Below are 72089 nucleotides of genomic sequence, written 5' to 3'. Positions count from 1 at the left end.
ATCACAACAGGGCAGTAGTTAGATGGTGAGGTTCACTCCAGGAGTGCGCTGGTACAGGGCCTCTGTACTAGTACAGGCTATATGACAAATGGAGGAAGAAGCATAGGAAACAATATAACACTTGTTAACTGGGCAAAGGAAAATTTACTTGATAGCTGGGGAAGTACCTCTAAAACCAAGTATCATACATTTGGCTTCTGTGTATGTAAAAATGATCCCTATCGTAACAAAGAGAAAGGAAGAGCCTTCATAGTGCAGCTACTTTCCTTCACAAAGCACTTGTCTTCTATTTTCCCAGAAACTTGCATGAGAAACCCGTTTGACCACTGGCAGAAGGGAAAGGAAGGAAGAAGTTTACCCAGTGGTAATCTTTAGCCATCTACAGACTTCAGCTTCTGTTACTCGGCACTAAATTGGCTCTGACAACAGAGACAAAAATCAGTCCTGTTTATTTTAAAAGCGCAGCTTTCCACTGCTTCAGCTGGAGGAAAGCATTTGCTGTCTGTCACCACATTGTGTTGTGCAGCTGAGCAGCCTGATCTCACCCAGCTGAAGGCAAACCCCTGCGTGCGCACAGGCTAACGCACAGCATCTCCTTCCAGAAAGAACAGGTCATCAACACTGCAGCTACAACAAGTTGCTTCAGCCTGGTGATGTCCACAGAGCACCAAATTGTTCAACTATATAAGCCGAAAGTGCTTTAAACTCATCTCTTGGATTTTGCACTGAAATTGGCTCAGGGTACTTACACTCAGTCAGTTACAGCTGAAAGGCCCCTCACTGCCTTTGGCAGAGAACTAGTGTTTTCCAGCTAAGAGCAGTACCTGACAACCTGGGGGCAGACTCGATAGGTCCAAAAAGTCATCTCTGGTGCATTAAGGAGCCACCCATAAAAGAAGTGTCAACTGTCTTCCCGCATCTTGTGGGGTCTCCTTACAGTCAGGTGGAAAGGCGGACCAAAGAACCAAGCCTGGAGCACCTAAAGCATGCAATGCTTTAGGCATTGAGCCATTTGTCTTCTATTTAACTGAGAGTGGGAAAAGAGTGAAAATATACATTTATTCTGCAAAAACTGATTTAAATTTTTAAAAATCCAGAAAGCCGAAAACTGAAGGCTTTGGTTCATGGATCTGTAGCTCAAAATTAATTGCTAAAACTGCTACCACAATAAGATCAGTTAATTAGGGCTCTCTGGTTCCTTGAGCACTAGAGGACACGATCATCTGACTTTCCTGTTTGTATACCGCAATGTACTGAAAATAGAAAATAAAAGTTACACATGACAAAGTATTGATTAATTGTCTCCAAAAAACAAAAAGACAAAACAGCATTAACCAATTATACAAATCTTTAAAAGACAAACTCATGGAAACAACATTCCCTTCTGTTGCAATTTTGTTTGGAACAGCAGGCTGTGCTCCTGAATTAATTTTACAGCTGAGACACAGCTAATCCACAAATAAGCCTGTTACAGTTGGTGGGCATAACAAAAGAAGTGCTTGCCAATAGGCACACATGTCATCTGGAGGAAGAGTATGTTTGGTAATATATTAAAACTTTAGGAGTAGGTCCCCACAGAAAAATTTATCCACAAAAAATCTATACCTACTATAGACCCTCAAGAGAAGCACATGTTCACAGCTCATCTGCAAATATGAGAAAAGCTATTTTTATGATTCCCATTGATATAACATTGTGTATAAAAAAGTGAAAACTCATGCTTTTCTTATTCTTTAAGTGAATTTCTTCTGCAGAGAGAACTAAAATGATAGACTAATTTTAATTTTAATGTGCTACTACTGAAATCTATTTTCAACAGATTAAATATTCAAGCACAGAAGTCTTTCAGTTTCAACAGGATTGCGTGTAGTACAGGTGAGATCCTGGCCCTTTTGAAGTAGTTGGCCTATCTCCTACTATTTGTAAGGAGACCAGAATATTATCCTGCTTATTCAAGTCCATATAAAACCTAAAGGTGTAAGAGGAATTTACTCTAGAACACTTAAAGGTATTTAATTTCCAAGAAATTTAGAAATTTCAGGAGTTTCACTTCTAAAAAAGGAAAAGTACATTCATTTACATCCTCTCCCTGTCTGATGGATATGATGCCAACCAGGAGAGTAAGCTCACTGCGTGAGTGTTGGCACTGATTACTCCCAGGCAATGTCAGATTTTTTAAACATCTGTAGGCCAATTCAAAACCCTGTCCTTAGTGCGGAGATGAGGAAGAAATGAGACCAGCAGGGAATCATAGAATCATAGAATCGTGGAACCATAGAATAGTTTGGGTTGGAAGGGACCTCTAAAGGTCATCTAGTCCAACCCCCCTGCCGTGGGCAGGGACATCTTCAACTAGATCAGGTTGCTCAGAGCCCCGTCCAACCTGACCTTGAATGTTTCCAGGGATGGGGCATCCACCACCTCTCTGGGCAACCTCTGCCAGTGTTTCACCACCCTCAGCATAAAAAATTTCTTCCTTAGATCTAGGCTATGTCTCCCCCCCTTTAGTTTAAAGCCATTCCCCCTTGTCCTGTCGCAACAGGCCCTGCTAAAGAGTTTGCCACCATCTTTTTTATAAGCCCCCTTTAAGTACTGAGAGGCTGCAATAAGGTCTCCCCGGAGCCTTCTCTTCTCTAGGCTGAACAACCCCAACTGTCTCAGCCTGTCCTCATAGGAGAGCTGATCCATCCCCCTGACCATTTTTGTGGCCCTCTTCTGGACCCACTCCAACAGGTCCGTGTCTTTCTTACGCTGAGTGAGATTTTTATGAGAAAACTACATCTGTCACCTAACTCTTGTATGTACTGCTCCCCTAATTCAAATGACATTCAAACAAATACTTGAGCACGTGCTAATTTAGGTAATGACTTTAACAGGATGATTCTCATGCTTAAACATTATATGCATAATGAAGTGCTTTGAGAAGTAAATCTGTCACTCAAAGAAAGATTTTAAAAAGCCAATGGTTAGTAGCTTCTCAAGCAAAATAGATTTCTGTGTTGGTCAAACTATAGAGTTACACATCAGTAGAAAAGATTCATTCTCAGTATGTATGACTAATTTCAAGCCATGTGAGAATGGCTAATTATAGTCCCATTAAAACTATGTGTTCCACATCATTTAAGGAAAAATATGAAAGGATACCAGTAACGTGAAATTTAATGACAAGAAGGAAATTCCTAGTGTATATGGGAATGAATTGCTAATAAGGGCTTTAATGTGAATAAATTGATGCTTTAATGCTAATTATTTCATTCTGATGTGTACTGTTAAACGTAACTGCATGTAAGGGAGCAACTATAATTTGAAATGTACTGGTGTCTGCCCAGTGGTCTGGAAAATGCACTGCATAGTTGAAATCATGAGCCAACCGTGTAAAACATTTTGATATTGTATCATGGGATGAACTGTATAATTGCTGTTAAAACCCATGTAGATGGCAGGGCTCAGTATCATTTTTGCATTGCTTTGACAATGCTATCCCTACAACCCACAAAATTTCTAGTAAGCTCAAGTGTTAAAAATCCAGTCCTGAATACTGTCATTTCTGCTTATGGAGAAGTTTGCATGAGATTTGCAGCTGCTCTGCCAATAGCATTTACGTAATAGAATATTGTTAATGATGCTAAAACATTTGACCTTGGCTTAAGACATTGGCAAGTTCAATTTCAACATGTTTGACTGCTTGTTGCCTTTATGGGTTTCTGATAGAGGTGATCCAACCTCTGTTTTACCTTCTGGAGCAGCACTGGAGTAATGTAACAGCCAGTCGAATCCTTGACTTCTCCCAGAAAAGAGTTTCTTCATCAAGGACATGTGAAAAGAGGAGTTATAAAAAACCAGCTGTGCCAGCTCTGGAACTTCCTTATGCAAAACCTGCTGTGAGAGCTTTGCAAAAAACACACATTTTGTTGTTCTTGCTTCAGGTTTGGATGGGATATAGTGGGTTTGGGTGTCTATTTTCTCAGGAGAACATTAGTTGTTCTCTGGGCTGCGATAACTTGTTTGCAAAAACAATGCAGCAAAAGGATGATAGTTTGGGACAAATATATATCATTGGGACAGCTCTTCGATATCTTTAATCTTCTAAGATTTGCTTATCTTTTCCTAATGCAGGAATTGCACAACAGCATAAAATAACCTGAATTAATGGTGGGACTGGAAGTTGGCGGTTGCCTAAGAAGCAGCAATTGCATTCAGCGTGGCCAAGCTCAGGTGAATCCATGCTGATAACATGGTGTGAAGCAAGCACTGGGCTGTTTCAGGAGAGTTAATTTCTCAAAGCTGATGGAAACTTTTCTTCTACATTTATCATGGTCACATATTCAAACAAAAATGTGAGTGAATATACATCAGTATAGAAGCTGGTTAGGGCCCCGTATGCTGTTTAAATCCTGAAGTAAGAGAAGCTTTGCAGCAAAAGAAACCCTTTGACCAGTGTATTGGGTTTGTGTGGCAAGGTTTTGGTAGCAGGGGGGCTACAGGGGTGGCTTCTGTGAGAAGCTGCTGGAAGCTTCCCCTACGTCCGATAGAGCCAATGCCAGCCAGCTCCAAGTGGGACCCACTGCTGGCCAAGGCCGAGCCAATCAACAACGGTGGTAGCGCCTCTGTGAGAATGTATTTAAGAAGGGAAAAAAGTTGCTGCGCAACAGCAGCTGCTGCTGGAAAGAGGAGTGAGCATATGTGAAAGAAACAATTCTGCAGACACCAAGGTCAGTGAAGAAGGAGGGGGAGGAGGTGCTCCAGGCGCCGGAGCAGAGATTCCCCTGCAGCCCGTGGTGAAGACCACGGTGAGGCAGGTTCTGCCCCTGCAGCCCATGGAAGGTAACAGTAGAGCAGATATCCACCTGCAGCCTGTGGAGGACCCCATGTCGGAGCAGGTGGATGCTCTGGAAGGAGGCTGTGAGCCCATGGGAAGCCTGCACTGGAGTAGGCTCCTGGCAGGACTTGTGGACCCATGGAGAGAGGAGCCCATGCTGGAGCAGGCTTGCTGCCAGGACTTGTGACCCTGTGGGGGACCCACGCTGGAGCAGTCTGTTCCTGAAGGACCGCACCCCATGGAAGGGACCCATGCTGGAGCAGTTTGTGAAGAACTGCAGCCCGTGGGAAGGACTCACGTTGGAGAAGTTCATGGAGAGCTGTCTTCCGTGGGAGGGACCCCACGCTGGAGCAGGGGAAGAGTGTGAGGAGTCCTCCCCCTGAGGAGGAAGGAGTGGCAGAGACAATCTGTGATGAACTGACCGCAACCCCCATTCCCTGTCCCCCTGCACCGCTACAGGGGGAGGAGGTAGAGAATTCGGGAGTAAAGTTAATCGCGTGAAGAAGAGAGGGGTGGGGGGAAGGTGTCTGAAGATTTACTTTTTATTTCTCTTTATCCTACTCTGATTTGATTGGCAATAAATTAATTTTTCCCCAATTAATTAATGTTAATTAATTAATTTCCCCATTAATTAATGTTTTGCCTGTGACGGTAATTGGTGTGTGATAAATTAATTTTTCCCCAAGTTGAGTCTGTTTTGCCTGTGATGGTAATTGGTGAGTGATCTCCCTGTCCTTATCTTGACCCACAAGCCTTTCATTATATTTTCTCTCCCCTGTCCTGTTGAGGAGGGGGAGTGATACAGAGGCTTTGGTGGGCACCTGGCGTCCAGCCAGGGTCAACCCACCACGACCAGAGAAACCCTCTTATCCTTTGTATGCAGCTCTTCTTTTAATCTTCAAGCAGCTTCTAGGTTTAAAGTTGTTTTCTCCTCTGTCGTGTCATGGATGGGAAGAACAAGATGGCTATTCCCTATGTGAACTCTGAGCTGTCTTCTCAACATCAAGATGAAGAGGTCATCTGCACAATACAAGCACGTCTTTCAACCTGTAGTTAGAGAGGACTTCCCAGCATGGAAGCAGCCAAAATCATGTTCTTGGGGAGCTTTTTAAGATAGTCTTTGTAAGTTGATTCACAGATCCAGCCATCAGCTGTGAGAAAACACAGTGCAGTGCAGTCCAGAGTGGATCTGCGCAGTCAGTAACTGTAAGGTACTTTCATTGTGGTTAGATCTCCCAGCAATCCCGCGACTGGTCCCTGAGCCTCTTTTAATATGCCCCAGCAGTCCATGATGCCAGCAAGGATTAATATGGATTCTCCATTTTAAAAGCCAGGATAATAGGAGTTCAAATATTTATAATAGTCCATGTGTACCATAAACTGGGGTGAACTCAGTCTGTTGTGGCAACAGTAATTCAGTGCAAAGGAACTGGAGAATAGGTTAGGATTGGTATCTGTAGACTCCCATATTTAATTTAAAAAGCATATTAAGAACATCCCAGCTATTTGTTGAATCTGAAGGCCTCTAGCAAAAGCTGGCTGATTTCTAAAGGCCAAATCAAAAACCAAAAAGTTTTGGCAACATAGTCAGAATTGTGACAATTTTTTTTTTTTTAAGTTTACAATCAGATGTTTTCTCCTTAGTGTATTACTTTTACTAGCCTTCTAGTGAAAGACCTCACACCTGGCTTTCCTGAATTGCAAAACTCAGCACTGTTAAAAAAAGAAAAAAGATAAATTGCATTATTTGATGCATCATACCAGCAGTTTTGTCTGAGATTTTCTTTCTTTTCTGCAGAAATATTGCTTTTCAAGGAGGTGTCAGTGACAAACATCTCACTGATTCCCAGCTAAAGTACAATTTTTTTTTTAAAACCTCTATGATGTCATTGTTTGAAATCCAGTTCAAGATATTCGAAATCCAGGCTTGTATAATAGTTTATAAAATAGCATTTTACAAATTCTAGAATTTTATAGATAAATTTAGTCAAGTCAATTATTTTGGCAGTGGAAAACCTGGATCTGAGGAGAAAAAATACTGATCTTTAAATGATTTTTAAGCATTCTCATGCACTAAACTAGAACAATCTTATCTGCTCACTGCAAGATGAACCCTTATCTTCCTGGTAAATAAAACTGAAGTTTCTGATTAACTTGTTGAAGAGTTTCTTCAGTGGAAATGTAGAGTAAGAGATTTATGTATATATTAATAGCCACCTCTCTGTTCATCATCTACAAAGAACAACTCTTATAGACCACATGTAATACCCAAGTGTCTCATCACAGCAATTAAAAAAAAAATTGACTCATCCAAATTCATTGAAAGTCTTTGATTCTTGCTCGTCTGGTTGCTTTTGTTGCGTAAGCTAGAATGATTTTGCTATTTTCATTTGCTGATGATCTTTTTTTCAGAGGTCTGGAGCACTGCCTCTTTTTGCTATCTTAGCAGCCTTAAAATGTGATGCTATCAGGGCTATTTCCATTCATTTTTCAAAGAAACTGGAAAAAAAATCAATACCTTCACTATCGGTATCTAGCTAATAGAAAGTCTTGTCGATAGCGCATTAGCCAGTTAACTGTCAAAAGACATTGGTATGCATCTTACAATTTCTCAGCTTTAAACAGCAGATTGAAGCAGTCTATAAAAATACTTGCTTTCTGTCACCAAAAGAAGCATTAAAACCTCATCATCATCCAAGGCACACAAGTGTAGCAGAAGGCTTCAAATTACCCCTCAGAAAGAGTGGCTGTGAAAGAAAATTTGGAGAATGGGTAAAACCTTAGGAGAAAAGTACTGCACATTTGTAATACCTTATTAGATTACCAGACCCTCTGGTGGTTATCAGTTAATTCCGTGCAAAGAAGCTGTAAGATATAAAAAAGTATAAATCAAGATAAAATAAGATGTAAGAATCATAAAATAGTAGGTGCTTCCTCTTTCTTGTGGCTGGCGTCTTCTCCAAGCAACTCTCAGTTTGCATAAGCAGCTTCAGTTTCAAGAACATCCATATATTTTTTTACTTCTTAAGTGAAGTGTTTGAACTGCTGCTTGTAAAGAGCAGACAATATTGCTACAGGTCCTAGAGTTTCTCCCCTGAGGAAGTCAAATGCTTCTGTTTCTCTTGCACAGGTTTCTCAAAAAAAAGTGTCTTCTACCCAGGCAACCTGCTTCCTAGATATATGAGGTGATAACGTACACCAGACTCTACTTCAGAGGGCAGAAGTCTGTAGGAACTCAGAAAAACTTTCTCCTCCTTAGAGAAAGATTTAGACTTCCAAAATAGTTCACTATAGGGAAGTTTTTCAGATTTTCAGAGCACGCGGCAGACATGTGCTTGTCTGCTTATCCCTATTACAAGTAAAATGCATCACAGCAACCAAAGCCTCTAATTATAGTAATAAAATACAATAGTATGCAAAGACTGTGAGGGAAAACAGAATGAAGGTTTTGCTCATCTATTGCAGCAAGAGTGGCTTTTGACATTTTTCTTTGAAGAAATGCATAGACCAATTTTCAGATGAAAAGGGTAAGTACATAAATTGTGCTTTTGTAAGACAAAACTAAGTTACACATTCTTTTCAGTAAAGTAACTGTAGGATTATGAACGTCTCCAAAAACATAGATTTAAAGACAGCATTCTGTTTGCTATTCGTTATGTTAATCCTTCAGTTTTCTTTATTTAAGTTCATATTTTGAATCTTATTCCTGTCTGTATGATTTGGGTGTTCATTGTATAAGCAAAAATTCAACCCATTAAAGTTATTTGCATGTCAGAATAGTTGATGGAGCACAAGACTCAAATACTGAATTTTAATCCAGAGGAACATAAAACATACCAGCCGGTACTGAGCTAAATCCAAGTTTAGCTTTGGCCACCACTGAGAGAAGTTTATAATAAAAAAAAATATATGATTATTTACCTGCAAGAAATTTTACTTCCTACTAGTCAGAGTGTGGCAAGTGCTCTTGAGCAAGAGAGTTTATTTTCATTCCAGAGCCTTGTATTTTGTTTAGGATTATTACACAGTTTATCATTTAATTCTGTATCTTGTCACCTGTTAAAAGTAAAATGTGTAATAGGTTCAAGAAAAGATGTAGGATCAACATTTCACTTTCTGTTCAACTGCAGTACCGCTGCCTGTGTAGACACCCTCCAGAGGGATCATTCTATGGTTTCCTTGTTTTAAATTAACTTGTGGTTGTGCATCCCATTATTTTAATTAGTATAAGTGCCAGTAAGTCAAACAGCTGTAACGGATAATTATGCAATTACACGTAATTACTTCACTGAGGTGAGTTATAATGCAAGCATTTTTATTAAGCTTGAAAGTCAGAAGGAAAGCAGTATGTACAAGCATTGGCCTGGTATTAGCCAGCCTTAAGATGTCACCACATGGATTCTTGCATCGTGAATGTGTTGCAGCCATACAAGGAGACAGAGCCAAGTAAATGAATAGTAGTTTAAAAGCATGTGTAGAAAGATGATCTCAAGTACTCAAAGATGTACTGGAATTTTTAGAGAGTCATGGTCACCTTTTCAGTCTGTTAGAGCAGGCATTCAACTGCCTAGGGCAACCAATAAGTGCATTTCTTGGATAAAAAGATATCTAGTCATCAACAGCTCTGCTTCTGGTAAAAAAGACTTAGAAAAAAAGAAACACGTGAAATGAAGCCAGTGAAAATCTCAAGAGTGAGGAGAATATGTAAGAAAGAAGAAAAATGGGTGAACTGGGGGGGGGGAGAAAAAACATTAATCTCAAAAAAAAAAAGAAAAAAAGAAAGTTTATTCTACCAGAAGTTAGCCTTATGTGTAACTAGGAGTTTATTACCCTCCTGACTCTTCACAGAAATCTTTCTCTTCTTAGCATGTACAAGGATCTTTTCCCCATGCAATTTTTTCCTACTGTGACATGAAAGTTGGAAAAAAAAGCTGAAATTACTTGCCTGGCATTTCCCCTGGAGGATGATCATGCTTGAGAAGAACAGAAAGAGTCCCCAGTTTGGTGCCTATTTTGATGAAAGAATAGAAAGTGTAAAGAATTGATACACCTTCTGTCAACAACAAGGCAATTAAGACTAACAGCTATTCAGCCAAATACTGCTGAATTCAAGCATTTCTCATATGTGTAAGTGATCTGGGACTGGTATAATTGTTCTACTCATCTCAGAAACCACTGTGGACTAACAAGAAACAGTGAAAATCTCAGCATGTGTTAAGAGAATGCATTAAGTTAAATAAAACTCTGCCATGGAACCGCTGATACGAAAGAGCACTGGAAATGTCTGTTTTTGTTGTTTTAATAAGAAACTTAGCGTTTCCCTTCCTAGATAAGTCCAGTAACTCATTTAGGAAAACCAAAACCTCTCCCTGCATAGGAGGGTGTTATGAAATACTCTCTACACAGAACCTCTTTTTGCAACCAGGTTAATTTTTTGAAACATGAGTTTACCACAGAAGCTCATTTTATTGGGTAATAGATTTAAAACAAACCAAAAGAAATTATTTTTACCTGTAGGATTCCCTACTACAGCATGTTGCTTCTGCTGACCCAGTGTGAACAGGTTCACAGAGGGACCAGACAAATTAATGGATGAAGAGTCCATCAAGAGCTGTGAAACTCTATGATATAAATCCAAACTCTGGCTTAGGAAGCTCCTTAGAGACAGATCACTGGAAATCGATGTGGAAAAGCAGAAGTATATACTTGTCCTGCTATATTTTTCTCAAAGTATCTGCTCCTGATCACTGTCAAAGCCATGGTACTTAAGTAAGGAGACCATTCACCTGAGGTGCATTAAAGAACTTACCCTTTGGCAAGGGAGCATAGTGTTTCCCTGCAGTCCAGGTGCTGTTTGCCTCAATAATTTCTCTAGTTTTTCTCTTTTTCTCTAGTTAATTAAACTGGTTTCCATTCTGAGCAGGTATCTGTCACATTCCATTTAGAAAGGATCCTGCCCGTCTTCCCTCTCCGCACCCACCTGTGTGTCCAGCCCAACTTTACAAGAAACACACATAAAATGGGGCAGTATCTCTACTTCGGTTGCATCTCCAGTCAAGATACAATGCTATTCAAGTTACTGAAAAATTGTACCAATGTAGGGACAACAAAAACATTATCCTGGGGTTGTTTTTTTTGTGGGTTTTTTTTTTTTTTTCCAAGCTGCAGGTTAGTCTTTTCAGTTAGCTAATTGCTCAGGACTCAGAAACTGGCTTTCCACAATGAGCTTGATCAGCACAAGCACCAATAGCCAACATTACGCTGAGAAGTTAAGTTTATTTTTTGATGCGTAGAATTGACAAGATGAACTGCAAACCATCTAGTCAGTGCTTTCTGGAGTACAGTTGTGCTCCACTTTTCTCTTGTTTATTGAGAAAATAAGAGCTCCTGAGAAAAGGGATGCACACTGAATTCAGATTTGACAGCTATGGTGGCGCAACAGTCTTGGCTACAACACACATCAATATTGTTTTGGTTCCACAGAGTGCAATGCAAGGAAGGAAGCCCTGCTGGTCACTGACATCCCTGATTGAAAGATTCCAGCAGACAAGATTTGGGGTGATGGCTAAAGTGAAGTGGGAAGTGCTGCTATCTTCCTGGTCTAACTTGATATAAACATGTACCTTCAGTGTGAAGAGGGCATTTAAGATCTCCACAAGCTTTACTTGATACAAATGGAGGAACTGCAGTCTCCTTTCTCTGTGTGGAGTTACTTCTGCTTCCAAACCAGAGCAGCAGGGAAGGATGTGTACACTAATGTGCTGGAAGGAGGGGCTGAGTTCTGCAATAAATGGTCTGTGCTACAACACCAGGTTGAGATTGAGGAACCAGAGCACTGGACATGCTCCCTTCTGTCAGCTCAGGCTACAAGTGGTAACCAAAGAAAGAGCTGAGAGTGGGGAACAGTGACTTCTTCAGTTACCTTAAAGCATTCTAGGAAAACCTATTTACTACAGCTCGTACCTTGCATCTCACTGTGGGTATAAGAAGGCAGAAAGCTGATGTTTTTTTCTTCACCTTCCACACCAAATTACAACTCAATACAACATAACGTCTGTAAAATGCAATGTCTCAAAGTCCTTTAAAAATATTCTTGTGAGATTACTTTGGATTAATCTTACATCCACACAGACCTAGGGTGCTTAGTTATAAGCCTGTCATATTAAAAAATACATGTAAAAGTCATAAAAGCCCACTGAAAGATGCAGATTTTAAAATTCGTCTCTTGCTTAATGTAATATGTCATGCAGTAGCATAGCACAACCACTGGGTAGAGACAGGAGCTACTCAGAAACACAGAGGCAAGACACTCACTTGGAACAGATCCAAGCCAACTCCAAGAGCCTAGCCTGGGAAAACAATGAAGTCTTTCCCAAGAACTGTAATAAATTGAGTATAGGTCTTTGGTCTTCTCTGGGAATTTCAATTTACCACTACAGATTGTGATTCATGGTTTATGGAGGAACAGGAACTCATACACTCACATGTGCAAATTTAATTATCAGTGGGGTCTGCTGCTACCTCTCTTCATTTCCCTTTCATAACTACTTCCCTCCATCCTCTCCTTACGTAAATGAACAACATTTCTTGCCAGGCAAGCCAACAGCATTTAATGCAATTTATAAAATATGCATTGTAAATTGTAACAATCTTAAAATGAAAACAATCTGCTTGAAAAGATACAGGAAAAAAGACATTACTTAGCTAGAAATTAATGTAGCTGTGCTCCAATTGGCTTTATTGTGGCCAATGTCTGAAAATTTACTGATAATGATCAGTTAAGCTGGCAGGAAAAAGAAGGCTATTTCAGATGAGGAAGACTCATAAGACGATTAGATAAATGTTTCTTGGCTGGCTTTGTGTATAGTCCACTGAAACCAATGTAAATATTCATACTGACCTTTGGATAAGGTCCATTTGAGATCTTAATGAGTTAGTTCATTTTAATATAACAGAGTTCTGGATAAAAGGCCTCTATATCTTGTTGATAACTAAACAGCGGAGTCAAACTAATCCTTGGCTTTGGATGAAACTGAAAGACATACTGATTTGTGGTTTGAGCCCTGTTCTCATTATACATTTTGCTTTGACCAAAGACAAACATAGTTAAACAATTTTCATTGGTGATCCTTTGAACAAGATGCAACTTCTTGATGGAGTTTGCTTTCCATCTGAGCAGTGTGCAGAAAATGTGCATAACGTAGCACAAGGCAAAGATCACCAGCAGAACTATCGCTAAAGTTGGAAGGATGTTTTGCAGCTCAGGTGGTACAATCATGACCTAATTAGCCTAAATATACCTCTCTTAGGACCTGTGATATTATCTCTGTATGGCATTGCACAGTGTGATCATTCCAGCAGACTCAAGCTCTTGGAGCTAGTTGCACAAATTTGCACTGCACAAAGCACATCAGTGTTGCCTCCAAAAAAACCCAAAACTTTATTCATTAAATTGAATTAAGATTAAAAGATTTACTGGAAGAATTTTGCAACTCTATTTCTTTGCCTTCCAATCAACTTCCACCAGGGTCTCCAGTCCTTTTCCATATGTGTGTTGATGTAGGCCACAGTTTCTGCACTAAAATACCAACACATTTGCACATAACAATGGCGAGTACAAAGGGGCACAGAAAGAAAAGAATATTTACTAGTCTATGTAATTAATGTTTGGAGAAAACAAGCGAGATAGTGGAGACAGATCTGAAAAGAAAAGAGGTTGCCTGAAGCTCATTACAACTGATGGTTAAAACTTGTTCCACTAGAACAGAAGAGCGGGACGGAGCATGTGTATATATCTACGTCTGTTTCAATGTCCATATGTATATAAAGAGCAGAAAAAGAAGCTTTAAAACTAAAAATACCATTCCCTTCTACAGAGACATTGACAATTCGGATCTCAGGAACTTTAATGACCATGGATAAAATTTCTAAATAAATTACATGGGAAACTAGAAAGCATCTTTAGTGTCCACCTCACCTCAAGATGATCTGCTCCTAAACATTAACAAGATGTACTTTCCTGTACCAGAATGCCCAGAAAAAAGTTGTGTTCTCACAAAAGACCTCAACCTGGAGACATTCATAGAGATCTCACGTAGCTTTTGTACCATTTCAAAAAGTAGTAGATGATTATTTGTAAACATAGAAAGTCCTGCACTTTAAAATAACAGCTTATTGAATCCCACACTGACTGGCAAAGGAGAGTTAGTTACAATGCCTAAAATCAGCCATTGCACTGCTCCCCTGATGACGATTACATTTCTAAAACATTACCCCGTTGTAACATACATGCTTGGGACTCCAGAAGAACCATTTTCTGAAACCCCAAAACCCATTTTTTGCATAAGTGACTGGGAATACACATGTATGCTAGCTAGGAAGTGTTTGTGAAAACTGAGACTTGTTTCAAGATACACTACCAGTTACTCTCAAAAAAGACGCAATGGGATTGCAATGTAGAAGAGGCCATGCTGGCTGAAAGGAGGCATGGAAGCAGAAACAAGTCATTCAAAAAAGTAATATGGGTGAAAGGAGGATAGGGAGTAGAATGAACATTATACATTAAATACTGGCATCTAGTAAACAAAGCTGAAGGAAAAGAAAAGAGCCTAAAATGAAGAAAACAGGAACTGCAAACCTGTGAGTCTATCTGGGTCTTAAGTCGGGTAGTATAACAGTAATTTAAGACTCTATCAAAAATAATTTAACGCAAAAATATCGTGGCTGTTAGTCAATTGGGTTTCCAGGAAGCCAGACCTTGTCAACAATCACAGAATCTGCTTGTAAGCAGAAGGGCCCCCAGGTTGGCATTTTGGCCTGGTACAGTATGATACAACAATTAGCATCCTAAATATGAACAGAAAACTTCTGCTGATGGCATTTTTCAGAAGATGTGGACCAAAATGATCAGAAAGGGGATGTTTCTGAAAGAAAACTTGATCTGATTAGATAGCCACTATCCAAATACATATATGTGTGTGTGTGTATTTTTGTATATATATTTGTGCATATATGTACATACATGTGCTGCTTTTGGCTGCGATGGAATTAATTTTCTTCACAGTAGCTAGTATGGGGCCGTGTTTTGGATTTGTGCTGGAAACAGTGTTGATAACACAGGGATGTTTTCGTTACTGCTGAGGGGTGCTTACACAGAGCCAAGGCCTTTTCTGCCTCTCACCCCACCCCACCAGCGAGCAGGCTGGGGGTGCGCAAGAAGCTGGGAGGGGACACAGCCGGGACAGCTGACCCCAACTGACCCAAGGGATATTCCACACCATATGATGTCATGCTCAACATACAAAGCTGGGGGAAGAAGAAGGAAGAGGGGATGTTTGGAGTGATGGTGTTTGTCTTCCCAAGTAACCATTATGCATGATGGAGCCCTGCTTTCCTGGAGATGGCTGAACACCTGCCTGCCGATGGGAAGTAGTGAATGAATTCCTTGTTTTGCTTTGCTTGCGTGCGCGGCTTTTGCTTTACCTATTAAACTGTCTTTATCTCCACCCATGAGTTTTTTCACTTTTACTCTTCCGATTCTCTCCCCCATCCCACCAGGGGGGAGTGAGAGAGTGGCTGTGTGGTGCTTAGTTGCTTGCTGGAGTTAAACCATGACAACACACAAACATGCACATACTTTATATTTATATATATATATATATGTATATATAAAAATCCAGCCATATGAAAATACTAGCAGAAGTTTGAAGAAAATACACAAAAATACCTCAGAGCTCTCAGAAGTCTGATCAGGTGAAGAAACCTTATGTTTTGATCCTCAAACAGAGAAAGTTTATTTATACAGTAAGTTCAATCACATAAATCACTATATATAATGCAAAAAATTAACAGTAAATGTCTATGTTGTAGCAATCAAAACAAAATTTGTTGCAATTTGTCACTCATGTTAGTAGTACTTGTCTTTGGTTATCAGCTGCCTATATATCTTAGAATGAAACAAATTTTGGTGCTTTTTCTTGAAAGGAACAGGTTATTAAAGATATGAAAAAAATGTAAAATTTTCAATGAACAAATGATTTTGAATCAACTAGCTAATTAACTGCCAATAACCTCATTAAGTGTCAACATGTGTGTAAATAATGAGCACAGTACTAAGGAGTGAGATGTTTTATTCTGATTGAAATGTAATTTTAGAAAGTGATATATTTAGAAGAAGAATTTATAACGCTGGATTATAATCTGAAATCTTTACTGATGTAAACCTAAGATAAGAAAGTGTTGCAGGTCATTTCAGTCAAGATTAGCCTGCCAGAGAAAGGTAATTTTGGATTAAGTTTTGACCATTCAGGTCAGATACAAGGAAAGTACCAGTCCAGTCACATATGGGGGTACACAGGCTCTATAGCAAAACTTCCTAACAAGGGCTTTCAACCACAAGGATTTTCCACACACATGTATGAAATCCATCCCTCAGGTAGTGGAGTCACACACCTGGCAAGAGGGGTTGTCACAGCCAAAAATCATTCAGGAATAGTGGCCTCTGTATAGGATAAGAACTTTCCAAAGATATGGGCTTAATATAAAACCAATTCATCCTCCTTCTCTCCTACCACTTAATGCAAGTTTTAAAAATTCTCTGGGGCAGGTGCAACTTTTCAGTACACTTATAGGCACTATTTTCTATCGTATCATCAACCAGCTTGTTGGATGAAGCTCACCTGAGTCCTACTGCAGTGAAATCATTGTCATAGTAGTAAATTAACCAACTGAAGGGGGAAGGAAGTGAAATATGGAAAAAAAAAATCCAATTAAAGGAGAAGGAAAGGAAGTATTTTCACAGTAGATCAATGAAGGCAGAGCAAGAAAAGTCAAGCCTAAATGGGAGTTTAAAAAAAATCTACCTTTGTTTATAGGAAACTGTGGATCCGTGCACTGAAAAGGACACCACCTACCTTCAAGGATTTATCTTCATTGCCAACCAGTGCTCTAATGCTAGAGGCAGTACCTAAAGATGTCAGTGAAGGAGTCGAAAACCAAGTACTGTTGCACCGCAGAAATACAGATAGACATGTCTTCCTAAAGATGAAAAGGTGGATGGTTCATACATACTGCGTTTAAGATTTCAAGATCAACATTACATTTATCAGCAATTTTGCTGTCATTCTGAAAGCTCTCTAGGACCAAGCATCAGGTAAAAAGCATATTCTTCACTGCTTTTGGGTTGTAGAGGCTTTGAGGAATGCAAGTGCTATGCTAGTTTAGTCTATTAGTATGATACAGATGTGTAACTAGTATAAATCAAAAAAGACTGGAAATCAAAGTACAGTTTTAATGTCTTAGGTGTGTGGAGGTAAAAGCGCCAAAAACTGACATAATTCTTTAATATGATATATGAATCACAGAACACATGGGTTTGCATCCAAAAGAGTCTGAAGTCAACTGAAGTCTTGCCATTATTGTCACTGGCTCTAGATAAGACCAATGTCTTCTAACAGCTAAATTAATATTTGGCAAGTAAAAAAGCAGCCCCCATTGTACTTTGCTGTCCCTGTTTACATCTCTTCCCTTGGGGACATGCCTATATATGCATAATTTTACTTATATCAGCATGCATTAGCCAATGTAAATTAGGGCTGCGTTATTTTTGATTGATAGATTCTGTTCCTCATCCAAAAATCATGAAAGAACATGATTATAAATGTATTCAATTTCATTGTATTTTTGTAAGTCAGAAAATTATTGTCCCCATTTTACTTACAGACAGTTGTTTCAATACAAAGTCCCAGACTGTCAGAGATTTTTAACCACATACCTCTCCCTGACCTTGATCAGCTTAAAAAAAAAAAAAGAGATTGACTTGTTTTTCCCCCTTAAATACTGCATTTTCTGATCTGTGTTGGGAAAGGTAAGGGGGTTTCCATATCAACACCACATCAATAGGTTTCTGCATCTCTTTCACAGGATGGGGAATGGGCCTCTGTCTTCATTGCAGTCAGCTGATGTTGTATGTATAAGAAGTGCACATAAAGGCTCACAGGAGAATAGAAACAGTCCATAATGTTTTCATTTCCAATGTTGAAGCCATCAAGAAAAATAAAAAACTAGCAAAAATATAAACAAAAAAAATCCTAGGACTCTTCTTGGTGCTAATACTTCTCAAAAACATTACTTTATTTGCCTCCTTTGTGCAGCTTGTTTGCTCTGCATTTACAAGATGATTTGCCAGTAGTTCTGGGGTTACGTAACATGCAATCCAGAGTTATTTTAAAACCTAAGTTATGGATGCTTTTTGTTTAAAAACAGAATATCCGGTGAAGACTGGTTCAGACATCTTTTAAGATGAGCACCATTCTCTGGAACACTCTGGATAAAGCAAAGCAACATCTCTAATGGTCCTCACTCTTTCGTAACTATTGCCTTTCAGGTCTACAAAGAAAATGACAGTCTTCCAGGCCATATTACCAGTCACTTCCCTCCTGCTTTTGTGATCTCTAAGGCAGATTAAATACCAGAGCAAGATAGGATGCTCTGCAGACTGGTGCTATGTAACACATAGAATAAGGGGAACAAAACATCGAGTCTTACCAGGGAAAGAGAAAATCCTCCCAGCTGTGGAGCTGAACCCCTCATCTAGATTGTAGCCAGGAAAACCAGTTATAGTTTTACAAAGGGAGCCTAACGCCAGAACAACAATTAGCATTGTGAGAAGAGGAAGATCTGCTATGAAACAGCCTCTCTCCTTGGATGAGCTGAAAGAGAATTGTTCTTGTACCAGCTTCAGCCATCCTTCTTCTATGCTCTGTATGCAAGAACATTTTTTTTCTTCCCAAATTTGTTTCCCTGAGGATTAGGCACCCTAGGATTAGGGCATTTTGCACTCATACTGTTACAACCCTTAAGAAGTAAGTTACCATTACAAAACAATTTCTAAATTAAATCCTGCAATGCTGAAAAATGCATTTTTACACAAAAATCAGTGCATCAGAGGGAGACAGAGGAAGAGGGAATATGTATAACATCAGGAACTGTAGGATGTGCCCCCTTCCCACTGAGCTATTGAGATTGGAAGAGACCTCTCAGGTCCTCTAGTCCAACCTCCTCTTTCAAACAGGGCCAGCTTCAAAGTTAGAGCAGGTTGCTCACACCTTGTCCGATCTAGCTTTGAAAGTCTCCAAGGGTGGAGATTCCAATGACCTTCTTGTCAACCTCTTGCAGTGCTGAACCCCTTTAATGATGAAGAATTTTTTCCTTTTCTCCAACTGGAATTTCCCTTGCGCCTTGCTGCAATGTGTGCTCATTACCCCTTGTCCTTTCATTTTATACCTCCAAGAAGAGTCTGTCTTTACTCTGATCCCTCCTTAGGTCACTGAAGACTGCACTTAAACCCACCTCTCCTTAGTCATCTTTTCTCTAGGATGACCAAACCCATGGTGGTAGTACAGCACCCAGCTTGACATTCTAAGCCCTCCATGGAGTTAGCAGCTCAGACTCAATACCAGGGTATCATGGCCACTTGCATTATAGATTGGAGCTGGCTTGCATACTTGTGGTGCAGTCTGCAGGCAAAGCTGTAAGGATACTGCTAAGTTTCTAACAAATATTTAATCCAGTGGCACTCACTAGAACAGAGCACAGTAATAACTACTTTTACCAGCTGAGCAGCATTAGCAGGGAGTTAGAGTCTAAGCTGCTGGAACTGAGCCCAGATACTCACCTCCTGTAACACTGCTTCAGTTTAAATATCTACAGTGAATCTTCATAACACTGAAGAAAATAAAAAATCCATTATCATTATGGATCTGTATTTCTGTAGCAGCTGGATCCCCCCCCATTTTAGGTAAAGACCAAATGAGCAGAGAAGAAAAAGTTGGTCCCCTGTCAAAGACCGTGCAGGTACTGTATGTTCTAAAACATGTTGTTATAAATGAGAAGAAAAAATATGAGTTCATCTTCCTTGAAGAGAAAGGTCAACACATTATAAAATACTGAAACTGATGTGCCAAGAGTACCTTGACAACATTACAAAACAAGTTACTGATTACCAAAGAGACTAGTTAGGTTTTTTATTGCTTAAGAAAAAGGTTATCGTTGCTGCAGGACAAAGCAGATAACATCCCTCCTGACTTGTAATTGTATCTAATACAAACAATTAAGCAGAATATGTAATTCATCACCTTTCATTCAATGAAGGACTAATTAGATTCCATCTAATTTTAAAAATTCAGTAGCAACAAATTGTGTCACTTCATTTTCCCATCACTTCTTTCATCATATCACTACTGTAGGGTTTTCTTGAGGTTATCAGAGGGTGATACATTTTATTTCCAATTAATTTAATTCAGTGGAAATACCTCCCTACTGTGCTCTGGCATTCTCGATAGAGTTTCTGGCATTCCAAGATTTTGTATATCAAGACTTGCTAGTTTCCTAAAACTTTTGTAGTATTCAAGGTGGAATCAAACTCTGAGGAATGGAGAAATGAAGAAGTACCAGACTGTTGGCTTTTGTAGCTACCATTTGTCATGAAGCTGTGGAAGTGAGCATGCACTGGTGTGGAAAAAACCCACTATTTTTTCTGACCTGAATTTCATGTAGTAAAATGAAATAAGGCAGCATCGTTTCTACACCTGCCCCACTTCCTGAATCAGTCACTATAGCATTTGATGAATGTGCCAGGTAGGTTTGCTGCTTAAGATAGCACGGTATCTCCCAGAGAAAAGTCTCCCAAGATTTTCTGTGGATCAAGCATAGGTCACTAGGAGCTCTGTGTAATTACAGACACTGCACAGTAGCAACATTGGGACATTCTGGCTGGACTAACTTGGCTTGCTTGAAGAGTGCTTTTGCACAGACTAACACTTTTGGTTAGCAGCAAAGCATTACGGATCATTCTGTTACCTTTAACTGAAACTAAGACCTCAGTTGTGCCTCTGCAAGTTTGAAGAGTGTATCTCAGCTTATCATCTCTGCCAGCTTCCACTTGAATGATTGTTGGATAGACTCTTTGTTTCAGGATGACTGACGTCGTAGGAAGTCATTACATGCATGGGTGCTTGCTCTAGGATTTTGGTTGGAGGCTTAGTCACAGTATGTTGCTTCTGGCAGGCATGATTATTAATGTCAGCACATCATAAAAATTGACTTACTAGTATGATACAGTGACATAATCATGAAACAGCTATGTCACACATAGCAGATATACACAGATCTCAAATACTTCATCCACTCTTCAGCTTCAGAGCATCAAACTCAGCATCAGACAAGAGGTACGTCACATCGGTACGTGAAGATGTGGATCAAACAACACATTCTTCCTGTGTATCTTCTCTCCCACATCTTTTTCCTTCTTCTCCTCACTGCTGTTCTGAATCAATAAATTAATTTCACTTTAAAAATACCAGAATTAAAATCTCCTGACTTGATACTTCAAATGTAAATGCACAGAGCCAATAGTGAATACATCCAAGAGCCAGGAAAGCATTTCCAGCATGCTTTCAGGTATCTGAACACCCATATGCATCTTCATTCTCAGAAATGTGTATTTGCTCACATACACAAAAGCTTATGTCTGTCCCAGTCAGGGTTCCTACATTATTTTCCTATTTATTATATTATTACTACATTATTGCACCTGTCTGTTAAGTTGGCTAAAATCCTTCTAAAGTAAGGAAAAGAAAGGCTGGGCTTAGGACTTCACTGTTTGGATTTCTTTGAGAAAACATCCCTTTGTAAAGCTGACATGCAGGTTTCCATCCTCAGCGGACCAGTGTGGGCATTAGGCAGCTGGAGTCTATTGCCGACCTCACTCAAGCTTCAGGCAGAGAACCAGGCCTGCAGAGATGCAATTTTCTCATGTTCCCTGTCCCAAAATAGCAATTAGAAGTGCCATTCTAAAGTGGTGTTCTTTCCTTCTTGCCAATGTTATTTACAAAAGTAGCACCATTTGAATGTAGAACTAGCAGGAAAGAAACACTTGAGAATTTAATACAACTACAGTTGCCTAAATATTCCCCAGGCTAAGTAGCCAGATTGGGCCAAGCTGCTAGCCATTACTAAGAGATGCAGCTAGGGTTTTAAGGCAAAAGGACCTTAGGTATTTCTTCTGCTGAGGCTGAAAGAGTGCTTACCATAATCACTGACTTCAGTAGGTTTGTCCAAGACTTCCCGCTAGAGGTCATTTCAGTGCACCTTCCCCACACCTTTGCCAGAAGTTCCCTCCAGGTAGGGAGAATAACATCTCAGAGCAGCACAGTGAAATCTGACAGCGCTTATTACATCAGAGCCCTTAAGCTGCTAGCACTGTAAGGAAAATACCTTTTTACCACACTTCTTGTGATGCACTAAACATCCAAAAGACTGACTGAGATGTTTGGCTCCTGTTTTGTGAAAGGACACCCCCATCCTGTCTCAGACACCAACACCTCACTTGTCTGTGCCAGCAACCCTGCCTCTCACTGCTCATTTCCCTCAGCCTAGAGAAGCCCCCAAGGCCCTCGGGGGGATTGTTGTTATGATAGCCAATGTCCCTGCCTCCAGAAGCAACTCTCAGACTTGAATCTTTAAGAATTTGACTATGCAAAATGTGTTACTGTGTACTGTGTTTATAGGCTACAGGGCACTGGGGAAATCAGTCCTAATTTACTCCATTTTGCAAATACAAACATGTTCTTTCATATTACTATGAAGCCATATTCCAGAGGCTCTGTGAAGCCTTGTACTTGATTAGAGACTGATGTCTCCCAAGTGATTCCTCAGCGGGCTCTGCCCTACAAATTCTTTTGAACATTTTTGAATGATTTCTAGTTTTAAAGAGACAAAAAAGACCTTGTTTGTCTTCAGTGTGAATGACAGACAACACTGACAAGCGAGGAATGGATGGCAGTGTTTTGCTTTAACTCTGGGAACTCACTGCCACTCAATATGATACATCACATGATAAATGCTATGGCAGTAAAATCAAACAGTATGTCTCTTGTACTCCATCACAACACCTGCCTGTGAAAGTATAACTTCCTGTAGATTTGTCCCTGTAGCTAGGTAGATTTTAAGGTTATTCATTAAAAGAATAGCTTCTGATATATTCTCAAACTTGAGACTGTTGTCCAAATGTTACGCTACCAGCATCCACTAAGGAATGTTTAAATGCAAGAAAATGGAGGCAATTTTTGTAGAGAGTATACATGGTAAAATACTGAACAGTGACAGAGCCATACAAATACAACAGTGTTTGGGTGCTGACAGAAGTCATTTGCCCTGATTGACAAATACAGCTGTCACTTATTGACATTAAGGAAAGAGGCCTGTTATTTCAAGCCAGGAATATGTTTATTCTGGGGTAAAACTAGCAGCCCAGTCATCAAAGAAAGATGGGAAAGACAGCTTTGGAAGTTGCTACCTTAAATCTAATGAGAAAAATGAAGAACAGAGTTTGTGAGGAAATGGTAAAGACTGTGAGATTATTGGGTGTCCTTGGTCATGTCCAGTTTAGTCATATAATGGAACGGTCACATTTTAAAACGGGAAGGTGTTATACATAAATGCAAAGGTGAGTTTGTGCAAGCTTGGCAAATCCTTTTGCATGTATTCTAGAGATTTTATTTTAAACCTGAGCTAACATACAGAATATGTTATGCAGAATAGATCCTGAGGGGTGGTTTGATGTTTTTTTAATCTCTTAAAGATTCAGATGGAAAAAGGGAAAGGAAAAAACAGAAGGAAAATAAGCTTTCACACAAAACACCACCATCCTTTTTAATCTGTCAGTTATATCAGTGAAATTGGAGTTTGGGAAGGTGTAGTGTGCCAAACTGGCCTTGCTCTGACCCCTCAGCCTCATACAAATCTGAGGTGAGAGGGAGGGAAAAGAGAGTTGGTTACACTTTTCTTGTCTTTTTTTAGCTTGCTATAGTTAAATAAAATCCTACCTAGCCAAGCTTTCTACATGTAATCTTCCAGCTCACTTGCAAGTATTCCAATTAGTTAGCAAAGATTCATGCAAAGAACTGTCTGTTTTCCTCAAATGCATTTCTGTTAAGTCACTCAACCTCACTGTTAGGAGTGTTTCAGGGCAGCTTAGTAAAATCTCTTTTCATGTAAAATGCATTGCCTTGAATCAACCTGAACAATTCCTTTCCTTTTCAGCACTCAGATGTTTTGACTTTGTTAATCCATGGGCAGTACATATAAAATGAAGTCTGCCTTGCCCCAGAGAATTTACTCTCTCCTATTTCCTTACACCAGCCACCACGGTACTATGGTAGATTATGCTATTCTTCTCACATTAAAAGTTCTGGTATAGAAGAAGAGCTAGGCAGTACCCAACCATCCATTTTTAACAAATTCTCTAAAATTCATATGGGACATGGGAAAGAAAAAAATGCACCTATATTTAGTTTGATAACTCCCTTGCCTGCGAAAGGCTCGCTTTTACACCTGATTTTTTGAACTTTCATCTGTGTACTGTATCTGCTCATTATGCTTCTAGTAGAGTCCGAGTCCTAGATCTTCTCACCCTTGGAAAAGGGCAATGGGACTTTAAGATGAACCTATTCTCTATTCACTTCAGCTTGTACATCAGAAGTCTCAGACAAAGGCATAGTGCAATGAACACAATGGAAATGAGAAGACTTCCTATGTTCCTTGCCAGCTACTGCTCTTTTGAAAAATTCCAACTAGACATTCTACAGCCGTACACTTTTTAAATCAAAGTACCTTATGGAGGACTGTCAACTTCAATTAACTTCAAGGTTAAAATTCAGGCAGGTTACCAGTGAAAAAGTGTTTTCAAGACATCTTTCATACTCTACCTTGTTTCCTGCCAATGTACTTGGCAGAGTACTGAATTGCTAAGAGACTGGAAGCTTGCTGATTTTTTATTTCCAGGTAAACCAACCATTTGAACTGCCTTGGACCTGAAGCCCTCATAATTTTCTAGTCCCCAACTCCAGGAAAAATAAGCAATTTTATTTCACTGAGAATTACACAGTTATTGGAAATGCATTCTGGAAAACTACCATGAAGAGAAATTAACATCCTACTTGCTCTATCTTTCGTTTTCATCTCTGATATGAATATCTGTTCTTGAATAAGCCATCTGTAGGCCTTCTACATATTAATGTTAAGTATCAAGCTATGAACTGTTTCAAACTAGCTAGCAGAATGCTAAAAAGGTAGATTGGCTGTTTTCATGGGCTCGATAATATATTTAAATGTAAAGTGGTTGGATAAAAAACATCAGAAAACCCATATGAATAGCTTTTCATTTGAAGAGCAGTCTGTTAAAATCATGCTATAAGGGAACACTGAGCATAAGGAAAAAGTAGAACAAATAGCGAAAAGCAATTAGGACAAAACTCAGTCCAGATCGATTGATATGCAAATGTCCTGGACTGGAGACTTCATTCATGGCCACTGACCTTTTGGATAAAGTAAGTTTTAGTGGATATCGAAGAACATGTGTTTCATTCTCTGGGGAAAAAAAAGTACAAGTTTGACTGTAGAAATTAATCAGTAGCCTCTAGATTTAACTGTGATGTTTCAAAACTGTAATGTACATATTTTATAAAGCTAATGAGACAATTTAACTGGGGAAGAACATCTCCTACTGGTAGCATGATACCAATTTACTCTTTTTTCAGACTTAAGAGGAGTCACAAACTCAGTTAACATCTCCACAGGACTGATACCTTCCCCACACCATGTCATCCATAACTGGTGTATGACCTGGGTATGAAAATACTCAAAATGTCAAAATATTTTGACAAGTCTTTCCATATTTGAAATACCTTCCCAGTTTGACATAAATTCACCATTTCTCTTTGAGAACGATATTCTTCCCTGCAGTCATCGTAAGTTTTGGTGACTACCTTGTTTATATATATTGCCTGCTTTTAAGAATGCTTCCTTTTAAGAATGTCATGGAAGACACTGCCAAAACCTCTACTAAGTCAAGTCAGAGTCCATTAGTCACATTTTTCTAAATCACCAGGCCAGACACCTTGTCAGGAAATTAGACTGGTTTATTATGGTCTGTTCTCAATAAACACATTTTATCATCTTGCAAACCAAACTTAATAACTTGAGCAGAATCTTTCCAGTGATCAAAGTTCAGCTGCCTAAAAAACCAGAAAGCTGTGGACCTACTGCCTTTTAAAAATGCAGAAAGTTGATCCTTTTCCAGTCTTCCAAGACCTTCTCTGTCCTCTATTAATTCTCCAGATAAGTGCTAGTTCTTCACAAACTATATTGGCTGCTTCTTTTAGTTCCCTTACAAGATGCTTTTTAATATTGCTTTGCCAATAAACTGTAACACATCTACATTAGCTAAATGGACTTGATACTGCTCTTCAGCCTCTTGTGAACATATCTCCCTTCTATAACCATTTAGTTAAAAGCATCTGATTGCACTAAATTTTTGCAAAGACTGAAGCAAAGAAATAATTGAATTCTTCAACATTCTTTGCTTCCCCTCTTATCTGATCTTTTCTTTTTGCTAAGGACCAGTGCTTCTTTTGTTTCTCTTCCACTTCTGACAGAATCTTTTCTATTTGTTTGTCTCTTACTATCTGAGGTCTACTGTGCACCTCCACTTTCTTTACATTCTTGAATTATTCCTTCATAAACACAGCTTGTTTTCACTTCTGAAACAATATCTTTTTGATTTTCAGGTCTGTCAGGTTCAGATTTATCCCAAAAATTCCCTCCCTACCAGCCTCATGGATGTGTTGCTTTTTTGAAATCCATTCTCCTTATTCTATTACTATTCGTCTGTCAAATTTTGTAAAAAAAAAAAAAAAATGTTATCTTTAATATCTTTAACCTACACTTCCTTCCGCTGTGGTATTTTAATCAATTCCTGCTCATTACTTAAGACTACACAGAAAATAGCTCAACTTCATACAATATCCTCCCTAGTTTGAACAAGACTTTATGTCCAGCTTGTTCTGAAAAGTGTGTTCTATTACATTTTTTCATAAGTCTGCCTGTCTCTTTTTATCTCCCAGTAATTCAACTAGTACAAGTCCTTTATTTCACTTAGTGCTGTGGGTTTGTGAGTTCAAACCAAATCAAACACCTTCTACTTCTTCCCAAATAGGTGATTTGTAGCCAGTTTCTTACGTGTTCTCATACATGTTCATCTTCCATTTACTTTCATTCAATGCCTTTCAACAAGCCTTTTCTTTCTGAGGTACAAAGCAGATATTTTCAATCTTGACATAGAGCAAGCACAACTCTCCTCCCTTATTTTTCTGGCATTCCTTCCCCAAAAAGCATCACCTTTCTATGCTGATAATCTAGTCCTGCAGATTGATTGTACCACCTCTCTGTCATCCAGTTATGTCATGCCTTTCATTCCAGTCTCTTCCCATTTCCCATATGTGTGTGGAGACATCTCAAAGGCTAGCACACTGGCCCATTATTTTCCTCCTGACCCTCTTACAGGAATGAAGGATTTATCCTGTGAGGGAACTAGGGGAGCTGCATGCAATTGCCCTCTCCAACCTTCCCCCAGTCTTTTAGCCTAGATTCATATTTAGCTAACAGTGAAAAACAGTGTCTGAGGAGGTTCTTTTTCACTACATGAGAACATCCAATGTTCAATATGTTAAACATACAAAGTAGTTGGGACATCCATTAGTTTCTAACTTCCACATTTAACAGGGTATTGAGAAAAGTCTGCTTTGTAAAGAGCTTAGTGCCCTGGGAATGCCCATATTGCTTTTTGAGCAAGGCATAAGGAAAACCTGGATGCATGGTGTCCCATAGAGTATGCAAAATGCTGCATGTTGGAGCATTTGCTCTTCCATTAGGGTGCACCAGTAGTGGGGTACTAGACAGACTGGATGCTCCCAGTACCACTCGGCCTGGCTGCCTGCAAGCTCTGCATGGGTGTTTCTGTGAGTAACCATCAAAGAAATATGGGCAGATGACAGATGGATCTGAGAGCATATTGTGATCCTTTGCACTCCCAGGGCTGCCACTGAATAGCAGCAGAGAGGTACTCACTGGACCTCAAGCCAGAGGCTGTATCTGTGCTAAGGGCAATTTCCTTCTACAGTAGTATCAGTACACAGCGTTGCTGGGGCAGACATTGTTATACCAGCAAAGCTGAATTTTGTACTAGTAAAACCATCCTGTGACTTCCAAGTGGTAATCTTAAGTGCAGGCCTTAAGAGAGATCAAAGTCACCTGGCACAACTGGTTTCCAAGTTAAGGTTACAAAGAAGTAAGCGTGGAGTTACACATTGTCCATGCCACAGAAGTGGTTCAACAGCTGCAGTTTCAGCAAACTTAGGTATTCCACCTTTCGCAGTACATGCAGCATCCTACTACATCACCTCAGGTTGTGTACATTTCTATTCCATCTCCCTCTGTTAAGTTTTCCCAGAAGGTGCAAATATCTGTATGTTCTGTGAACAATTGCACACAGATAGTGAATTCTTCAATACGAACTTTAAACTGTATTTTTATCGTTATAATAATGTAGTACCTGGTAGTAAAATTCAGCATGATTACAAAGCATTTTGAGAATGATGTTTGTTGTAGATAATTGTCATTGGTTTTATTTGCTCCAAAGCCAATTAAAACCTATTACTTCAGGGCACACTGCAGTGGCAGAGGGACGCCACCAGCTTTCCCAAGGAGAGACTTACGCAAACATGGTTTTTTAGAGCAGCTGGGCTTCAGCTTTCCTACCTAGAATAATAGCCCACCTGGTGTAAATCCACTTCCATGATACAGAAATTACAGGAGAATTTTTTTGTCCTAGAATCATAGAATCATTAAGGTTGGAAAAGACCTCTAAGATCATCAAGTCCAACCATCAACCCAACACCACCATGCCCACTAAACCATGTCCCTAAGTGCCTCATCTACTCGTCTTTTAAATACTTCCAGGGATGGGGACTCAACCACTTCCCTGGGCAGCCTCTTCCAATGTTACACCACTTCTTCAGTAAAGACATTTTTCCTCACGTCCAATCTAAACCTCCCCTGGCGCAACTTGAGGCCATTTCCTCTCGTCCTATCACTTGGGAGATAAGTTACTTGGGAGAAAAGACCAACACCCACCTCGCTACAACCTCCTTTCAGGTAGTTGTAGAGAGCGATAAGGTCTGAGCCTCCTTTTCTCGAGGCTAAACAACCCCAGTTCCTTCAGCTGCTCCTCATAAGACTTGTTCTCCAGACCCTTCACCAGCCTCGTTGCCCTTCTCTGGACACGCTCCAGCACCTCAATGTCCTTCTTGTAGTGAGGGCCCCAAAACTGAACACAGTATTTGAGGTGCGGCCTCACCAGGGCCGAGTACAGGGGCACGATCACTTCCCTACTCCTGCTGGCCACACTATTGCTGATACAACCCAGGATGCCATTGGCCTTCTTGGCCGCCTGGGCACACTGCCGGCTCATGTTCAGCCGGCTGTCAACCAGCACCCCCAGGTCCTTTTCCGACAGGCAGCTTTCCAGCCACTCTTCCCCAAGCCTGTAGCGCTGCATGGGGTTGTTGTGGCCCAAGTGCAGGACCCGGCACTTGGCCTTGTTGAATCTCATACAATTGGCCTGGGCCCATCGATCCAGCCTGTCCAGGTCCCTCTGCAGAGCCTTCCTACCCTCAAGCAGATCAACAATCCCGCCCAACTTGGTGTCATCTGCAAACTTACTGAGGGTGCACTTGATCCCCTCGTCCAGATCATTGATAAAGATATTGAACAAGACCGGCCCCAGTACTGAGCCCTGGGGAACACCGCTCGTGACCGGCCGCCAACTGGATGTAACTCCATTCACCACAAGTCTCTGGGCCCGGCCGTCCAGCCAGTTTTTGACCCAGCGCAGAGTACACCTGTCTAAGCCGTGAGCCGCCAGCTTCTCGAGGAGAATGCTGTGGGAGACGGTGTCAAAGGCCTTATTGAAGTCCAGGTAGACCACATCCACAGCCTTTCCCTCATCCACTAGGCGGGTCACCTGGTCATAGAAGGAGATCAGGTTGGTCAAGCAGGACCTGCCTCTCATGAACCTGTGCTGGCTGGGCCTGATCCCCTGGTTGTCCCGCACATGCCTTGTGAGCGCCCTCACGATGAACCACTCCATCATCTTCCCCGGCACCGAGGTCAGGCTGACAGGCCTGTAGTTCCCCAGATCCTCCTTCCGGCCCTTCTTGTGGATGGGCGTCACATTGGCAAGCCTCCAGTCGTCCGGGACCTCCCCCATTAACCAGGACTGCTGATAAATGATGGAGAGTGGCTTGGCAAGCTCCTCTGCCAGCTCCCTCAGCACTCTCGGGTGGATCCCATCCAGCCCCATAGACTTGTGGGCATCCAGGTGGTGTAGCAGGTCGTTAACGGCTTCTTCTTGGATTATGGGGGGTTCATCCTGCTCGCTGTCCCTGTCTTCCAGCTCAGGGGGCCGAGTACCCTGAGGATAACTGGTCTGCCTGTTAAAGACTGAGGCAAAGAAGGCATTGAGTACCTCAGCCTTTTCCTCATCCTCAGTGACAATGTTCCCCCCTGCATCCAATAAGGGATGGAGATTCTCCCTGGCTCTCTTCTTGTCATTAATATATTTGTAAAAACTTTTTTTGTTGTCTTTAATGACAGCGGCCAGATTGCGTTCTAGCTGGGCTTTTGCCTTTCTCATTTCCTCTCTGCACAACCTAACAAGATCCCTGTACTCTTCTTGAGTCGCCTGCCCCTTCTTCCACAAGCGGTAAACTCTCCTTTTTTTCCTGAGTCCCAGCAAGAGCTCCCCGTTCAGCCAGGCCGGTCGTCTTCCCCGCCCGTTCTTCTTACGGCGTACAGGGACAGCCTGCTCCTGCGCCTTTAAGACTTCCTTCTTGAAGATCGTCCAGCCTTCCTGGACCCCTTTGCCCTTCAGGACTGTCTCCCAAGGGACTCTCTCAACCAGTCCTGCATCATGCAAACCACATTGTGTATGGAATTACCATAATTATTCTCTGGCATCGGGCTCTTGGGAACCTGCTCTCGCAGAAGAGAAAGTCTCCAGAGTCCACTTATGCAATTTCCTCTGTAAAGCTGCCTAAAATGCCAAAGGAAAAATTTCCTAACTTCTAAAAAACCTTAAAATTTTGAAAATTATGTTTTCTTCTGTTGGCAACAATATGTAGAAAGCTTAATATTAACATTTCTATGTTAGAAAATACTTAAGGTTTTGGTTACAGGCAACAAGAAGCTGAAAAGTTCCAATTTTTTAACTTTAATATTTCAATAAAAAGCATGACTGAAGACATTAATTTTTCAAAATAATGTTTTCAAAATAATTTGTTTGCTTTAAACGTTGGCCAACTCAAGCCTATCTTCAAGTGGCCAGGAATCCTGCAAGGGGCAGAGCCAGCCAACATAATTCAAACAAGCTGCCAAGATGCTCCAGGCTCTCTCCAAACTAAGGAGGATCAGCAGAGTCAGAGGGCTGAAAAGGCAGCCCTCCCTTCCTGCGCTAAGCAGATCCTGATGCCGGAGCCTTGCACCATTCCTGTGTGCTGGACTAAAGGATAGTGATGGATCAGTGAAAATGCACACCTCTGAGCGTGCTCTCCCACCCTACTTTACTGCCAGGGGAATTATGATGGCCTAAAGCCAGTACAGCATAATGGAGGAAAAGGTCCCTTCTCTTTCTTTGCTTCGAAAATGTCAACATATCCTTTGCAATCTAGTGGAAACAAAAATAATTAACATTGCTAATGACTTACAATTCAGGCTCTTTGGATTCCCTGCAGTATAACCCTCAATTAAAATTTGTGATAGGCAGAATGATGTGGAAAATATGGTTCTGCAGAGGTCTGAACTATGTGGGTGATTTAATCTCCAATGAGCGTATGATAACCTTCTAAATCTCCAGAGTAAATTAAGTCACCCTACACATAACATCTATCCACAAAGCTAAGAACTGCACACCGAATCCACACTTATTTAACGTAGCAGCCTGAAATAGTCACTCCATGCAGAGGTAACCAGTTCAGGAACATGTCTCAGAGGCAGGGTAAAAGTACAGACATCAAGATGCGGATAACAATACTACAGCCCTCGTTTGCACTCCATAAGACTTGGGAAGTGAATGAGGGCACGTTCCTCCTCTTTACCACTGAAAGGAACTAGCCAAGTCTTCTAGTCTTCCCAGCACGCAAGTATTGGGATTTTCTAGGCACATAAAACCCCCAGGCTTTCAAATCAGAAACACATTGTTAAAGATTTAACAAAGGCAAGAGTTGAATCAAGCTTTTGTGGCAGATCATAAAGGCAGAGGGGTTTTGTCCTCAGCTTAGGCAAAGACTGCAGTCCTTGCCAAGACAAAATTCCTGTTGATGTCCTTGCAGATCTCACGTATTCCTTCTTTATACATGAGAGCCCACCTAACAGGATGGAGGTTTTAAATCCTCTATCCATGCTGAAAGAAAAGACATTGTCTTCACTTCTCTAACAAACACTGAATAGTGAGTCATATTTTCAAAGGAATTCCCTGGGGAAAAACATGTTCTTCTACCTTTTGTTTTCTAAGACTAGCTAAATAGTGAATACATAACTAAAATGGTTTTGCTATTTTCAGTGTTGTTGCAGTTTTTAATGTATTACATAGATCACTCAGCAGCTCTACACTTTGCTTCACCTTTCTAACCAGTTGTCACCGCCCTCAGATGTCGTAGCCTATACAGCTTTTTAAAATTAGGTGATAATTATGCTCACTATGGAAACATTCACTGCAAACATTCAGAGGATGCAGAGTGTTACAACAAAGGGAAATAATGGTTTCGTAACATAAGCCATAATGAGGCTGTCCTATGTCAGACAGTACAGTCTGTACAGTGAGAACATCTTTCTTTTATTTCAGTTCTGTTTTTCTTTTTTTAGCTAAATCCATTGAATACTGATACCAGAAAGCTGGCACCAGCGAATGCATTTGGGCCAACACAGCAATCTGCCAGTGCAGAGTGAGTTGCAAGAGCAAGACCACAGATGTAGGTAGGGAGCTGATAATTGAAAGAAGCAGAACAAAATCAGCTCCCATTCAGCTGGGCTGGGACCAGACTGAAAAGAAAATAGGAGCTAATGGTGTATCTTCTGGGAAATCACTCTGCCTTATGGTTTGGTTAACACCTTGGTTTTGTTGACCTGGTCAAATTGGATCTAGCTGGAAGTGCCGTTTTTTTGATCTGCCAAGCAGGCAGCGCTCTGGTGCGGGCATCGTGGGAGCATAAAGCTGCTGCAGGATTCCCTCTGCCTCATGAAGCGACCAGCTGGCAAGGCAGGTGACATTCACCTGGAAAATCCACATTCAGAGCAGACCTTGCCATGTCACTGCTTCAAGAAAACTGAAAAAAACTGCATGACAAAACTGTCGTGCAGTTTCTGTACCGCAGATATCCTGACTCGGGACTGTGGATTTTGTAGGAAAAAATGAAGGGAGAAAATCCACTTCCAATCAGGAGTGGAACTTAATCCAACACAGGTAAAAACTGAAAAGAATAAAGTATTTTGGGAGGAGAAATCCGCTGAGATATGTCACCTACATCAAGCTGTGCAGAATGCTTCCCGATACCTTGGGCCTGGACCAAACTATCCCTGCAAAAGTATTTAAATGGGTTTTTTTGTCTTCCAGCTTTCTGGCTCTGCCTCCCTACTGGAGGTGCAGCCAGGGCATATTGAAGGAACCCCCTCCCCAGGTCTGGGGTCATTTGAAGTTGGCCCGACATAAAAAGCTGTTTAAAACCCAGCTGTGGTGAACTGTAGTGGGGGAACCACGGACTGGACAGTGAATGAAAAGTCAAGCATTTTTAAGCTGTGGACTTAGCTAGTATTTTAAAAGAGCATAGTAATTTCTCTTGTACACTTCTGTACATCAGAGAGTATACTGACTGTGACCACAGTCCATAGAGAAGCTGTCTGTGTTCATGCGTGTAGAATTGGAAAAATTGCCTGTAGAAAAAACGTCATTTTCCCTGAACAGCAGGTAATCAGCATTCAGCAACAGCCTTGTCTTGGCATGAAGCCTGATAGGAAGCAGAGTGTCATAGCAGAGAAATAAGATAATTGAAAAGGAAAATGTTTCAGCACTCAGGACGACTTCTGCCAGTCTCTCTGAACTAAATCTCAACAACTGACTGGCAGACAGTGTCTGCCAGTGTCTCTCTGTCAATGGAATAGGTTGGCCCTGACCCCCTTCAGAAAGTGAGACACATCAAACAAAAGACAACAAGACTCATCCTCATTTCAGCTCACAGCTATTAATTTTATGGTGTGACTCCTCCAAATAACAGATGTGTAGCCAGAGCTGTTCCCAGATTCCAAGTGATGGGAGACCAATTTCCAGCACCTTGACTCCTCTAATTACACTGACAAGTCTCCCGAAATCTCTGCTGCGGCCCTTCATCTGAAACAAAAATGCAGACGATTCTCAATAGCGTCTGTTGAACTGAGAGGAATGAGAGGATTAATTAGTTGCAGTTCATAAACAATAAGATTAAAATCCATGAGTAACTGCAAAGTGTAATTGGCAATAACAATGCAATCACCACAGCACAAGAAGGACAGGATTGGTCCCAGATATTTTACATCTGGAACAAAATATATTGATTGCACTAAGACCACAGACCAAGGAGAAGCCCAGATCACCAGCTGGCTCTTCAGCTCTGCTGGCCTGGGCAGCTGCCTGCTTCTCCTAGAGGCTGGCACGCCAGCAGAGGAGCAGTTCTCTAGCAGAGGAGCATCGCCTCTAAATCTCCAGGAGTCCAATGGTCTCTGTGGGACTTACCGAAGGGCTGCACTGGGGCACCCTTCAGCTCGCTGGGGAGGGTTATGGCTAGCTGTGGTCTCTGGACCTGTGAGGCGTCCTGCGGAGGAGGGGGCGTGCAGCAGATAGTGCAGTTTTAAGCCTTCCCCTGCCAGTCCGCCCCGGTGTGGTGCAGGCTGCGGGTCGCTGGATGGCGGGGCCGCGGTGCGTCTGCCCCCGCTGCCCTCCCAGGCGCCCTCGGCGGGCGGGCATCACCCAAGGACAAGGGGTTGGTCCAGTTTGACACCTTCTACCAAAACACCCTTAAGATTCCAGACCGAGAAAATGGAAGCTTTTCACCTCAGAATTGCTGTATTGAACAGTTTTGATATTTCCAGCAGTGTTTTTCCCCCTCAGCCAAAACCATTCAATGCTTTCACCTATCTCACAGCTGCATTTTGCAATTCACTGAAAAACATATCCCACACATTATGGTCTTTTTTTTGGTGGGTGAAGTGCCCTTCCGCCATCCCCTTCAGGGATGTAATGCTTTGATTTTGTGTCTCATCGGTGCACTGCTTGCACTGCCTGAGCATGCAGAACTGGTCCAAAATACAGATTCTGCTTGCTTATGCAGTTGATTTTATCTAAACAGTCTATTTCTAGCCTTCCTAGGGGCACTAAACTTGTAGCATGCTAATCATAGCTTTCCTATCCAAAGAGCCTCTCTTCTTGTCTTTTCTTTCCAGACGTCCTTTACCCATGACGTGACAGGAGGAACATCACTGAGTTCTTTGCTAAAAACCTATCATCTCTAGGAAAAGGCATATTTCTCTTACAGAGGGACCATCGCACGAGAAGCATGTACTGCAGTAATGCCTTTACTGCTTCTCTCTACAGATAGTATTTTTGTCTAAAGGGGAAAAAAATAATGGGGATATCCCAGTCTTCCTTCCAAACCCATTGCAAGAACATGTCATCTTGGCAGGTGTGCTAGAGAAAAGCTGCCTCGGTACCTTGCTAAAACAAAGCCAGAGAGTCAACAAGAAAAAAAGTGAAACAGGTAGCATGTGCTTCTGGCCTCCACAGACCAGCTCAACTCTGATAGTGATTGGAAAAGCAAAAGCCATCAATCACAAAGGTTTGACATTGCACAGAAACTGGGCAGTTCACAGCCTTTTACCGCTCTGTTGGGTGTAATGAGAGTGCCAGGTGCTGTGCTGCAGAGCTCCCCAGGGTGCTCTCAGTGCCCGGGAGTGGGGAGGAGGGGAGGAAAGATCGGGAAAAGAAATAGAAAGCTGAGGGAAGGCAGAGAGCAGAGCAGAGAGGAAGGAGAGAGCACAGCAGGAAAGGACACAGCGTAAGCATAGCAGGCAGGCAGGGCCCACTACGTCTTCCATGCTGTGCTACACTAGCAACCTCACTGGTTTGCCTTACCATTTCTGCCACTGACACCATAAATGTTGTATTCAGTGTACTTAAATACATTGTTAGAAACAAAAATGATAAGTTCGTCAGGTGAGAATAACTTTTATTGTTTTAAAAGCAAATATGTGTTTAAATATATTTTTTTTCACTCCAATAATCCTTTGACTCTTTCATCAGACCTTAATGCATAATAATAAAGAGCCCCTGCAATCGATGGCATTTGATTTACGCATACACTTACTACCAGTAACTTATGACTAACCCTGATGAACAACAGATGGGAAAATCCAAAAACTGGCAGGTTTGAAAAGTTTTTTGGAGATTGTGGTTGCTACAGAAAAAGCTACCCACACAAGAGGGAAAACTTTCCCCACCACATAGTGGGAATATAGTCGGAGTCCACTGTCATTCTTAATGTCTAATACATGAGGGATTCTCTGCAAAGGCACAGTGATCCTGCCATTAACTTATAAGAGGAGATGGCATGGATTCTACAGTCATTTTTAAAACATTACATTTTCTACTCAAAGTTGAATGTCACCTTCTACGTAAATGTTTTACTCTATACTCAGAGCTGACAGCCAGGTTCAGACAGTCCAATGACAATTTGAAGGAACCTAAAAAGATACAGCGGGGTTTTTCTTCACATTAACAAAAGGACATTATGCAAATATGTGTTCACATATTTTCCACTAAAAAAAAAAAGCAGCATCTAGTGCAAGTCAGCTTTGGCTTCTACTATAGAGAATGCTAAATTGAAAGTGACTATAAATCCAGGCATGGAGACTCCAAACTTTCTTACTTTCCTAACATCCGTATATAGATCTCTTAGAAAAATGACATTTGTGGTTTAAACTAATAGCTCATAATATTATCTCACCATGTAGCTAACAAGCAGCACAGCTCAAAGAGCAGTCACAGCACAAAAATGCCCAATGTTTTTCTGATCATTTTAAAGAGCTGCATGTTACAGCTGGGATTTCAAACATCTGTAGGGAAGCTGGGCATGCAGCCCCTCCGCACAATGCAGATTATAATTTTTTGTCTTTTGATAGCGTGACGTTTTTAGGCTTTGCAATGATATGCCAGTTAAAAACCCCCAAACATACGCCTTTGTCAGCGAGTCCTCCAGATATTTTTTCACATACTCAGCTTTGTGTATTGACGTCAATGGGACTTTGAGCGGGAAGGACCAGATGACCTCTGAACGTAACTTCCACTCCTGTTTTCCACTGATTCACCGTCTGAAAAGGTCAGCATTGCCTAAAGGTCCTCAAAGCCTGATCCCACCTCATCTGAAGTAAGAGACAGCAGTCGCAGTAATTGCAGCCCCACAGAACTAAGGTCCTGTTTGTGCTGTGCTGCTGACCCATGTGTCTTGGGAAGTCTTGGAGAAAACAGGCACTGAAAGGACTTTCTGAGCATTCAAAGTCCAGCTGCCTTTTCTGATTGCTTTTTTGGAGTTCCTGAAGAGACACAGTATTTTTTACCTTGGGGGGGGTTCTTTTCTGTAATGCCCTGTAAATGCTTTGTACTCTTCATTAGGTGATGTATTTTAAACATATATGCATCATGGAAATCCAATAAAAAGTATCTTAATGATTGTTCATATACAAAAACATTGAGGATAAAAGGAGACTTGGCGAGGGCGATGGTGAGGGCAGCTTAAAAACAGGACAGAAAACTCTATGCCCCAAGTAAATAGGCCAAATGCACCCTATAGCAACCAAAAATCCCTTAAAGTGGCTAATTGGAGACTTTCATAGAGTTTAACATGGCTGTCCCTTTTGCAGTCAGGTACATTTTCTTCAAGTCACCACAGAAACAGCAGCAAAATGTGTTGCTGATGAATCATTGTTGTTATAAAGATACAGATATTCCCCTGAGGCTTTGGTAGTGTCTCCTGGGGAGTGGAGGATCTGCTCTGTAGATGGCAAAGTCCTTGGGGGGATGACTGCCTTATCGCCCAAAGTAAGCCCAGCTGGAAAACGAAGCTATAATCACTTTTAATAACAAGGCTATGGTCATTTTGGCTGTAGCCTGGCCAAAATGAGAGCCTGGCACTTCCAGCGTGCCCTTGCCCTCACAGCAGCAGCAGAGGCTATGGTGCTTCTTGCTGGCAAGCCGCGAAACAGAGCAGCAGTTCAACCAAATCCTCCCTCCAGTAGAAGCAACTGTTTCAAAAGCCCTTTTTCCAACACCCCTCCATTTTCTTTTCCTTCCTCTTCCAAGGGAGAAAAAAGGAGCCCAATAACAAGGGAAAGAAGAGCTGTGCCTATTCTTACTCTGCAGCATTGTCCTTGTAAGCCAAATTCAAGAATTCCTGGAGGACTGGGATCTTCACGTGGGGTAGTTTTCACAGGTTTCAGTGGTTTGCACCAGCAGAGATTCTTGTCCCTTATGGTATTTCTGGGCCATGTCTTCACCCTTCTAATTCCAAGGTCCTACACAGGAATCTGGGAATAATAAATCATGTCCTAGGGCAAGTTCTAAAATTATGCCAAAAGGTAAACAAAAGTTACATACTATCTTGAATTACCAGAAATATTTTGATTTCATTCACGTAGAACGAGGTCAGAACCTGCCTGTTCATCTCAAAGCAAGGAACAAAATCACCTATACCTCCCAGCAATGCAACATATGCAGTCATTCAGCATCGCTTCTTGGAAAACAGGCATTTCAGTTAGCATTTACCTTTTCAGTTGCTATAACAATTAAACCAGCATGAGCTTGTCCTCTTAAAACTCTACATTAAGTTATTGCTTTTGAACAGACAGAATATAAAATGTACATAGTCTAGAAAGGGTAATAACGCTTTATGGAAAACCCCTCAATGGTTAGTGTATTTTCTTGAAGACAGAGTAAAAGGATATTACGAAATGCAGAGAGGATTTCTCTGACATAGTTCATGATGTGAACACAATTAGTACAATGTACTTAAGTTGGCATGGCAAGAGTCATACAGCGTTTATAGCATATCTATGCTGTATGTGCTGGTTTTGGCTGGGATAGAGTTAATTTTCTTCATAGTACTGGTATAGTGCTGTGTTTTGGATTTGTGCTGGAAACAGTGTTGATAACACAGGGATGTTTCCGTTACTGCTGAGCAGTGCTTACACAGAGTCAAGGCCTTTTCTGCCTCTCACCCCACCCCACCAGCGAGCAGGCTGGGGGTGCACAAGAAGCCGGGAGGGGACACAGCCGGGACAGCTGACCCCAACTGACCCAAGGGATATTCCACACCATATGATGTCATGCTTAGCATATATAAAGCTGGGGGAAGAAGAAGGAAGGGGGGGACGTTCGGAGTGATGGTGTTTGTCTTCCCAAGTAACCGTTAGGCGTGATGGAGCCCTGCTTTCCTGGAGATGGCTGAACACCTGCCTGCCGATGGGAAGCAGTGAATGAATTCCTTGTTTTGCTTTGCTTGTGTGCGCGGCTTTTGCTTTACCTACTAAACTGTCTTTATCTCAACCCATGAGTTTTTTCACTTTTACTCTTCCGATTCTCTCCCCCATCCCACCAGGGGGGAGTGAGCGAGCGGCTGTATGCTGTTTAGTTGCCGGCTGGGGTTAAACCACAACACTGTAGCACATGTCCCGTCAAAGAGTATGAGAGAAAACAGGAAAATGGTCTAGAAAATGGGGTAGTAGCAGGACTCTTTAGAAAAAGTTACATTCATAAATCCAGTATAACAACAGTACTGTCAGAGGGCTTCATGCAAGCAGCTCTAGAGGTCTGTAAATGTACGATGCACAGGTACCGCTTCCAAGGTGATTTCCAAGGTATCGATTTGAGCGCTTTTTTCTTCCTGCACAACCACCTTTACTGACTTCTTACTGGCCTGTTTCAGTTTTGCTTGGAGGTTGTTCTCCAATGACACAGTTTCTTGAGGAGGGAATTCCATGGCACTTAGCATCTCCTGGAAGCATTCTGGATAACTTTGAAAGCGTTCGAAATTATCACTGCGCTTTTCACAGGGGAAATAAGAACATTCTTCCACAATTGGCAGAGAATTACAGCTGGATTCATTTTTCCCCTTAAATGTTCTCAGGCTGGTGTTCAAAGCTGATCTGTAGTTCTGCGGTGCCTTGACACAAAAACAACTTCTGATGCATAACTGTTGAAGAACTGTGAAATCTTTGGCGATGGTGTTTCGGAAATTGGGCTTCAGGAGGAGATAGATGACTGGATTGTAGAGTGTGGAGGACTTTGCAAAGACAGCTGGCACAGCAAAGGCTAATGGAGGAATCTTATCTATTGATCCAAAAGCTGCCCACAGAGCAATGATGGCATAAGGGCTCCAGGCAGCAAAAAATCCAATGCACACAGCAACACTCAGCTTGCAGAGAAAAAGAGAAAACAGTGAGTTAAAAAATTGCATGCACGAGAAAAATAGCCACCAAAATAGTATATGCATAAAAATACCACCTGATTGAACCCCCTTGTTAAAAGTCTCCCCAAGTCTTCCATCATACCTCAACTGCTCTCCAAATGTGTATTTTTCTAGCAACTTAATTCTGTCTGAAACTTACTTCTACCTGAAACTTTCAGAGTTAAAATGTATCAGCTCCTACATTTCTCTTCCTCTTCACTAAAGTGCCATGAAAACTCTTTTTAAACTAAAAAGGAAGCCAATGTAAAGAAAAAGATACTGTTCTGGAGAAACACTTGTCTAAATTGCAAAGCCATTCCTATTTACTGTCTAATTCATGAGTAATACTGGTTTTCCTGGCTACAGAATATCTTCCATAATTTTACTGTTGGTGCTCAAACTGGAGCCACACACAGGCATCTGACAGCGGAAAACTGGATTAATCCTGAAGGTGAATCAAATTAATGAATTTAAATTAACTCCTACTGCACAATTGTTTGTCCTAATAAACTCTATGAAGAAAGCTTTGATAGGCCTTTAAAAAAAAAACAAAACAACCAAAGAACCAACAAAAACCAAACACCAAAAATACCCAGCAGGTTTTTTGTATAAATTATCACAGAGATATGTAAAATGCAAGAATAAATATTGGGTCTGCAATAAACATAAACCTCAAGAAATCTAAAGTAAACTGTAAGCACCAGCATGTATAGGAAGACTAACCTGCTGAGCATCATTCTAAGCACTGTTTGTAACTGAGGTGCACATATATTTTAAAGACAGAAACAAGAATATTCATGCTCTTGAAAAGTCCATTCTTCACAAGTCCATTCTTGCCAAAAGTATGTATTTCCAAATAAGGAAGACAGTAGAGAATCCATTCAATTTAGAGTAGTATTGGATCCAAGGGACAGAAGAAAATACACAAGGAAAGTAGTTTGTTTTCAGCTGCTAATTGTGCAACCTGCCTGAGCTGCCCTCTGCAAGCAGGAGTACAGAGCTGCTAACTAGCTCAGTTAACTACAAATCCTCCACTTTTCTCAGTGAGGCTCTGGCTATAGATTCAAGGTTGCAAAAATCACAGGTTTTTTTTATTAAGAGAGATAACATTGTGTGTTCAGAGTGAGAATGAAAGAGGCCCTCAGCACTAACACCAGAGGAACACACATTAGACTCTTTTAAGGCACAGAGAGCTCCTCCAAATGCTATTATTTTCTCCCTAAGTTTAATAGTCTCACAAATTTTATTTTGCAAGAAGAAATGCGTGGTGATTGCCAAGAAATATATACCACAAGTTTTATGAGGAATGTCTGTGGCACTTAACTGGTTTTTCTATTAGGCTAAAATCTGTTTATGAATTTGCATATGTCTCTAGAAAGCTATCCACTATAATAATAGTGGCACAGGAGAAATTTCCCATTTATGGGTGATTACCAGTTAGAGCTCTAACCTGTTAGAGCTCACATGAGGTCCAAAGTTAGAGTCAGTTGACAGAACTGAGAAACAAGGTATTTTGACAGAATGAGACTAGTTAAGAAATGATGAAGAGGCAAATCCACAAGATAGGGTGAACTTAATTTTTCTTTTTTTTCCCATAGCTTCTATTTCTTTACATCAGCTGAAGGTCTGGCTCTATCTATGAATATGCTGGTACCATATGCATGGGTTTTGTAATCCTCAACTGTCCATGGCCAGCATTCAAGACTGAAGCTAAAAGCAGTCTCTGTGGTAAATAATATGCCTTGGCCCTTTAGAATCACATTAAGAAGAAATGGACATTAGAGTCAATTGGTGCATTTCCCAGATGGCTTATTTATGGTAGCAATTAATCTTTGGGATTGTGATAGGCTTTACATTGTTCCTATGAAAAGATATTTGGCACATATTTTCAAGGAGCTCTCAGCCAACTGCCCAAACTGCATCAATACAGTTTCTAGAGCAAGGAAGGGATTAATCTTGCATAACTTGAGCTATCCAAAAACTTATATGCTAAATCTAAGCTAGTCTAGGTTGTTTATAATGTCAAAGGAAAGAGAGACATATCTCCTGAAAGTAATTGACATCATTCAAAGATCTATGTCTAAAATAGATGTGACACATTGCTCTCAGGTCTTTGTCACTGACAATTTTGAGGATGTACTTAAGCCAACTAACTTTTAGTGGAGCACAATTAGGCAAAAGGAACCCCCTTTGAGATATTTAAGCGTATCAACTGTACATATACGTACATGAATGTAGAAAGAGACTTTGTTATTATTATTTATATTGTCATGCCACATATTGAGAAGTCTGGAGTTTAATACAACAAAGCTCAAAAGGACTTAACACTCTCTGCCTGTGGTAAGAAGTTTCAAGCCAGGTGCTTGATGAAGTACCTCCATCTCCTTAAGATCAATAAAATGACGAACATGGTTCCAAGAAGACAGGTATGAGGAGTGGACTAACCAGTGATGCCAACAAAAGATGGCAAAGAACGTCAAGATTTTCATATGCACAACGAAAGAAGAGAATTTTAATGAGGCAGATATGAGGCAACTTTGTGAACATTCACAAGAAATTCACCAAAGGGCCAAACCAAAGGACACCTTTGCGTTTTTGTGGGCAAACAAGAACAACAGCAGAACTGCATAAGGACAACAAATGGGGGAACGTTGCATAGTCACACTATGCCTTCAAAGGCATGTCCTTTAGTACACATTCTTGGAGACATGGCGTATTTGTATAACTGTATCTTAGCTACCGCTGAAATACTGCACATGCAAGTTGCAGTGGTCAGTTTTCCTAAAATGATCAGAAAAAGATCATTTGAATGTACACTGAATGTACACTGTTCCAGTGAAAATAGAGAGGCAATGAAGCATAACAAGTCAGCCATAGTAAGGGATTTCAATTACCTGCATATTGATAATATGGTCAAAGATAATAACAGAAAAGTCTTGAAAGCAAAATATTTCCCACAAGCTCTTTCACTGTAAGGGACAGAGTACTTGTGAGTGAGCATTCCTTTTTTCCTGCTGGTTCATATTTCAACTTTGCCGATGATTTCCAAAAAACTTTCTTAATTCAGTGCACAATACAGTGGCCAAAGGTTACCTAAAAATGTACGTACCAGGATAGAAACAAAGCGACATCGGTTCTGTAATTCAAGCCTCAATAACCACCTAGAATTCTGTGAATATGTCAGAAAAAAAACTTTACTTCTGCCTCAGGTAGGTTATTTCCAATTATGAGTTCATTTTACCCCAGAAACCATTGTTCAGAATAACTGATCTGTACATTCGTTCTTTTTATTTCATTTCATTAACTCACAAAGGCCACACATCAACTATGTACATCACTGTTCATAAGTGAATATGACTTTCACACTATGAGACAGGTCAGCTACCCCATTTCATTAAATCACTGTGTGATTGATGCAATTATCTTTATGCTATACTTGATGGACAGATGTCAGTTCTGGCCTTGGACTTCCTCCTGTGAAGGTGATACCACCTGAGGCAGCAGCCACCCGTGCATCACTACACAATGAGACCCAGGGAGGACAACAGGCATGCTGGACTACAACTGAGCCTTTTCATAATTTCACTCCAGTTGAGCCCAGCATCTCTCATTAAAGCGAAGAAGAGACATATTGCCTGATTTTAGCCTCAGCCTATAATACATAGCTGCTAAAATTGCAGTAACAGCAAACTGAGCCTGTCTAGAACACAAGGAAATCCAGCATAAAACTGTGTGGCTGCTTAAGGAACAATGTGATGAAGTGACTTAGAAAAATATGTGCAGGCCTCATATAAAGGCATAAAAAGATTTAGTTGTTACAGAAACGATTTCAAAAGGGACTAAGTAACTCATTACAGTTTGTAGCAAGTACAATCAAAGGTTTATGATCCAAAATCCCTTAGTGTTAATAGGAAGATGATTTTAATGAACTATAATGGACTCTCTGTAATGTCTTTATTTTATCATGGAAATAGAGAGAAAAACAGCTTCGGCTCTGTAAGTTATCTTTTCATAACTGCACATATTCATGGAAATTTCTAACACCTTTTCTTTTCAAAGTGACCATCAAGTGTCCCGTTGTTGCTCTGCAGTAGTATGAATAAAAGGCAATGCCTTCTTCCCACATCCTGCAAGCCAGATTTTTATTTTAATTATTTGTATTTCCACTCAAAGATCTCACTGATCAGAAGAATCCCTACGGTCCTGCCCATCATACAGGGACGTAAGAAAAATACTATCACAGGATACATAGCATCCCCTATACACCCAGCACCTGTTCTGACTGGGAAGTTTGACATAACTTACGTAGTTTGCCAAGTATACATTATTTCGTTCAATGTAAAAATTCATATAAATGTAGGCATATAGCAATATAATAATTGCCCAAGGTAACGCAAGAAGTGATTCACCCTTGCTCTGCCTCTTAGCCTAGACTGGACCCTATCATAGCTTGTGAACAATATGATTTGGCATAGAGGAGTTTTCAAAAATCTTTTTAAACTTTGCCCTTGTGTGTAGGCAAATCCTGTATACAAAAACCTTCTTAAAAATATCTCCTGGAGAAGCAAATAAACACAATTACAAATGAAAAAAAATTCTTGGTGTCTGTAAAGCAAGCACAAGGATATTGTTCACATACCAAATATAACAGTAGGTGACACTGCTCAGAAATTTACAGGCAAAAATCCTTCTTGGGGAATTACGATTGAGCTGGAATGTGGGGAAAACATTATGGTTTACAAGAAGAGCTTCACAACAAAGAACACAAGTTACAGAGGATATTTTTACATATCTGTTTACAGGCAAACAGATTTGACATCACAGACACTGAAGTTAAGACTGACAATCACTAGAACATGTTAAGATCCTGTTAAGCATGGTATAAAAGCATCAGCATGAGAAAAGTCAATCTAATCTTTAATCATCATTCATTTAGTACCAGACTGCACCAAAAGGAGCATTGCAGGCTTGGGGACAGGATGGGGCACTCTCATGGTAGGGGTGGCAACAGGATAATAGGCTGCCTGACACTGGCAGTTCTCTTGCTGGAAAAAAGGTGTTATCTCTCATTTTCCTACTTAAACTACGCAGACATAAAGCTTTCTCCTGCACGGTGCTACTCAGCCAGGAGCAGCTTGCAAAGAAAAATTAACCCTCAGAACCTCTCCCCAGCATTCCAGCCATGTTAAAAACAGTACACAGGAGATGCATCCTGGCCACGAAGACTGGGTTTTATAGTTTCATTGGCTAAACTGCTAAATAAAATAAGATCAGGGACCACTACCTGGATCTAGCACAGACTAGTCACCTCCATACTGCATAGCGTTGGACCCTGGGTCTCACCAGCATTCTCTTGTGGTGTCTTCATGGGCTTAAGACACAACTATTGCAGGGTCGGTGTACTTTTTTTCAGTTCAAAGTGTTTTTATTGCATGAAGGAGAGTATTTGTTGCATGCCCTAGGAAGGGGCGTTAGGATCATGTCAGAGTGCAGATGCTGCTTGGATAATACTAGTAAACTGTACAAGAGGGAACGGGTACAAGACAAATGTGCCACAGTCTTGTCCATATCACATTTTAGGAACAGCCCCTGGTTTGCGCTATCCCCTGGCCTATGCCCAGGCACGGGTAAAAAGCACACAAGGGAGCATGCTAACAACTAAGCAACAGGGCAATCATTGGGCCAGTGCTTGTGATCCTTGGCCTTCTTTTCTTTGACAATACAGAAATTACCACCATTTCCTGCTACAACTCCTCAGATTCGTCTGCTTTTATCTGCTGCCTTTTGCTTCCTAATTTGATAGGAAGACATCTGGGTTCCCAGTTTTCTGGGTCTGCACTCCTACAGCATCTAACAATACCGGCTCCTTTGCATTCTAGTGATGTTTGTTTCCACAACAAAATAATTTTCGTATGCTCTAAAATTCAAGGAAATAGATATGTACCTTACACCTGTGATACTAAGCTGTCCTAAGAATTCAAGACTAGTTTACAGCAACCAGTATTTCAAATAACAAGTGAAGATTTCATTATAGGTAAAAAATTATGAATGTTAAGATATTAGGAGTCTTTGCTGATCATTTTCTTACTTTGTCATAGCCCAGCATGGAGCTACACCTGCAAACTTCTAATAGATGCCATGTTTAGATAACAGTATGATAATTACATAGTAGGCTTGCTTTTTATTTATAAAAAATTTAAATACTGAATTATCTATATACCTGTCATGTAGTGTATAGTTTCAGCAAGCTTTAACGGAGACCATGTAGATGCTTTAGATCATTCAGTCCTTAGCATCTACAGCTCAGCACGTGTCACTATTTTAGTGCCTGCCTACAATTTCAGACTCGACAGCTGACGTGTCAATTATCTGCAAATTTCAGTAAATCAGTATGAGCTGCAGATCTTCAAGCAGCCTGAAGAACTCCTGTTTAGATGTCCAAATATAATGCAGTAGCTTCAATGTAACAGCCAATATCTACATTTAAAAATTTCATCTACAGAAGAATAATATTGTCCAGAAATATGCACAGAATTTAAGAATATATAATGAGAGTTGTGTAATATTTTTTCACTACACTTTACCTTCACTGTAATGAACTCCCTTGGGACTCGGATGAACGTTTGCTATATCAACACATTCACTATAGCAAAGAAGATTTAGCAAATTCTTCTATCTAGACAATAAACTGACTAAAAAATCTTCACTTTCAACTGATCATTGTATACCTGTATGGAGACTACAACATTATTGCTTAAGATTGTCAGGATTATCAAGAATATCAGTAAGAAGGAGCAATGCACAGAAGAAGGCATGGAAAGGAGAGTTTCTGGTCAAGTTCAGGAGAGATACTTTTGAGTTAGGCCATGGACTTTTAAAACCCTGTGCCCCTACGGATCTTTTATGAAGAGCAGAACTATTGTAGCCTGTAGGCACAGATGAGGTAAACCTGCATGCTGTCAGGGCCAGTCCATCCAACACGCCTGAGGCCAATGCTAGGAACAGGCAGGGAAGCGGCATTTCAGTGTATTCAGCATCTTGCATGTCTGGACTTGAAGTATCTCTATGTACAGCAGAGAACCTTGCCGGCATACAGATGTTCCTGGTACAAAATTATTAATAAAGGATACTTCACTGTAATAATAAAAAGATTTTAGAATAGAAAGTTAGAAGTACATTTTCTGCTTCTTAAGAAACATATTGCAAAAGGGTTTTGAATAGGAAGTCTTGAGCATTAATGAATGACAAGAATCAAGCCTTCCTGAGATGATGTCATTTAAATTGAGAGGACTGCATGTTGTCCTTTCTGTGAATCATGTAAGGTCCATTATTTGTCTCTTCTGTAGAACCTTTTGCTTACTTTGGCAGCCAAATTCATTCTTGTCTGCAAAACAGAAAAGAATATTTGCAGCATGTTAACTTTTCTCAATTTATTTATGTGATATGCATATTGCAGCACAGCCTTAAAGGATTCTCAGTTCCCGGAGGCTGCAAAGAAGGAGAAATGGGCTCTCAGAAGGTAATTAGATAAGGCTATGACAAAGCCAATAAAATGATAGTTTCTTCTTTCCTTTCACTTTTAAAGGAATTGCTATGGGTGAAGCTATTCAGCTGAGAATAGAAAGTTTTTCCTACAAATTGTTTCTGACAGGGTAAATGCAACTATTTTCAAGATCTGTGAGACTTAGTCCAAATGCATGCTTATAAGCAGCAAATTAATTCCACTGATTTTTTATGCCTCAAGGGACTATTACAACCTCTACTTTGTTTTTCTGCAAAATAATAAGCCAGTGAGCCAATGCATTGCTAAAATAGAGGAAGAAGTAAAAGAAATTAGAAATTCACAGGCTAAGCTTTGAAAATTCATGTAATGAATTTTACTCCTCCCTTCATTCAACAAAGCACAAAAGAGTAAAAAAAGTAAAAACAGTAAACTACTGGTACAGTACCATGGTTCAGAAAAAAACACCTGATTCATATTGGTATCTGCTCTAAAACAAGTCAACGGGCCTCTTTCCAATGATTACTCTGCTCTCAAGACCTCGGAACAGACCTTTGGCAGCATTTTTTTAAGCAATCTGGCATTATTTTGTTCACTTACTCTTTTGTACATACTTAGAGACAGCATCTCACTGTATCTACTCAGCTTAATGGTGCTGAGCTGTGCAAGATAAAGGTAATTCTTCTTCAACTGTCTTGCTAAAATATGGCAAAAAATATTTTTAATGCTATCTAATTGCTACTGCCCAAAAATTTTTGGTAACTGTCTATTTATTTTAAAGTGAGTCCTATGATTAGCGCACAGCTTACAAAAAGTATGCATAAATGGATATGCCCTCTCCTGTACTCAGGCACTACTACATATTCCCTGTAGCTCTAAGTAGAAACGATGCTCTAATGTAGCATAAAATTTTATTTAAAATGTGTACATCAGCTATGTATCTTTAATGCAATCCATTCTCCTTGCATCATGGACTACCTTGGTTGAAGGTCACGCATGATGGAGCCCTGCTTTCCTGGGGATGGCTGAACACCTGCCTGCCGATGGGAAGTAGTGAATTAATTCCTTGTTTTGCTTTGCTTGTGCACATGGCTTTTGCTTTACCTATTAAACTGTCTTTATCTCAACCCACGAGTTTTCTCACTTTTACCCTTCCAGTTCTCTCCCCCATCCCACCAGGGGGGAGTGAGCGAGCGGCTGCATGGTGCTTAGTTGCCGGCTGGGGTTAAACCACAACAGCCGATTGCCTCCACCCCAAATCAATAAATATTATACAGTCAATAGTGTAAGTAATGTAATTGTAAGTTTGCCATTGACTGTGTCTTCATGCAGATTCCCTCCCTTCACAGGCATTTAGAAACAGCACACAGACCACTAATCTCCAAATGGCTTTGAAATGCCTGCAGCAAAGTGCAATGTTGCCGTGCCTCACAACTAAAGCATCTTTTTAAAGTGGACAAAATCAAGCAAGGCACTAAACAGCTGTAATTCTTCTTTCACTTCAGGAACAGATTTACCCATTACAATGAATTATTCAGATTTAGCATCCTGTATTCTAAACTGTAGGTCTTCTTTGAAGAGTAACCTTTATGCAATTTGATTTCCATTATATTTCCTATTATGCTCATAGGTTTTCCCACCTGTAATTAACCACAGCTTTCAAGATAGCTTGCACCAGTGGATAGACAATACTTCCAGTTTCAGAGCAGTGTGACATCCTCCATTAATGTTGGTTGTAAAATTTCTATTAATTTAACAAAAAATAATTCAATGAGGATTAAAAAACCCCCAAGCACCATGTCCATGCATTGTACAAACCCAATTTAAGACCAAATAATCTCCATGGTGTGCAGATTTGTGTTGTTTCTCTGGAAATCATTGCATTCCATACTAAGAACAAAATCAGTTTCTTCAATAAACAATATTAGAAAAGAGATGTGAATTATTCAGCCTTCTCCTTTTAGCCAAATGATACTTCAGTGTTTTAAATCAGGTACTTCAGAGGTGTCACAAATTAGAGCCACAAAGAAATACAAGTTGAGTACCAGGAGTTTTGTCCAAGGTCATACATGAAGTCTGAATCAGAACAAAAACTGAACACAATCTCCCAGGCCAAAGGCTTGCCTCTCATGATTTAAATTGAATGTACTGCAGACAATTCAGAGATGGTATTTGGACAAATATTTGATGAGACATGAAGTTACGCTAATGGTGGTTTTGCTCCTGCAACATCTAGGGGGAATTAGGATGCGTTTCTGAAATGGCTTAATCCCAAGGAACTCCTGGAGAAGAGGCAGTTTTCTACATCTCTACTTGCATTCATTATATTTATCTGTCTTATCTATATGCTCAGAGTACGTTTTCTCCAGAAGCTGGCAAACCCATGCACCTGTGAAGAGATCACATGAGAACAATAGTGTCCTCTGTATGCATTATAATTGATTTTTATGGCACTATATAATAATAAAGGCAATATCAGTAGTTAGCCAACCTTGCAAATTCACAAGCACAAAAGCACTAATAGCACTATACAGCTCCCATTACATTTTCTAAAAGTCTTGCTATTGTCATTCTAAAATAGCACAGAAAAAAACACTACAGACAGATCTTTTAACATGGGAAGTAGATTAGCGAATGTTATCTCTATTTTATTGATTTTTTTAAATGAAAATATTCAATTACTAATAAACAAATAGACTAAAGTGGGCCTAAATTGAACACTATGGCTTGGTTATGTTAATACGGTTTAGGAAAGAGATAGCCACTTTGTGTGCAGGGCAGTACAGATTAAAGCAAACTGCAGGAACTTGGGAAACCTTTACGCTTACAGAGGAACCTCTGGCATTTTCTTGGAGCCTCGAGGCATAGGCAGCTGCCAAGCAAGAGCTTCTATAATCATATTTCTGGGCTTAGCTGGATTCTTAAGTGTCTAAGTCCCACTTTAAGTGCCTAAGTCATTTTCTCGATTTAGCTTTTCAAGACTGATGCAATGTCCAAGCACTTCAGCTGAAGCTGGATCAGACAGTAGAGGCATAGGTCCAACCTGACCAGGACTCCTAAGTTACAGTGACCTGATGTCAGAGGCAGGATGGAAAAGGCCGGAGGAAGAATGGGCTATAAATTGTCTCTAATTTGACAGGCGCTACTAGGTAGGCTGTATTGCAGCTCAAATCCAGCAGGAAGAACTACAGTTCAACAAATAATCATTCCAAGCACACCACAAAATTGATATATTTGGGGTGGATTGTTTCAGCAGATTTTATCAAGGAAAAAAAAACCAAACAAAAATGCCTCTTCCCTCCTCTCTGCTTTTATGAGTTTGACTTAAACCGTCATCTTAGCAGGTATCTCCAAGGGATTATCACGTATAACTAGTTGTCGTTTGTATTATTATTATTCCAGGGTGAGATTCTCTGCAGATAAGCAGTCTCACGGTAACTCAAAGAGTTTACAATCTAACAGTGAAGATCAGAGCAATTTTGAGGGGAAAAAATCAGGGAATAAAAAGAAGAAACACTTGTCAGTACATGATAAGCAGTTCTGCTAGCGTTCCAGCAACCCAACCAATATCAACCTCTATGATATACCAGTGTGACTTTTTGTGTTAACATCACAAAGGAAATTCTGAAGGAGATACTGTTTTCATTTTGCCAGTGTTTATTAGAAGGAACTCATAAGAATGACAAGTAGCACTGAACATGCATGCACATTTCTGAGTGTTGTGAGCATACAGTGTAACCAGCATCTTGGTCTCACTGAACAGTATAGAAGTCAATTAGGATAAGCTATGAAGATTCTTAAAAGTTAATTAAAGAGTTAAAGGATAGTATCCTGTAGTCAAGTGAAAGACTTAAGAAAATTAATGTCTACTGAATATCCAGGAGTGGGGCAGGAATATACCTAAGAGCTTTAGTTGGGAAATGTTCCATCTAAGAGTTATTACAAAGAAGGAGTAGGTAAGACATGGAAATAACTCTTTAGGTCTTAAACTGCTTGGATTGAGGAAGATATTTAGGTAACAAGACCATGCAGTAGACAGGAGGATGGTGTTTCCCATGGTGATCAAAACCAAGGTACTCAAAGAGAGAGACAGGGCAGATTAAGATGTCTAGTGCAGCTACACTTCACTTGGTAATCTGGAGAGGGATGTCAGAGAGAGACCTAGTTTGTTAGCATGAAAAAGAGAAAGAGGATCATCTATACAGAAGCAGATCTGTGAGATATTCAATTGTAGTTGCAAATGAGAGTGTCCATATTCCTGAACAGAAAGAGAAGATAAGGACCAAAGATGACTCCAAGCAGAAAATTGAAGGGTGGTGAGGAAGATACTTAGAAGAACACGCCAAACAAATAACTAGAGAAATGAGAGAAGGAGTCATTGAAATCAAGAAAAAACAAAGATTTTCTCACTGGAGATAATTAACAGAGTCAAGAGGTAACACTCGTGTCTTTCAAGAAGTACATTATCTAAAGAGTGAAGCACACCTAACGTTAGCTGCTAAGTTCTTTTTCTTATTTTTTGGTATATTAAAAAAATAGATGCTGATCTTCTCCTGGAAAGGACACGGACATAGTTTGCCAGGAGGAAACAATTTCCACAATGAATACTGTGACCACAGGTTTAATTTTGCTGTATAGGCTAGTGAAACACAAACCTTCAGAGGTTTTGGTTCAGAAAGTATTTATAGAAATACACTTCTCTGTGACTTTTGTCCTTTGTTCAGTTATAAACAAGAGAATTCGATCTCTACACTACTGTTTAAAATCTTCAGTGATACAAAGCTTAAGCCTGGATCTCCTCAGATGTCTGTAGCTGGGCAAACAGAATTCACTCACTCAAAACCAGACTGGCTTTCATAAGCAATGGTTCAAGAGCATGAGACCCAAACTCACTTCTAAACTGTGCTCCAATTTTTAACCTTCTTTTTGATCAAAAGTCTGAAATCTTAATTTTCACAAGTAATGAAGCTCTGTGAGCTTAATTATCACCCTCCAGAAACAACACAGCTACTATTTGTATGTTTAGCAACTCATTGCCATGCGGCGAATCTGCACAAGACAATACTGTTGTCTGAAATGAAAATGCAGTAAGGACCATTTTTCTTTTCCACCTTTATTCCCTCCTCAGGAAATTTCTTGGTCCTTAAATGGTGCCGCCCAGCTGTGCCAAAAATGGCTTGCCAAAGACTAACTTTCAAATACCTTGACAGTAATGGTTTGCGCGTTGCTCATCCTGGCGGGGCCGGAGACGTGCTGTTCCACTGCTTTCCTGGATTCTTTCACAGTTACCAGAATGAGAGAGTAGGAAGTGACAATTACTCCGCAAGGGAGAATAAAACAGAAAACAAAGAGGACTACAGTATAAGACATGGCCACAGCGTTTATGTTGGTGGAGTGCCAGTCAATGCAGCAGGCTGTGCCGTAGGGCTCCACTCCATATTCTCCCCAGTGAGCTAGGGGAGAACAGGCAAAAATTACTGCGTAAGTCCAAGCACAGGCTATCAATATTTGTCCATGTTTTCTCCTGAACCTGTTCCCTGGAAGACACAAAACAAGATCAGCATCGTTGCCATGTCTACATCGAGTTTCCCATATGCAGTCAGTTGAGCAAGGTAATTTAAGAAGGACAACTTCAATAGGTGTTCAAAATATTATAGCATATTGAAGGCTTGTAAGAATAGGGCATGGTTAGCAACAATTTGCAAAAGAATTAGGTAGCTGAATTCTCTGATACATGTAGGATACTTAGCACAACATAAGTCTGTATGAACAAATCTCTGTCAAAATGTAGCAATAAACTCTGAAAAAAATAGAGTTTTTTCAGGCTAGCCTTGCTTTCAGATCGGAACTCTTATTCCATGTTTCCAAATCATCATTCTGACTTAAAAGAGCTTAAAAGTAATCAATTGCATATCTCTAGTCCTATAGTTAATTATCAATGATCACAGAAATAAGAATTGTTTGACTGGATATAAAAGATCTCTTCTATAAAAATACTCTCTAGGATATGCAACCCAGAAACGGTGGTCTATGTTCACAAGAAAAATTGAGTAATTTAAGATAGAAACATTAGCTTACCATAAGCTGGAAAACAAATTTTGAGGCAGCACACAGTGCTCAGTAATGTCAGTGTTGAGAGACTGCAGATCCCAAACAGCACCCCACAAAATGCATAGAACAAGCAAATCTGTTTCCCATACAGCCACCTGGCAAATAACCAAGAAAGTTAATTCTTAGATGCTAACCTTCTTTCTTAAATGTAATACTAAATGGTAGAAATATATTTACAGTTGTAGCCTTAAAAATTCAATAAAACTGCATGATTAAATTATTTGTTGGTCAATGATCAACTACAAAACCTATTCTCATTTGAAAAACTTACAGCCAGTAAAGTAATAATGTCCTGCTTTATGATTCACATTTGAAGCCTTTTTATTTTTATAAAACAAAGCAGTATATCTTAGTGATAATCATTCTGAAAAGAAAAAACAAAATGCTTGTCACTAATAGGCCTAGGTCATAAAATAATACAGCTTATTATTATTTCTGCTATCTTTATGTATATTTTTAAACTAGTTTTCATCAAAATCAACACGTTCTCTTGTGAAGGTTCTCCAGAAGAACAAAAATTTGATCTGAATCACTATACCTCCTCCCTTTCTATTCAGACACCAGCAGTATTTGCAATAGCAGTTATCAAAAGCCCTATTCTAGATTTTGAAGACATCATCTCCATTAGTCAATATATTTAGCAATATTTTAACACAGAAAGTAATGTGGTAAAAACTGAGTAATTACTGGATTTTTTCTCTTAGTTTTTATTTTGATGCCAAAATGAGAGAAAACTAGATGGGAGAAGGACAGAGAGAGATTTTTTCACATCAAACCAAGTACATTTTTTTTTCATTTTGGTCAACTGAAAAGAAAAAATTACCCAGGGGTTATGTTGGGTGAGGTGTTCTCTGTCTCTTTTGTTAAATATATTCTACTTAATTACATTATTAGGCACACATTCCTAGGTTTCTCAGTAAAGTGTTTTGGGAAGCGAAATCAGCACTGCATATTCACATCTGTACAGTTGCAGGACATTCTGCAACAACTGGGACAGACCAAAATATTACAAATACCATCCTATCCCAAACCATGCAGAACAGCTCCTGACAACCAGTTCTGATCTTCCTTCACCTTTTCTATCTAGTTCCCTTCTCTCAAACACTTTCATACCGTCTGGGTTGCACAAATACTATCTGAGGTCTAGTAATGAGTCTCCTAAGCCTCCCAAACTTTAAAAGAAGATCACAAAAAACAGATCTTGCACAATGACATGAGGTTGAATTCATGTGGATAAAGAGGAGAGAAGCGGGGAAGGAAGGAAGGAAGGAAGGAAGGAAGGAAGGAAGGAAGGAAGGAAGGAAGGAAGGAAGGAAGGAAGGAAGGAAGGAAGGAAGGAAGGAAGGAAGGAAGGAAGGAAGGAAGGAAGGAAGGGAGTTCTAAATTCAGAGTGTTGGCCTAAAAAATAACCCAGAACATTACATTTCTATGCATCATCACTACCACTACTTTTGGACATCATAAGTAAATTCAGGGTATTCTTTTCATGGTACCAAATTTCACTGTCCAACTGAAAAAAAATAAAACATTTTACCATCGCTTGAAGAATACTACCCACGAAGAATAAAAGCAGTAGGAAGTGGATGTTTGGAAAAAAATCTTCTCAGCCCTGCAGAAGTCAAAAAGATAGTGACCTCAAATAGACACGAATGCTAATTAACACCAGCAGTCCATAAAGCTGCTGTTACAGAGCATTCTTCTCTCAATCCCTCTAACTAATTCCCACTTTTATGGCAAGCAAAGTGGCAGAGTAATTTGGTCTTCGTCCTGACACAGACCTCCAGAGCCTGTGGAGGATGTTAAATACCACGTGCATAGTGAACGAACCTGTGTGAAAGGCTGGAGGTTACAGCTAGAGGGTACAATGTCAGAGTCATACCAAGGTCACTGATGGCAAGGTTAATAATGAAGTGTTCTGCTGGTTTCAACAAATTCTTTTTCTTGTAAGAGACATATAGGAGAATACCGTTGCCACATAAGGAGCATATTCCTGCAGAGAAACACACAATATGAAGAAAAAGTTACTTTCAGACATCCTTTTTTTTTTCCTGCACAAGAACAATGTGCTGTCATCATAGCTAGCATTTATCAGATAAACTTGTCTCTTTTTTATATTTGTGGTTTTCTCTCCTTTATATTTCAAAATTTTTTTTGAAAATTTGTATCATTTTTCCTGGTTTCTTCCTGTTTTGTCCGTCAAACTATCTAGAAAGATCTAATGAATAATTTTATCCATTAAATTAACTGACCTGCCAAAAAAAACATTTTTCTTGTAGGAAGCTGGCATTAATTAAGCCGGAGACAATATCCACCTGGCACCGCACACATTTTCCCAGTTCCAGGTCTAGAGCTCTCCATTCACTAACGCTTCTTCCTTTCTCTTTGAGGCATTTTCTCAGAGGTGCCTGTTATAGTTCCTAGTAATAATAGGCAATACAGCAAGAATGTTGAATTATGCATGAAAGAGAAAGATGTAGTTAAGTAATGTCTCTACTGTGTGTAGATAGAACTATTTTCTCTGGGAATGCTGCTTTTACTATGAGACCTGCCAAGAAACTTAAGAAGGCTGCAAGTAGTCTAGTAGAAGACAAGCAATTGTCTCTCTACCTTTAAGCTAACAACATCAAAACCTATGATGGATACACAAAGTTAGATAAGAATTAGGTGAGCATCAGTTTAGAAAGTCAGACAACAGTCAAAAACCAGAGTTTTAGGCAGCCTTTTATAGACACACAAGAACACCACTTTCATACATAAAAGCTTTGGAGGGCCATGAACAGGAGAATGTGTAATGAATGGGAGGGCCCCTTAATTAATTGCCATGTGAAATCAAGCTGTTGAAGAGAGACCAAGTGCTTTTGTGGACTTCACTGCCTGTTCCTGCATGCCTTTGGAAAAAGCAACACCTTATCTATAGTATATAGGTAAATATTGATACAGAAATTGAGGTTAACGAGTTGCATAGAGACCACAGACTGACATTGGCTTTGGATTATACCCATAAGAGAATATGCCTAATTTAATCATACTCTCACAGGAAAAAAAATACATAATTTTCCCAAATGTTCTACAGATTATGATATTTTCTCATAAAGAAATGGCAGATTAGCAAATAATCTTAGATACTGATACTAAATTCCTTTCCATCACTGATCTCCTTAAGCCCATTTTAGATATTTTCAATTTAAAATCTGGGGAGAGAAAAGATATTCTCCTTGAATTCTTCTCCTGCAAATGTGCAACAATTTTGTTCCAAAGATTTTTCTTCCCAGACTTCAAAAATATAACAATGAAAACACAGTAAAAGGCAATCATTTTGTTTAAAATTATTATTTCCATTTTTTCCCACATTTTAATATTTTTCAGTGTTTCAATTGATTATCTGATTATCACTTAGTATCTCTAAAAGGAACACTATCTAAGCAGAATCAGGTTGGCTGAGGTCAAGGAGCACGGATCATCAGACTATCAGGATATGCTCTCTCACTGTTCCTACTATAAGATTAATTTTAACCGGATCATAAAAATTGTAGCCACATCAGAGATATCAGTTATACCAAATATCTTCAGTGGCTATACCACAGGAGAGTCAATCATCACACTTTTCCTTAGCAAAAACTCAATTTTATTTTTTGCTTTTATTTCCCATGGTGTGTGTTCTTGTCTGGATTACCAGCTCAAATCCATATACAGTTTTTTAGCAAGCGCCAACTGACATCATAGTCACTTTGGGATCTAGTTGACTCTATGGTCAAAGCCATCCCTGTTCACATATGTTTCCATTGTGAAATTCCTGGAGGGAGAGATGGGAAGGGGTTTTATCTAAAACATTTTTTTTTCCTTTTTAAGCATATAATTTTTCTTTCAAATATTATGTGCAACTTTTACAAAATACCACTTACTGGAAACCTCTTTTCCATGTTTCCCATTCCTCCTCATATTAGCAAACACTGGAATAAACTGCTTAGTGAGTCCATGGAAAGTTTTTCAGAGGAGGCTTGACAAATTTTGGTCAGGAACGGTATAAGGGGTCAGCAAATGCACTAAATGCTCTCTCAGGATCACTCCAAGCTCCATTTTCTATGGCCTTGTGAACATACTGCATTTGTTTTCTAAGCAGGGCTCTACAACAGCTTTGGCACGACTGACAGAGTAGATACTGAAGATACATCCTAAAAAGGGACTCAGTGATCTGAGCATGGATGATTGTCACGGGATCCAGAAAGGGAAAGTTAAAAAGAAAGTTATGGGGCAACTCTATGCTGTATGACTAGCTGAACAAAGATGGGAGAGGAGAACATAGGACAGACATAGATGAAATTTTCACTGTTTTATCAGCAGTGTTGTCAGTAAAGAGGTCTGCATCTTATTTTTTGTTGATAACACATAGAAAACACCAAAACCAAAAATAAAGCTACACCAGAAAATTTCAAGTCCATCTGCCAGGAGAAAAACGGCACGAGGTTTCTGATGAGAAATGACCTTATTGTAGCTGAACCAGCTCTGCAAATTCAGGAGTCTCTAAATTGATATGCATTGTCCAGCCAGGCTATAAGTCTCCTCTCAAACTCAGCTATCTGTATACAGCTACACTCTAAAAGTAATAGGCCTACATTCATTTAAATTTTTCAATCAAAATGTTGAAAAAACATGTTAATCTTTGAAGCCATTAGGATGCCAATATTCATTGACAGTCAATGGGGATTGAAGGCACAGGTTCACTCTTTGTTGGTGCTATATTTATTTTGCAATAATCCCATACTTCAGGGCTAGTATTTGTTGCCTTAAGGAAGGAAAATTCCAAGGAGGATTTTTTTTCCTGTTAGGGCATTCATCTGGCATCTACATTTTTCTTTTTCATGATCTTCTGAAGCACCAGACATTAGCCGTGCCTACTGACTGAACTTAGCCAGGGTGGCCATTGCTCTCCCAGATGTCTGGGTTGCCTTTCCTGGCTTCTGGCTCATGGTTACACCAACCAGTACCTTCAGGACTGGATCTGGATTTTTCTCCTCAGTCAGACCAGGACTATGGAGGATAAATTTGCCTCCTGTCTAACAGCATAGCCACCTCCCCAGAAATTTCACTTTCTAAGGCAGTGACTGGACATTGGACATAAACTTGATCTTTCCAGCACCTTTCCTGGACACATTATAATTATGGCTTTTGGTATTTTACTTCAGGCATTATGAGGAGTCAGGATATGTTGTTTGCAATGATGAATGGAAGAGATGCTTTCCTGTTTACACTTAACAATGATCACGCGGATGCCAAGAACTGCCAGGGCCTCAAAAACCAATGTACCTGTCCAGCTTTATATTCCTAATACTGAATAAAGTTTTTGTACCTAACGTAAATCACAGGTTAAAAACCTTTTAATGACTTTACTCTATGCTTTTTTCCCTCTTTTTATGAATACGGAGAAGTTTATCTGTGTCAGAAACAAACTTGACTTTTACAGTCAAGTCTCCTTACCACATCAAATACAGCCAAAGCTCTATAAACACACGTACCATGAAATCATACTTACCAAATACCGTATAACATATTCCAACAACAATATCAGCTGATTCTGTTATTTTGGACCGGAATGTTGAGTTTCCGAAAGATGGGCTCATCTGAAAAACAAAACAGGACATGGTATTAGAAATTCAGTATCCAAGCAGACACCTGTGAGCTCTCTGCAAGGTTATAAGCTGTTTGGTGGGGAAAGGACAGGGAGAATTTAATTTTATTTTATTTTCTGAATTAACAATTGATTTATCTGAATGGAGGATGCAAAGAGGACAGAGACAGGCTCTTTTCAGTGGTGCCCAGTGCTAGGACAAGAGGCAATGGGCACAAACTGAAACATGGGAGGTTCCTTCTGAACATCAGGAAACTTTTTCACTGTGAGAGTGGCCAAGCACTGGCACAGGTTGCCCAGGGAGGTTGTGGAGTCTCCATCCTTAGAGATATTAAAAAAAAAAATCTAGACACGGTCCTGGGCAACTGGCTTCAGGTGGCCCTGCTTGAGGAGGTGGGTTGGACCACAGAATCATAGAATCATAGAATCATTAAGGTTGGAAAAGACCTCTAAGATCATCGAGTCCAACCGTCAACCCAACACCACCATGCCCACTAAACCTCCAGAAGTGCCTTCCAACCTCAGCCATTCTGTGATTCTGTGTAATTTACAAATGAAATCACAGCCTAGAACTGATGTTGAGGTAAACCGATTTCTATTAATTGGAGGGACTTATCTAAATATGAGAACATCACAACATTACAAATGCAATCAGTGAGCAAGGGAGCATTAAATTTTGGAAACTTGACTTGGCTCAATAAGGTTTGTTCCAGAATATTACTCATCATCATTTTACAACAACCAGAGGAACCAAGGTAGGAAATCTTAACAACAAGGAGTACAGAACTGCAAATATAAACCTAAAACAAGCAAAAAAATAAAAACCAAAAAAACACTCACACCCCAAAAACAAACCTAAAAAAGAGAAAGGTAAGAAGAACATCAGAATAACTAATAAGTAGAGACAAGAATGTATGAGATATGTGTATGTATACACAATTCTAAAACTTATTTATACAATTTAACTCGTAACTTTACGTAGGGGTGAGCCAAATAAATTCTCTCTTTCATTCTGTCTTCCACAATCATTGCACTTTTATTTCCCATCTCTGCCCTCCACCTTTCTGAATCTGTCTCACTGAGTGTATTTGTAAATCTGTCTATAGAAATTTGTGCTTCTCCAGCCCAGAAATTAGCGAAGTATATGAGAGAGTAAAGGGCTGAATGTAAATCAACAGCCCTTCCTTTAGTGTATAGCTCCTGCCAATTCCCTTAAACTACAACAGATTGAACTCTCTCAAATTTCAGGAAGTGGGTTATTAAATTTAAAAGAGTCTGTATTTCAGGTATCCTATGTGTCAACTCTGAACATAACTACAGGTGTTAGTATAAAGTCTTCAGCAAGGAGACATACTGTGTGACAAGTCAAGTCAATGGGATCTTGCTCAGCTTTTCCCAGCAAAATCCTTTGTGAAGAGAGTTACACAAATGAAGAAGAGCTTCTGTCAACTGTCTTCATGTTGGTCTGAGATACATACTGGCGTAACTCAGAAAAACGCCAGAGTTACCACTTACTGTCCTCTGCCATTGCTGTATTCAAGGAGCCTGCTATGGGACCAGCCCTGTGACGCAGTCCAGACCTTACTGCCCTTGTGGATGAGTGCAGGATCAAAGTGAGGACAGTAAAGTGTGATAAAATTGCAATACACCTGCTAGAGCCAAACCCAGATATGTAGACGCTCTCACATACAGGGTTTAACACATCTTACAATTTAAGGGCAAAGACCTCAGGTGGAGCTGTCTTCTAGCACAGTCAGAAAGAAAGAAAGAAGTCTAGCAAAGGCTAATCTGTTTGTTTGTTTGTTTTTCCTCCTCTCACAGATGCTGTTGCTGTATTGTTTTAACCAGTAGTAGAGAGATTATCTGGAGCTGTTCTTGGCAAACTGAAGTTAGCACAAAAATATGATGACAAAAGTTCAGCAAAATCCTCCAGATATATTCACAGGCCTTTGCCTCAGATAATGGTAAATACGTTTCCACTGCTGGTCATTTCTCACTTTCTCTTTGCTTTCATTGAGTTTCTTGTTGCAAAGGGAAAGCTCCTGTCTCCTGCCTGATCACTCTGGACAGCAACAGGCTCTCGCTCCATCCCCAGCACAACAGCAGCTCACAATGAAGCGGCAGCAAAGCTTTACGTGTTTGGCTTGAGGCAACGTGGGAAATGTCAAAGAAAAAGCACGTGGAGAATTGAAGTCATCTTCACAAACAACTAAAGCTCCTAGTTCACATAGCACTTAAACCCACTGCTTTTTGGCTAACTGGTGTGTATCCACATTAATTAATGATCTTGTAGCTGCATTTCTTTCTTTCAGTGTAATAAGCCAGAGTATCTAAATTCAGCTTGTGCGTCTTCCCTACAGCTTCCTATAAGCTGCTTATTCTCCCAGTGGTCCACCACTTGTTTCTAGATAAAACCCTCTCTCCTCAGCTGCTATAATCCAGGACACCTCCACTGAAACCAAAGGGGTTACATGTTTGTTCACCAGGTGTTCACTCAGGAGGAATTTTAAGCCTAATGCATAACACTAATAATATTTATATTTTAATCCTTTTACCAGATTTGTTCAATCTATTAAGCAGAAGCAGCAACAGCAAGATTTCACATCAGAAGCCTCAGCTCTAGCATTTTCCTGGTGGCCAGTGCTGCAGCATGTGACTGCCCTCAAGAAACAGTAACAAAAATAGTGGCAGGACATTCATCTGCTTTTTTACCCTGAAGCAATCTATTCACAAGGAAAGGCTGAGCTCATTTCAGATGTTAGTGCTCCATTTTCAATGCTCTCTCCTATCAAAAGCAAATTTCATATTTGCTAAAAGGAAAGACATTCTGCCCTAGAAAATGCTGTTCTTCAGCTGGTCGTGAGTTCTAGAAATCTAATTGAGCTCCTGGTTTTCCAAAGCAGTCTGCTCGCTTGTCAGAGGTAGATTCTCTTGGGTTTTATCCATGTTGTCTTTGGAATGAATTTTGGAGAATGAAATCCCATGCTGAGAAAAGGGGAGTTTTATTCCAAGTGCCCAGTGCTGGCTGGACTCAGGCAGAGGAGCATTTAAGCCACAACTTCCATACTTCAAAAGAGTCATTCAGATATGACAAAACCAAGCTGATATTCCCAGTATATGCAGTGTCCCTCATCCAGAAAGCATCCAAGCCTACTCCTACTTTGGCTTTGATAAGAGTGGCACCCACTTTTCTGAGTAGATAAAAAAGCTCTCACTCAGAAATGTCAAGAAAATGTTTTTTGTGCCGCTGACAATGTGGTTCTTGCTTGTCTCATTTACTTTACCCCGGTCCAGTAATATCACAGTTTTCACCTCCCATTGTAAGTGAAAATCACTTCAAGATTGTCGTAGCCTATTTCACTCTTTCTGTTATGGAAACTGTAGTCCCCAGAGCCCGCTCTACTCAGCTCCTCTCTGACACGTCTCCAGCACCAGAGCTTGTGTAAAGCCATTGTACCAGCTCTGTGCTCTAACAAGAATTGTAAGGATAAGTGTTCCAGCCTTCTGTGTGTTATCAAAATAAGAAAATAAAAACAGATAAGGGAAGTGATGATCAAGTAAAAATAACTCCACCCTTGTTAATAAAAAAAAAAAATGCCTCCATTAAACAACATTTTGATAATCACCTGAACAGTCAGTTCCAATAGTTCTTATTTGTAATGTTTGGAAATCTACATTTTTCTGAGCACTGTAAATATTTCTTGCTATTCTTTTACAGTATTTTTTAACTAAAATTGTGGCTTCGCAGGACAAGTGAAGCAATTTTAATCATGAATTCCCACGCTGCTAAGTCTCCAGAAACCTGCCACCTAAGCAGTTTCCAAGCATCTACCTTTTTGCAGACATATGTAGTAATTTTAGAGTTAAGTACAGTGATTAATTTTGCACATCAGTAGTCAACAGCTCTGAGTGGGTTACACAAAGAAGGGCTTTAAAAACAAACAATATTTAATCAATTTATAATTTAAAACCAAAAACATCACTTTTAGAAAAGATGGATAAAGCTATCTTCAAAGAGGAACTGGAATAGAAAAGAACTGCATGTTGATGTTTCAAAAACCACTCAACACTCTCTAACATGCTGTGCTGGCAAATAGCTACAAGTTTCACTGGCTTTTTTTTTTTTTTTTTTGTCTGGGCTGATGAACTAGATAATGATATTTTTAAAAAATACTTTACCTGTGTTTATGTGTAAAATATTTTAGCTGAAAAATACTTTACCTGTATTTTTCTCACTTTTTCCCTCAACAGCTAGAACAACTTGCCAACACACAAGAAATGCATTTAAATTTAAATTGAAATTAAAAAAAAAACCAACAAAATGTATTTTAAAAAGTTAAACTTGATAGTATGTTAATTACTATAAATCAGGTAACAGCTAAGGTCTGGACATCTACATTCAAGGTATCAGTTTCAATAAATCGGTTTAAAAATCACACTCTTACTTAAACCATTGTCATTATGAATATATATCATAAATCTATCATTTTCTCCCTTCGTATAGTCTTCTATTGACTTCAGTTCTTCCATCTTCCCCAAATAACATTTTTCCTAAGTATTCAATGCTTTGCTCTTCCCCTACACTGTATATATTAGCTTAAAAAGGTAGGTAGAAAATAGCCTAGTAGGAAAAGTATGCAGCAGATGGAGCAGCAGGGTAGAAGGAGGTAAAGCCAATAAATGAATACAGTCTAATAATTCGACATTATATGTAAAGTGTTTGTGATAACTGGTAGATACTATTTCATTTCAAATCAGGTTAGTGACATCAACATATGACTAAGAAGGAACTAGAAGTAGAAAAATTTCCAAATGCACTTTCAGTAATAATTATATTTTTATACTGAAGAAGCATTATATTTAGTCCTATACGAAGCTTTTTTGAAATGGGTTCTGCACTCTTTTTAATCACCTCTACCCATTGAATATGTGACATAAAGCCAAACTACTATGCCCCAGTTTAAAAAATACCTCAGAAATCTTCTCCTTTTTAAAAAAGGTTTACTCCTCAGTAACTCTGACAAAAAAAATTAAGCCAACAGAAGATATACACAGCAGATTTCACAGTGCATGAAAGTTTCCTGAAATCAGGAGCACATAAAGGCCTTTACCAATAAACATGAAAACTTTCTCTTTTTCTGCCATGGCCATGCTTGTGAACACTTTGGAAGTCACAATACTAACTGCTGTAAAAATGTATTAGACCACAATCACTCATTCACTGGTATGAATAAACATTTCCGTATACAGCTTCCTACTCTCTCATTCTGTTCACTCCCATTGCCATTTCAGCATGCAATCATGAAGTGAGCCGGCTATGCATGCATGCATGGATGCACTGAGGTCCTACCATTGTTCAACCTTATGGAGAATTCTCTTGGAAATTAATTTGTTTTTCACTCTGGTTATAAAAAGTCATATTTTTGGAGAACAGGACTGAAATCGTGCTTATCTCCAACATCATGTCACTCCACTTTCTATAAATAACAATTGCTGGAAGGACTAATTAGAAGTCAAAGAGCATTGTGTCTTGTGTGCAGAAGCTTATCCATGAATGTACAAGGGCTAGTTCTGCAAGAAAAAACAAGGATATGTTTCAAAAGTTCTGATATTACAAATCAATAAATTACCTTGGGTTACTCTTTTTTCTTAAAATGTTGAATGCCAGATAATACGCTTCTATTTGTCCTGCCAACCACATTAAAAGCACCCACATGAATCAAATACATTAGGATGAGAAAAATTGTGCAAAGAGAATGACAACCTATGTGCTTCTGAATGAAGTGTGACAGAAGAAATCCCTAAGCCCCAGTGTAGCAGTACTGCTACTTTTACACCACACCACAGAAAGGGAGAGCAGCATGCAAAAGGGGACAATTTTTAAGTAGATCTGTTAAATTTAGTAAGTAAGAACAGAGTAAAATAGAAAAAAAAACCCAAACTGTTGTGTATATTGCTATGACCAGAGTAATTATTTCTACATTTCCACACCCAAAATCAAGATTAAAATCTTCTCACAAACTTCTCTATACTAAGAAGTTATCCCAGATTCAGAGCTATAAGAAACCTCATAAGAGACTTCTCATAAGAGATCACACAACATGATCACCATCTGATACAAGCTATTGGACTTCACGAAATTAAAGCAATCATCCAGCCTTGACCTAAAACACAAGGTCCAGCACAATCCTTAGGAAGTTACTCAGAGAGTTAGTTGGGGAAGGAGGAGATGATGCTTTGTTTTTGCCATTTGTCTAGCCCCAATTTCCAACCACACCAACTCTCACATCAGCACAAAAGACCAAAAATAAGTCACCCTTAACCTCACCTTGACAATTTAAATGGAATGAACTCCAGAGGTTTAGGGTAGAGGCTGTTTCTGCTCCAGCAAACTGACTTCACTGACCTCAGTAGAAGATCTGGCACTCCAGGATTTTGTTTTCACCTTCTACAATAGACCAATCCAATATCTAAAACTTCTCGAGATTAGCACCGTCTCTTTGGAGTTTTGTGGCTACCAGCCTTTGTTTTCAGTATCCCATAAGGCTGTCTTATTATTAACTTTACACTTTAGATTTTCTTCAGGAGGAGAAATTTGATCAAAATCTTGCAAATTCAGAGAACCACAGAATCTTTGATCCCTTACCTCTGCCAGGGTTATTGATGGATGTGAAGTACATTTCAAAAAGCAGTCTTCTGGAAATGCAGTGCTATCTGCAGACCATTTAGGAATTGATCCCATCATGTTGGAGCATTCTGCCTTTGCTTTCCAAACTCAAAATGCTTTCTGCCCTTAATTTTCTTCATGGACAAACAGCAGCCCAAATTGCAAAATTATTGGGCATTCACTACCAGCTTCACATCTCCAATCTTCATAATATCTCAGCAGCTACTAAAGACCATAGAAGCATTTACAGCTGATCAGAGCAGTGAGAGGTAGGGCCGTACACCATATTGACAGGCTGCTACCTAAACTCTTTTCACATAGGGGACCTAGGTGCCAAGGCTTCAGGTAACGCTCTCCCCCAGCCATGAAGTGGATAATGGCATGCCCAAAGGACATGTAGCTCCCTGGTGTAGTTCCTCTTTGGCTTCGTCATTTCTGCCTCACAATGACTTTATTGCTTTTCACATGACAGCATGTACTGGGTTTGCGTGGCAAGGTTTTGGTAGCAGGGGGACTACAGGGGTGGCTTCTGTGAGAAGCTGCTGGAAGCTTCCCCTGTGTCTGACAGAGCCAATGCCAGCTGGCTGCAAGATGGACCCGCTGCTGGCCAAGGCCGAGTCAATCAGCGACAGTGGTAGCGCCTCTGTGAGAACGTATTTAAGAAGGGGAAAAAGTTGCTGCACAACAGCAGCTGCAGCCGGAGAGAGGAGTGAGAATATGTGAGAGAAACAACTCTGCAGACACCAAGGTCAGTGAAGAAGGAGGGGGACGAGGTGCTCCAGGCGCCAGAGCAGAGATACCCTTGCAGCCCATGGAAGTTAACAGTGGAGCAGGAAGACCCCACGCCAGAGCAGGTGGAGGTGCTCTAAGGAGGCTGTGACCCCATGGAAAGGACCCACATTGGAACAGTTCATGAGGAACTGCAGCCCATGGGAAGGACTCATGTTGGAGAAGTTCATGGAGAGCTGTCTCCCGTGGGAGGGACCCCACACTGGAGCAGGGGAAGAGTGTAAAGAGTCCTCCCCCTGAGGAGGAAGGAGCAGCAGAGACAACGTGTGATGAACTGACCGTAACCCCCATTCCCTGTCCCCCAGAACCGCTACAGGGGGAGGAGGTAGAGAATTCGGGAGTGAAGTTGAGCCTGGGAAGAAGGGAGGGGTGGGGGGAAGGTGTTTTAAGATTTACTTTTTATTTCTCTTTATCCTACTCTGATTTGGTTGGTAATAAATTAAATTAATTTTTCCTCAAGTCGAGTCTGTTTTGCCTGTGAATGTAATTGGTGAGTGATCTCCCTGTCCTTATCTCTCAACATACAAGCCTTTTGTTTCATTTTCTCTCCCCTGCCCTGCTGAGATGGGGAATGATAGAGAGGCTTTGGTGGGCAGCTGGTGTCCAGCCAGGGTCAACCCATCACACAGCAACAGAAGTGAACAGCTAAGCTTAAATATGAACATGATAACTCCCTTATCAAAATGAATATTTAGAAGCAAAGCAAGACGCAAAATATGCATCATGCACTCCACTGAGTTACACAGAGATTGTGCCATGCACCTCAAAATCTTCTATTGTCTCACTGACCAAGCTCTGAAATAATTGGAAGTTACAAAACATCATAATCTTCCATGCACATATCCCATCTTTTAAAAAACAGATTATTCTTAGCAATGCAGCCCTAAAACGCCACCCATTCAGTGGCACCACATTGAATTCTCCTTTCTCAATCGCAGTGTAATATGACCATGACAACAGGGAAGTTCACTCCAAATTTAGTACATTGGAGATACAAGCTCAAAAGCTTCCATCACTGCAGTGACGGACAAAGGCGTCCTTCCACCAACAGCCCTGGTTGAAGCACCACTGTGTAGTGAATGACTTGGGCTCTTCATTCAGTCTGAGAAAAAGCTTCTCCAGGGGAGAAAATAGCAGATTTTACAGCCTGATTAGATTAAAATGGCATCAGGTCATTAGAACCGTGAAGTTCACGGTTACTCCCACCCGACACTGGGGCATTAGTCTAGCTGGACTCACTCAGTTAGTGCATTAAAGCTGGACACCCCCCATGCCCTCCCTTAGCACTGTTTAGCCTGAACAGCCTAGTCACTCATTTCTACCTCACTTATACGCATTGACTAAAATCCTGATGTTTGAGGGGAGTGATGACCAACCTTTCTGCCTGAGCAGGACACAATTTCTGTGCAAGGTGAGCTGCCTGCCACGATATCACTGCATTCATCTGATGCTTCCCAAGGGGTCAAATTTAAATAGATGTACATAAAATATTCCCCAACTTTCCAGAAACACAGGCCTTATGCATATGGGATGTGCAGCGTGAACTCTCATTTCCTAGATGTAGCCCTTTCCAGAGGATTAGGTAACTCTCAGCAAAGAAAATCGTTATTTGTAGCACATCATTATTCATGCTATAAACCTACTGCATATACGAAAAGTTCTCAGATTCAACTACTATAATTCAGTCACCTTCTAGTTAGAAAGCTGCAATTGTTCAAAGCAAAGCATAAACAGCATTCAGTATTCAATTGTAGGACAAGGTTAGTAAAATGGAATCAAAATTTAATTATTGGGATGAGATGAATAAGTAGAAAAGCAAAACAAAAAAGGGAAAAAAATCATACAACTATTATTTATATTCAGAACTTGGTTTCAACTTTGACAACAGTCAAGCTATTCCCACTAAGTACCTGAGAACATTCCTGAACATCATAAAACACACAAGTATTAACTTTAAGTGCAGAATATTTACAAAGAACATAATTCAAACTGTACACCTGGTTGAAAAAATTTGCATGGTTTAATTCCAAAATTCCTGTAATTTTGTTTCTATCCAATGAATGGAGGACTTAGTTAATCAATCAATAAAGAGAAACTTAGAAATTCATAATATGCCACCGAACTTTGTAACATACCCTGCACTCGTGACCAGGGATAGGTTTGTGAAAGCTGATCAGATCACAGGCTACAAATGGTGCAGATACAGAATAAAACAATGAAAATTCAGTGAGAAGTTACAGCAGTAACTTGCTAATTTTGTCTCTCAAGAGATCATAAAGAAGACTATTTGCTATACTGCCATGTCTGCTACGCTGAAACACCTTTCCAGAGTTTTAAAAATACATTATCAGTATATACAGCAGGGATGTTTCTGCTTGCTAGAAAGAGAACTGACTGATAACAAAGAATTGAAGGAGTGAAACAGTATTGATTCAGGTTCACAGGACAAAAATTAATCCTGATTAGGTCACAGGTATCCAGGGAACGACTGGGTCCAACAGAATTTATTTCATCCCTACCTAGTGAAATGGTTGTTATAATTCACACAAATACACGCTGCTACTGTTATCACTTATGTTTTGACCTAGCAAACTAGGCTACATTGGAAGAGAAATAAGAAGCAGAAGCTGATGAGTAAAGTGACCCCATTACAATCGGCACAAAATCCTATTCTCAAACCCATTAACTGCAGCTGTGTGAAATGTTTTTGATAAAATCTTATTAAATGTTCTAGTTGACATCAACACTCATCTTTTTTGTAAAACACACATGGTTTTCCTACTGTCCTGGTTAATAAATCAAAAAAAACCCCAGGATAATACTTTAATGAAATATGTTTAATTGAAAAGCGGTTGATACGCTGCTTCAAGTTTTACTTCAATTCTTTTTTTTAAGATTTGAAAGCTTTATTTTATTGAAATTATTGAACAACTCAAAATTTTTCAGCTGGTTTTTTCCATCACTGCAAAATTAACTGAAAAACCACTTATTAGCAAAGTACTTACCTCAGTGCCTGTGATTCACGCAGGTTACCCATTATACTCCATATGGGTTTATACTCTGTGGATGACTGGATATTTGCAATTTGGTTACTTGAAAAGTCTCTTCCCTCCCTGCAAGAAGGGCGTGCAGTAGCAGTGGACTGCTGTTCATTACCGTCATTGCTCTAGAGCAGATGGAACAGTTGCCAATGTGTTTTGGGCACGCGGTCCGTGACTCTCGAACTCATTTCCCTATTGGTCTGCCAACATCTCAACTGATTAGCCTCTTAGCAAGTTTTGGAGACTTAGAGATGCATTTTGATTGCTCTCCTTTCCCTCCAGACATTTATAGACTAGACAGGTTAAACAAGATGAGCTGCTGCTCGTTCCATCAAAACAGCTAATGTGATCAATTACTTACAGTACTAAGAAAAATTAAATGAAATTACAGACACTTCCATAATATTGCATAGTCATAAGGATAGTAAAAATACCCAGAATTATTGCTAGGCACTTTAAAAGTAAAATACAAAATAAACTTTCATTTGCCTGTTCAGTGCAGCTATTAATGCTTGTTACGATAATTCAACTAATGAATTGGTCTGCATTTGCACAAATCATTTTCTTTATTTCAAGGCAGAAGTTTGCATCATCTCCATTGGAGATAAAAAGTAGGCTTTGTACAGAAGCTGTGGCTTCAGCATCATATGCTCTCTATATCATATTACCTCATGTTAAAAGTAATAAACTGATAGGATGGGACAAAGAAGAAGGTCTGGTCTAGAAGGGTCCCATTTCTTTCCATTTTCTCTTCTTCAGGTAAGACATCCCCCTAAAGTATGGTTATTTCTCCCTCACCTCATCATTTCTTCTCCTCATTGTCTTTTTTCTTCTTGCAATCAATTTATAACATAAAGAATACTGAGGAAATGACATATTCCTACTCTGGAAGTTACCAGTTTCAAAATTGCTTTGTAGACTTTGCTTTTATATGCAGCCAGAGCAGGGGTTGAGAAATAAATGGTTTTTTTATGTATTGTTCCTTTATGAATCTGAAAATAAAGCACACTCAGACAAAAAAAAAACTTGGGGCAAAACTATGGGGAAAAAAATTATTAAACTTTTGCAGGAATGTTGAAGGCTCAGAGTAAGAATGCCTTTTAATATCAACTTCTATGTAGGAGCTAATTTGTGTAGCTCACATACTGTAAGCAGCGAAGGGACCACCAGCTTCCAGGCTAACCTCCTGAATTACCTCCTGAATTACAAAGTGTAAGCACATTATAATTTCGGTTTGCAGAAACTTTGAGATTAAGAACCCTAGTCAACATTTTCTAAAGGTTAATTATTCTCAGTACGGAATTTTTTACATCTTTCTTTTCCCATTTTTAACCTGAATTTGTCTAGCATCAACTATCAACCACTAACTCACATTTTACCGTTTTCCACTGAAAAACCCTCCGGTATCAGGAATCTACTCCCCAAATACATAGTTGCAAAACATGACTAAGTCATAGTCATCACTTGGGTAAAATAAATTGAGTTTCTTAATTATCTTATGATGGAACTTTTTTTTTTAATCACTCTTGAAGCTTTCCCTGGCTCCTTCCCAACTGTTCAGCCTGCATTTCTCCTGCTGGGTCACAAGGTTTCTAACCCCCACATATCTTCATGGATGCAGTATCTAACTTCTCCCACTTAATATTCCCCAATTTCGATATACATACATAGTACTCCTTCTCAATCACAGCATCGCTGTGGGAACTCGTTGGTCAAGCACAAGCTACTGTTGCGGCTAAGCCTTTTTTTTTTCCTAATATTCTGGGCTGGTTTATGCTACGTGTGTGCCTTTGTATTTGACTGACCCAGCTCTTTCTTTATAACAAAGCAAAGATTTCTTCTAAATCATTGTTGAAAAAATTGAAATATGCTTAGCCAGCAGCAGACCTATGGATAGATCCTGCTTATGATTACTTTTCAGGTAATTCCAGATAACCATTTTAGAAACCCAATGCGTTCTACATTGATTTTTTTTTTTTTTAATCAAGCTAGTGTTCTTCCTAGCAAAATCACTACACATATGGCAGATTACACTACTAAAGAATCAAGCCCTTATTA

The 72089-nt window shown here is 39.9% G+C and overlaps 1 protein-coding gene across 1 annotated transcript; it reads right to left on the bottom strand.

The window, feature by feature from the left end:
- Positions 1 to 39651: 39651 nt before the first annotated feature.
- On the bottom strand, positions 39652 to 59526 carry LOC143157391 (opsin-5-like). The gene is made up of 5 exons (XM_076332219.1): positions 59439 to 59526; positions 55736 to 55898; positions 53876 to 54003; positions 53000 to 53334; positions 39652 to 40263 (listed from the first exon to the last, which is right to left on the bottom strand). Exons 1-5 carry the CDS (start codon positions 59524 to 59526, stop codon positions 39652 to 39654), a joined length of 1326 nt encoding a protein of 441 aa, XP_076188334.1.
- Between the last annotated feature and the right edge of the window lie 12563 nt (positions 59527 to 72089).

Source organism: Aptenodytes patagonicus, chromosome 2, assembly GCF_965638725.1.
Source record: "Aptenodytes patagonicus chromosome 2, bAptPat1.pri.cur, whole genome shotgun sequence".
Classification (NCBI taxonomy): domain Eukaryota; kingdom Metazoa; phylum Chordata; class Aves; order Sphenisciformes; family Spheniscidae; genus Aptenodytes; species Aptenodytes patagonicus.
The sequence above is the reverse complement of the archived record's forward strand: the minus strand, read 5'-3'. Positions and strand labels throughout refer to the sequence as shown.

Excerpts from the sequence above, each read along its gene's own strand:
- LOC143157391 (XM_076332219.1), bottom strand. The coding sequence starts at position 59,526 with ATGAGCCCATCTTTCGGAAACTCAACATTCCGGTCCAAAATAACAGAA. Across the intron at positions 54,004-55,735 it reads ACCTCCAGCCTTTCACACAG|GTGGCTGTATGGGAAACAGA; the intron begins GTTCGTTCACTA and ends GTTATTTGCCAG. Across the intron at positions 40,264-52,999 it reads CGCAAACCATTACTGTCAAG|CTGAGTGTTGCTGTGTGCAT; the intron begins GTATTTGAAAGT and ends TTTCTCTGCAAG.